At 43.1% G+C, this 72,089-nt stretch overlaps 6 protein-coding genes across 6 annotated transcripts; all 6 read left to right on the forward strand.

Moving 5' to 3' along the window:
- The first annotated feature begins 669 nt into the window (after positions 1-669).
- LOC135482915 (uncharacterized) lies at positions 670-3,935 on the forward strand. The gene is made up of 2 exons (XM_064763397.1): positions 670-2,992; positions 3,301-3,935. The coding sequence occupies exons 1-2, from the start codon at positions 670-672 to the stop codon at positions 3,933-3,935; spliced, it is 2,958 nt and encodes a 985-aa protein (XP_064619467.1).
- A 92-nt stretch (positions 3,936-4,027) lies between these two features.
- LOC135482916 (ATP-dependent DNA helicase PIF6-like) lies at positions 4,028-4,858 on the forward strand. The gene has a single exon (XM_064763398.1). The coding sequence runs from the start codon at positions 4,028-4,030 to the stop codon at positions 4,856-4,858; it is 831 nt and encodes a 276-aa protein (XP_064619468.1).
- A 10,344-nt stretch (positions 4,859-15,202) lies between these two features.
- On the forward strand, positions 15,203-16,567 carry LOC135482917 (uncharacterized protein F54H12.2-like). Its single transcript, XM_064763399.1, has one exon. The coding sequence runs from the start codon at positions 15,203-15,205 to the stop codon at positions 16,565-16,567; it is 1,365 nt and encodes a 454-aa protein (XP_064619469.1).
- Positions 16,568-27,263: 10,696 nt separating this feature from the next.
- Positions 27,264-29,471, forward strand: LOC135482918 (cyclin-dependent kinase inhibitor 1C-like). Its single transcript, XM_064763400.1, has 3 exons — positions 27,264-27,431; positions 28,726-28,942; positions 29,446-29,471. The coding sequence occupies exons 1-3, from the start codon at positions 27,264-27,266 to the stop codon at positions 29,469-29,471; spliced, it is 411 nt and encodes a 136-aa protein (XP_064619470.1).
- A 17,382-nt stretch (positions 29,472-46,853) lies between these two features.
- On the forward strand, positions 46,854-48,758 carry LOC135482920 (uncharacterized protein C17orf113-like). Its single transcript, XM_064763401.1, has 3 exons — positions 46,854-46,905; positions 47,491-47,940; positions 48,058-48,758. The coding sequence occupies exons 1-3, from the start codon at positions 46,854-46,856 to the stop codon at positions 48,756-48,758; spliced, it is 1,203 nt and encodes a 400-aa protein (XP_064619471.1).
- Positions 48,759-58,902: 10,144 nt separating this feature from the next.
- On the forward strand, positions 58,903-61,215 carry LOC135482921 (uncharacterized). Its single transcript, XM_064763402.1, has one exon. The coding sequence runs from the start codon at positions 58,903-58,905 to the stop codon at positions 61,213-61,215; it is 2,313 nt and encodes a 770-aa protein (XP_064619472.1).
- Positions 61,216-72,089: the final 10,874 nt, after the last annotated feature.

Consider the following 72,089-nt stretch of genomic DNA (forward strand, 5'->3'; position numbering starts at 1 on the left):
TGGATATAAAGGTAAAGTCCTGGACTGGCACACCATCAAACCAGCTTGACTTTCACTCTCTTGGAGCACAGTTTAACCTGTCACTAAACGCAGCATTAATCAATGCCAACCTATTAAAAGACAACCTCATAGCTGACAACAAGCGGAAGGCCAATCCAAAATCAACACCAACAGCGAAGAAGGTCTGCTACACTACCAAACCCCAGCCGCCAAAAGCCGCCGCCGCCGCCGCCGCCACCGCCACCACCTCACTCAAGGCAACAACACTGGCCACGCCTCAGCTGACTCAATCTCCCTCATATGCTGTTCCTGATGCCGCTGCCATGAGGCCAACAATACCATCACCATCTTCCACACCCACTGCTTCTCAGGATCTGTGGGATGAGGTTGATGATGACACTTTGAGGCAGAGCTTCGACGACACCCTCAACAGTACAGACTTCTCAATGATCTCCACCCCAATCAAAAACGAAGATGAGGCTGCGAGTGGAAAGGCGACACCAAAAGACTAATTACCACTGATTCATTTATTTTGGAATAATAAATACAAGATATTGATGTTTTTTATTTTGGAATAATAAATACAAGATATTGATGTTTGTAAACATGCCGTCCTCACTCCTTTCTTTTTCAACTCCCCTTCAGATCTCTTAATATAAAAACTCAACAATGCCAGCACACGGGAAACGAAAATCATCCCTGGATCGAAAGAGCCCCGCTGCCAAACGATCACAAACAACTCGAAATACATCAGAAAATGCAAGTCGTCGTACACTGGAACCAGCCCCAACATCTGCTCCACCAGCATATTCGTACAATGAGGACAGCTTCGTTCATTCCACAGTTATAGGTCCCATGAACATTCAGTGCAGACATTGCAAAGCCGTAAAATTCAAAGGAGAGACACCAGGATTCTGTTGCAATAATGGCAAGCTAAAATTGCCTGAACATCCAACTCCTCCCCCATACTTGAACTCGCTCATATCCAATGCAAATGCAGATTCAACGCATTTCCTACAAAACATCCGTTCATACAACTCTGCCTTTCAAATGACGTCCTTCGGATGCAACCGATTTCTCCTTCCAGGTTGGAATCCAACCTATACTATCCAAGGTCAAGTATGCCATCGCATCGGTGATTTGTACCCAGATGCCACTGCACAGCCACAGTTCCTCCAAATATACTTCGTCCAAAACCTATCACACGAACTCAAACACCGTCAGAGCATTACTGGCAATGGAAACTTAAGAACTCACCTCATCAATGGGCTCAATTCACTCCTACATGCACAGAATAAATACATCCGACAGTTGAAAAGTGCAGTTGAATACCTCTCTCTCCAGGAGTCACAAGACCTACGAGTTGTAATTCATGAAGACAAAACACCTCAGAAGGAACATCCACGTCGATACAATGCACCATCCGGGGACGATGTCGGTATCCTAATGCCTAATGAACCTACAGCCACAAGAGACATCATACTGCACCAACGTTCAGGACATTTGCAGCATATCTCAGAACTACACAGAGCGTATGATGCGCTACAATACCCAATTCTATTCCCTTACGGCACAGACGGCTACAGCATCTATTTAAAATCTGAAACAAACAAGAAAGTGACTCAAATGCAATACTATGCATACCATCTCCAGTGCCGGCCAAATAACTACATCATTCATTGTAGACACCTCTTCCAACAATTCCTGGTAGATGTGTATTGCAAAATTGAAACTGAACGCTTACTATACCTCCGCCGAGAACAACGATCACTTCGAGCTGATTCCTATCACAATCTACGTGACTCCATCTTGAGCAATGATGCTGATCCACGCAACGTTGGTCAGCGTTTCATACTACCATCCTCATATACAGCTGGTCCACGTTACATGCACGAGAGACAACAGGATGCGATCAGTTACGTCCGCCTTTTCGGCCGACCAAGCTTATTCATCACCACAACAACCAATCCAAAATGGCCTGAAATATTGAGCAACCTCTTCCCTCATGAAGCCGCAACAGACCGACCAGATGTCGTCGTCAGAGTCTTCAACCAGAAGTTGAAGGTGCTGATGAAGTTGTTGAAACAAGGTGCCTTTGGAGATGTACAAGCATGGCTGTATTCTGTAGAATTTCAGAAACGCGGGCTGCCTCACGCACATCTCCTTATCTGGCTAACCCCTGCCAGTAAAATCACGCCTGACGTCATTGATTCTGTCATATCTGCTGAAATTCCTGATTCCATTCAAGACAAACAGCTGCACGAAATTGTCAAAGCCAACATGGTGCATGGCCCGTGTGGGCCGTTGAACCCAAAAAGCCCATGCATAAAGGAAGGCAAATGTACAAAAGACTTCCCAAAGAGCTTCAGGCAAGCAACAGAACAGGGTAAAGATGGCTACCCAAAATATCGTCGACGAATGCCTGAAGATGGTGGCAACACTCTGACAATTCGACGACAGCAACAAAGTCAAGCGTACGAAATCGAAATTGACAATCGCTGGATTGTACCATTCAACCCCTGGCTGCTGAGGCAAATGAACTGCCACACCAATGTAGAAATTTGCTCCTCTATCAAGAGCATCAAGTATGTTCTGAAGTATGTGAATAAGGGCTCAGACCAGGCCATTTTTAGTATACAGAACAACGACAGGGATGAAATAAAAAAGTACCAAGATGCCAGATATGTCAGCAGTATGGAGGCAGCCCACCGCATCTTAGGCTACCCAATGCATGAACACTTCCCGCCAGTCATGCAACTCGCCATACACCTCGAAAATGGACAACGTGTGTACTTCGACGCCAACAATGCCTTACAACATGCACTAAGTGCACCACCCAAAACCACACTAACTGAGTTCTTCGTCCTTTGCAAAACTGATCCGTTTGCAGCTACACTTCTTTATGTTGAGACTCCACAATACTACACTTGGAACAGCCAAATGAAGCAGTGGAACCGCCGTAAGCGAGGTGCAGTGCATCCACAATACCCAGGTGTGTTGTCAAAAGCAAATGCATCGGCTGTGTATACACTATAAATCCTAAGCAAATGGAATGCTTCTACCTCCGCATACTTCTACACCATGTACGTGGACCTACATCATACGCCACCCTTCTCACAGTCAATGGCACAACATATGCTTCATATCGCAACGCCTGCCTAGCCCATGGACTAATAGAGGATGACTTGCATCTCCAGCGAGCATTACAAGAAGCATGTGAAAGCCAAAGCCCGTCACAACTTCGACAGTTATTCACTGTCATCCTGGTAAACTGTGAACCTGGAAACCCTCTATCACTAGGGCAGCAATTCCGCGACCAACTAGCTGAAGACTTCATCCATAAAACTGGGGACCAAGAAGACAGCCACAATCAGTGCCTTCAGGAGATAGAGAAACAACTACTCTCAATGCCAGGCAGCACAACCCTGGACAAGTATGGATTACCCATCCCAAGCGTCCAACACAATGACCACACTGTTGAATACAGACGCTACACAAATTACCCCGTAGAAGACCAAAACCAATATGTGGCGCTCCATCAACCCACATTGACAGACGAACAACAGAACATCTACAACAGATTAGTCAACAAAGTAGACACTGCTGAACCAGGACTCATCTTCCTCGATGCGCCAGGAGGCACAGGCAAAACGTATCTTCTGAAACTATTGCTAGCCAAAGTACGGTCTTCTGGTCAAGTCGCAATTGCAACAGCATCAAGTGGCATTGCAGCCACCCTACTTCCAGGAGGGAGGACTCTTCATGCCATGTTCAAAGTGCCTCTGGATGTCCAAAACCGAGACATGCCCACATGGCGCATAGAACTGTTTATGAAGCTATCGACCGAACGATCAAAGACATTACTGGGAACCGGGAACCATTTGGAGGTATCCCCACTATCTTATGTGGAGACTTCCGCCAAATACTCCCTGTAGTCAAAAACGGCACCAAATCCAACATCATCGACGCGACGTTGAAGAAATCCTACCTATGGCAAAACATACAAATACTACGCCTCCAAACGAACATGCGTGCAACACTGAGTTCAAACGAGGAACCACAGCAATTCTCCGACTTCCTCATGACCATTGGCGACGGCAAATACCCTGTTACTGAAATACCAGATAAAATCACATTACCGAAAAACATCCGCACAACAGACTCATTAAGTGATTTGATCCACACCATCTACGCAGATATCCAAACCAACTACAGGAACAAACAATGGCTCCTTGAAAGAGCTATCCTCGCGCCACTCAACAACACTGTCAACCAGATCAATCACGAAGTCATCAGCGCATTCCCAGGCCAAGAACTTAAATACACCGCCATCAATAAGACGCTCACAACAGAAGAAGCAGTCCACTTCCCGACAGAATTCCTTGATTCTTTGGATATACCAGGACTCCCACCACACACCCTACGGCTAAAAAAAGGCTGCCCAGTGATCATTCTTCGTTCTCTCAACCCGCCGCATATCACGAACGGAACACGCTGCACGATCTTCAAAACATACCCAAACGTCCTAGAGGTCACAATCCTAAACGGCCCATCTTCAGGAGAAAATGCCTTCATACCCCGAATTCCACTGGTACCATCAGACAGCGACCTGCCATTTAAATTCCAAAGGCTACAGTTCCCGATGCGCCCATGCTTTGCGATGACAATAAACAAGGCCCAAGGCCAAACATTCCAGTCCATAGGCATTGACTTACAAGAAGATGTATTCTCACATGGGATGTTATATGTGGCTCTCTCTAGAGTTGGATCCGCTACTGGACTCACCCTGCACACACCCAGATGTCCAACTAGAAATGTTGTCTTTCACGAAGTACTACAAAGCACATCGAACACATAAACAACAACCCGGACTTGCCACCCTCCACAGACCCACCCATCGGGTGGGTATTTTGCTAGTACATTGTATAAAGCTCCGCCCCGTTATGTTTAAAAATAAACTTTACCCTCATGGCCGATCCCGCGAGCTGTTGAGTATGTTGAGCGAAGAAAACGGAGAACTGTGTGACGGTTGAAAGTAGGAATCAGAACTAAGAGCCGTAAATGCTTATCGATGATCTATCATGCCCATCTGACTGTTTGATTAATGAGCGTGTTATTTTGAGAAAGGAGCGAGCGAAATAGATCATTCGCGAAACGGTATAGCGAATAGACAGGGAGATCACTACACTACTTTCTTTTGCAATGTTGGGCAGATTCGTAAAATCGCCATACCTACGTGTGAATGGCTGTGGAGCAACTAGTCACCCCCTGGTGATGGACCCAAATTTGCTGAAAGCAAAGTTCACAGTTCTAGTTCAATACTTTAGTAATGCAGTGAAGACATGATGCTTTTCTACCTTCCCAAAAGCAAAATAATGTCACAACCTGCCCTACGCATTTCCAACAAAACAATACAACCCAGCTATAACATATGACCTATGAGACCTGAGACTCAACTACGAAACTCCTTGGGTTGGTAAGTCGGTAGGTCGGTCGGTCAGCGTTTTTCCGGTTTATACCGTTCGTTTTGCACAGGTCGTCATTTTCATGATTTTTACGATAACTCCAGCCGTTTGGAATTCGTTTGAACACAAACGAAAAGCGTTTGGAACGCGTTTGCTGACAAATGGCACAATGCCGTTTTTGACGAAACGAAAACGAAACGCTTTTCTAAACGTTCTTCAAACGAATTTCAAACGCTCTTCAAACGAAGTTCGTTTGGGGTGAAACGAAATTGCGTTCGCTTTCAAACGCTTATGAAACGGGAAAAAAACGGTAGGGCCAGCGTTTGACAATCGTTTCAAGATCGTTTGGGTGCGTTTTTATTGTTCACATTTCAAACGAATTTCAAACGAATTTCAAACGATCTTAGATACGTTTCAAACGCGTTTCAAGCGAAATCAATTTGGAGACGGCCCCTAAACAGCTACCTGAAAAGAGTTATCGATGGTTGACCAGACAGGAAATTAAGCAACTAAAGATAAGCGAGGTTCCCGACGATGCTAAGATTGGCTATATCCTTAGCGTAGACTTGAGTTACCCGCCAGAGCTCCACGAATCGCACACAATGTACCCTTTGGCTCCACACAAAACGGCCATCCCTCCTGCTCAGTGGTCGGATTACACCTACGAACTCGGACTCAAGCTGAACGATCCGTCTTTTTTCAAAACCGGACCTGAAAAACTTGTACCGGATCTGACTGAGAAACGAGACTACGTGGTGCATTACCAGAATTTGAAATACTACCTCAAATGCGGAATGTGATTGCTTCGCGTAAGACGTGTATTGGCCTTTGAACAAAAGTGCTGGATGCGAGATTTTGTAAACTTCATAACGCACAAACGTTCGCAATCCGTCTCTGAATTCGAGAGCAGCTTCTGGAAGCTAATCTTAAATAGCATATTTGGACGTCTGCTAATAGACAAAAGTAAATACGTCAACATGAAATTAGTCAGTGATGAGAAAACCTTCAAAAGGTTAACAAGTCAACCGAATTTCAAGTCTGTCACATTCTACGACAGAAAACTTGTTGGTGTGCAGTCTAACCCAGCTGCCGTAGAACTAAACAGTCCGCTTGTCGCTGGTTTTACAGTCTTGGAACTCAGCAAATTGCACATGTATAAATTTCACTACAATTTCGTTTTACCAGCTCTTGGAGGTCCAGAAAACTGCCAACTGTTGATGACGGACAGTCTTGTGTACCTGGTGAAGAATGTTGAGCCAAAAGTTGTTTTCACGACGCTTGCGCCGCAGTATTTTGACTTTTCAAATTTCCCAGAAACACACCAATTGTACAGCACAACGAATAAGAAAATCAAGGGTACGTTCAAAATTGAATATCCAGGAGAAACTATCGTCGCGTTCGTCGGGGTTCGGGCGAAAATGTACTGCTTCAAATTTCTATCTGATGGCAGAGAGGCCAAAGCCAAGGGTATCCCAAAAACAGCACTGCAAAAGTTATGTTTTGAAGATTACTGCGATGCACTGTTTGAACCGAGTGAACCACAACGCTGCCAATACAAGACAATTCGCTCCATCAAACACGATTTGTTCACCATATCTGCTGAGAAGAAGGGACTTTCTTGCTTGGATCTAAAACGCTGGGTTTGCGACGATGGTATTCAGACTTATGCCTATGGCGATTTTCGATGCTCACGTCGGCCACCATCTCCCTCACCTTCGCCTAGTTTTGATAGGGCTTGCGAAGGTTAAGACGCTGTATTTCATATGTTTACATGTATGAAGAAATGGTAGACTTCGAAGTCAGAAGAAAGAGAGTATTATCGAGGTTAATTGATAATGTTCCTGCCACAAGATCAACCCTTGATAAACGAGACCTAAAACTAAAAAAACAGTCATGTGAATCGAACTCGTAGGTTGTCTTAACAACTATGTCAAAGGAGATGATGGCCTCGTCTAAACAACCAAGAGAATTGGTCGCCATAGAGGTTTCTGCACGCTTGACACTTAATGTCAGCAGGTGGAAACAGGAATCGTGGTTCCACTTCCACAGGAACAAAAAATCATTAAGTATTAGCGCGGAGGAGATGAGAAAACTGCTGTCGCTTGAAGACGAATTAAAGTCCGCCGCTCGAGAGGTGTTCCTAGCAGAGCAAAGGTCAGAAGAAAAAGAAGACTCGATTAGCACCGATGAGGTTCCGCATGAGGAAAGCGATGAGACAGACGTCGAGGACGACTCGTGGATGGAGAGTCGTACTAAACGGGAGAAGAAGAAAAACACGAAACGCAAGAAAACCCCCGTTTCATCAAAATCGTCGAAGAAGAAAGTGAAAAAAAATGTTAAGCCAAGTGAAATGGATCCATGGTAGAATATTCAATTGTCAAACGAGATCCTCGGCTCCTCCCCTCAGACTCGGAAAAAGACTGTCTTGTGAATGGCTAGAAACAAGACTCATCGAACATTTTCGAACGTTACAAATCCCAATTTAGTACATTTTTTCGAAGGTGACAATTTCCAATTACATTATCTGCTGAAAACAATGTCCAAAGAAGCGCCAGCTGTGACAGAAACAACTGCGTCTTCGGGTGCAGAACAATCCGAGGTGGTTCCTGTAGACGCACCCGATTGTGGACCATCGGCAAAAGCTCGCTTTCGAAACGTCTACTGCAGATGGTTTTGTTGCAATTGTTCCATTCCATCAGAAACAGAGGATGTCGCTCGCCAAGAAAGTACTGTTAGTAGCAGTTGAAGGCCAAATTGGGGCGGGAAAAACAACCTTGCTGTCGAGTCTTGATCAGCTCTACAAACAACATCCGAATCCTCTATTTTCGTTTTTTTATATCCAAGAAGGACTAGACAAATTTACGACCTTTGGTCAACACAATCCGCTCGCGCTGGCCTATGCTAATCCAAAAGAGAACGTTGCCCTAGCCCAGATACATATTATCCGTAGCATAAACTCTGTCGTCAGGAAAGGATTTAAACTTTTGGAGAATAGTTCCATTTCTGACGACTCAAAGATATACCATGTTGTAGTCACAGACAGAAGTCTGCTTGGACCTCTTCCTTTCGTCGAATGTGCAACTCAGTTAGTTTCTATCGGAAATTTCGGGAGAGACTATTTGCGAGCCGAGACCTTGCAGTTTGCTCGTCGCACGCTATTTAAAATCGGTCTCCCTGAAGGTTACAACGGCATTTACTACATCGATGTTGACTCAGAGGTGTGTCTAGATAGAATCCAAGCCCGGGCTCGAACATACGAGAGCCTAATTAATAAGACTTATTTAGACACCTTGGCCGAGCAATATCGTCTTCATCTCGATTGGTGGACCGACGTTGAGGGCAGACAGTACTTCTGCGGGGATAGAAGCAATGTGATTAGAACTGACAATCTAAGTGCGACACATTTGCTCAGTTTTCTCGAGTCTCTAGTAAAGACGGTTGAGAACAAACAAAAACGCATGTGGTAACGCTATTCTGGCACCTCTTAGTAAGAGACTTACCGCTGATATTTAGACTCCATTCGTTGCTTTCCTAGTCATGGGGAAAACAGGAAAAAAGCAGGAACAGCAGAACCCGGGATATACGTCTACAACAGGTTTCGATTCCGGAACCGACTTCGATCAATTCAATAAAAAGTGCAATTGGTGCAATAGACTCCTGACTCTTTTGCCCGGAAAGGCCTATTGCGACGGATGCGCCAAAACCTGCTTTCGAGAGTGCCGGCGATGCCACAAACCTTACAACAGTCCAAAATTCTATAATTTTGATCAACTACGTTGCGATAATTGTTTCCACAGACTGGAGGCTGAACGAGAGGCCCGAGCAAGAAAGAAACAGCAACAACCTGTGTTGAACGAATCGCATCCAGCAGATCAAGTTCCCAATCCGCCTTCGAAGATCAGCGCAAAAGAGCAGATTCCCACCACAGTCGAGCAGGGATTTTTCTCTATCGAGAAAACAAGCTCTGCTAATGAAAGAAAACCAGATCCACCAAAGATTGGAACCCGCGGCAAATCGGAAATCGCAAGAGAACCGAGGAAAGGAGAAGTTGCCAAAAAAAGAAAACATCAAAACAACAATACTCCAATCGGAGGTGCCACTAGCGAAGTCATCAAACGTAAACGCGGAAAACATACTCCCTGCATTCGAATAGTTCTACGCCATGGAAACATACAAATATGCAAACATAAACATAAAAAGAGTCAGTTCAAAGATGTGAGTAAAGCCCCCGGAGAGAAAGTCAGATTCGAGGTGCCACCAGAAAAACAGCAAGCTTCGGTTCCATCGTCGTCTGTAGAGTTCAGTCGGTCCTCGAGTGAAGTAGCGGCGGGAACAGAGCTCGTCTCCCGATTGCATTCTCGTCAAGCGCCATCGCCGTATCCAACACCCGGTCAAGCCCCATCGCCTTATCCAACGTCCACTACTACTACTACTGCTACAACTAACTCACGGACGAAAGCACCTCCCATGCACACAATAAGCGAAAGTGAAGATGAAGAGGACAACGAAAGTGTCAGCAGTGACGAATCGGAAGTCGAGAGCAGCAACTCAGAAGAAAGCGCCGGTGAAGAGAACGACAGCGTCGCAGAGGGAGATTCCGAGAGCGACTCCGGCGAGGAAGAGAGACTCGAACGTGGCGTCAAAGCTTAGACAAGTGCAAAATGAAAAACGAAACCAGATATTTTCGAAAATCTATTATAACCCTCGGCATCCGGCGAGCTTTGGGTCCATTGATCGCCTGTTGACGGCTAGCAAACGGCAAGAACCATCCATTGAACGACGAGACGTTGTACATTGGGTGAGCGGGCAAGACACTTATACACTTCATGGACAAGCAAGACGAAAATTCCAACGTCGTAAAACAATTGTCACCGGAATCGATCATCAATGGCAGATTGATTTAGTCGATGTCCAGAATTTACAAAAATACAACAATGGAGTAAAATATTTATTAACAAAAATCGATGTGTTCAGTCGTCGCGCTGCGGCTCTACCGCTCCGTACGAAAACAGGACGTGAAGTGGCCCAAGCTCTCAAAGAGCTCTTCGAGCGGGAGAAGGTGTACCCTAAATATCTTCAGAGCAACCTTGGAAAGGAGTTCCGAAATGCAAGTGTCTTGAAGTTACTAGAAGACCTCGGCATAAAGCTGTTTTCCGTGCACAGTGAAACCAAAGCGGCACTTGTTGAAAGGAGGAATCGCACACTCAAGTCGAAAGTTTACAAAATGTTCACAAAAAACAATACCCGGCGTTACATCGATATTCTCCCGGACCTCGTTGAGAGCTATAACAATAACGTACACAGAATAACAAAACTAGCCCCGAACCAAGTTAACGCGGGCAATGAAAAAGCCCTTTGGCTCCATTTATATGGTAAAGAATTTCCGACCAAGACAAACTTCAAATTCCAGAAAGGGGATACTGTACGAGTCAGTCAACTTGCGCAGGTGTTCGGAAAGGGTTACAAACCGCAATACACAACAGAATGGTTCGTAGTGGCCCATCGACGTAGTACCAAGCCGCCGACGTATAAATTACACGGGGAACTCTTAGATGGCAGTTTCTACGAGGAGGAAATGCAACGAATCCAACGTCCATCCGATGCATCGGCCTTTCACGTAGACATTCTAAAAAAGCCACGCAGGAATAAAAAAACTGAATATTTTGTCCATTACCTCGGTTGGCCGGACAGCTTTGACGAATGGATCCCTGCCGGACAACTCAAAAATGCGTAAACAACCGTGTGACAAGCGGGTCAAGGGAGGACAACAACATTCTTTAAATCAACAAGGAGAAGCAATGTCGCAGAACACTGACGTTTCCGAAAGCGTATTCGACGCACGGAACAAACGTGAGTTTGGTATGGTATGTGTCGGACCTCCACTTGCGGGAAAAACCTTCTTCACCACGCAATTGATACAAAACGCAGAACGGATAATCGATAAACCTTTCGATTATATCTACTGGTTCTACGGAGAACCTTCTAAAACGGTAACAAAATTGGAACAGGAGGGAAAAATAAGAACAGTCGCGGGGTTACCCGACAATTTGGACGAATATATTCACTCTGAAGACCCTCGCACAGGCAAGCGTCGGCATGGATTAATGATTTTCGATGATCTCATGCAAAGCGTTTCTAACAGTGAAGAAATCAGCCGTCTGGTAACAAAGAAGTGTCAACACGCATCGGTGAGCTGGATCATACTCATGCAAAACCTATTTCATCGCGGTAAGACTCGAGTAACAATGCTTCGGTGTTGCCACTATCTCGTGCTCTTCAAAAGCCCTTTAGATCAATCCACCGGACACCACCTGGCTCGTCGTATTCTACCCAGTCAACCGGAAACGTTTATAAGAATCTACGAGGCAGCGACGCAAAAACCAAACAGTTACTTATTCGTGGACGGACATCAAAACACGCCTAACGAAGCTCGTTTTCGTACGGACATTTTTGGTGACTTTCAAAAAGCCTTTGTTCCGCTCGCAAGGAGGACTGGAAAAGAACGAAAGAAATAGACATTCAAAACGTTTTACAACAAACCAAATATTTTTGGAAAAACTCTCATAAGGAAGGGGACGGAAGGGGAGGAGGAGGAAGATGGAAGTAGTCAGTGGAACTCTTTTGCCAAATATATACGTATGTGTATAGTACATATTATTATTCAAACTTCTCGCTATATACCAATTGTCTATAATCTTTTCGTGTAGCACGCAGAGAAAAGGTGGCTTGTTGCATGGAAAAAAGTGGAAGAACGCACGGTTATGCTCCCCTTACTTATAATTTCTCATGTGTATTGAGACCTACGCCTGATATTCGAACTATATACCGTGTAATTGTTTATAATCTATTTGCGCGGTGTGAGGATAATGTGTTTTGAGAGCTTCGTTGCATGGAGAAACGTGAAGGAGCGCAGTTACGGTATTATTATCATTGGCAGAATTTCTTGTACTATTGTTGTATCAGACCTGCATATTATAATCGAGCTTTAGGCCTTATAATAATTGCCTGTAACCTACATGAACGGTACGAGGGAATAAGGAGTGTTTGACTTTTAGGGCTTTGTTGCACGAACTAACGTGAAAGCGAACGGTAACGTCTTTTTTCTCTCTCATATTGGTGTTAACGCTCTGACGCAAAGCGCTCTGTGATTGACTTCTGTCTTTAGCTGTATAGGTAAAAACATCTAGAAACTGCTCTTAAAGTACTAGCTTAGTCGCACATAATTCTCCCTGCACCGTGTAATTTCCTGATTTACTATTGCCTTGATGTATGTTCGAATAGTCTTCAAGCTTTGTTTTGCTTAGCGAATAAAAAAACGAAAAACCCACCCTCGTGTCGGTCGTCGTCCTTGTCTCATAATATACATTATAGGTCGTAACACCCCGAAAGTAGAGTTTCTTGACAGTAAATCAAAAACTCCCATGTGAACAAGTGGGAGTAAGGAAGATAAACTTCGTTCCTCGAAGGAAGACACGAGGAGAGAAAAACATTTGTAGAAGCAGCAAGTAGCAGATTTCTCGAAGTAGAGCGAGCATCGGTTCATGTTCGGCGATGCCAAACGTAGCTTATAATAGACGACCGGGCTTCAGCGTTGCACTCCAATCCGGGAAGCGCAAAAGATCTCGGACTCGTCATCCTGGAGAAATAAAAGCAAAACAACACCTCGATTTTCTATCTTTGCTCGGCAGAACTGGAAGTAGATCGACGAGGGCAAAGCTTCTCGACTTGGCGAACAAAGGACAGATTGACGCGATTTTAGAGTGTATTGAGAACGTTCACAGGTGTAACGTTCCGATACCGGCGAACAAAATACAAAAGCTTCGAAGACACAGCCCACTGGTAAGACAACTAAAAGCCCCGCGAATCAGTCTTCAGACCAGAAAAAAACTACTCGCACAATCGGGAGGATTTTTGGGATCGCTCATACCGCTAGCTGTTGGAGCGATAGGTAACCTCGTAGGAGGGTTAATCGGCAGGAAATAAACATTTTCAAATGTCATCGACTGCAAATTTCAGCGAAAGCATCATCATTCCTCTGAGCACATACCGCAATAACTGTCTTGCAAGAACACACACCGAAAACGAAGAAAGGAAGAAGAGTCCCGTACGAGAGAGCAAAGATGAAAACGCCAGCGAAATGCCTATGCCCGATGATGTGAAGCTACAAATACTGGAGAGAAAACGCTGGGAGCAAAAACAAACTGGAAAAATCAAGGATATCGCGCAAAAAAGAACTGGACACGCGCAACGTCTCGAAGATTTGCTGAGTAAATTTGCAATCATTGGGATTCGACATCCTTTTGTTAATAGAATTTTACGCGATTACATACAACATTTTCCTAATGAAATCGATTGGAAGAACAACACCTATGAAATACTAATTGAAGGAAATCTCGTACCCAATTCGAACATTTTGCGAAGTCTCCATTTCCTTCTAGCTCCCGAGGACCTCAAATATTATGCTCCTCCGGGAGCCTTCAGCCTGGCCGCAAAACTATTGGACATTGGTGTGCCGCGTGGATGGTTAAACATAGTCGATGCCGCGGAAGCAGCAGAATTATCAAGAGCACAATTACCAATATCGACGCAAGGCAAAACCGAGAAATCTGAGAAGAAGAAACCGCCAGAGACTAGTCCCCGGGTCACGATCCGAACGCCAAAAGCTACGTCTACACCCTTATTCGAGCTGGAAGAGGAAGACGAGAGCCAGCTGCGACCCGATTCGACGCCAAACGTTAGCGTTAAAAAAACCGATAGCCCCTGGCTCCCTGGCGCCGAAACGGCTCATCGAATATTCGAGGAAAACAGCGACAGGCGGAAAAGGAAACAACAACAGAACAGCGTATTCCTAACGCCCGATTCCACCGGGTCCAGAGACTGGTGGAACTCCAGTAAGCCCGAGTCGGTGGACATATCTCTCCAAAGAAGAGGTTCTCCTCCGCCTATAAGAAAAAGAGCGCAACGGAACGACCCGAGATCTGAACGAATTCCACGAAGATCGAAGCGCAAAAAAAACCAGGCGTGGATTCCTTTCAATACGAAGCAATGGACTCAATAAGACTACCTTATCCCGAGAAGACTTGTCATGTGGTAAAACAACAGTCAAGTACCAATCGTACATGTATTAGCCTGGAAGGGACATAAACAAACGCACGCACGCACACACAATTCATCATGAGGGTTGCATGCGAAAAGCGTGTCGTCTACACACCCCCCCCCCCCCCCCCCCCCCGTGAGGAAGATTACATCGCACACTACTGCGGGTGTCCGGTCGCGAATGACGAGGAGGATAACGAAGATCAGACGGGAGGTTTCCCGGTTTTCCGCGGCACACCGTATCAACAAGGATATGGAATTGGAGACACTCTAAGCAAAATGTTCAGGGGGATCGTTCCTATATTGAAACGTACCGTCTTACACCTAGCAAAACGAACAGCAGCGAAAGCGGGAAATGTTCTCTTGAAACAAGGAGCAGCAATCCTTTCAGATGCCATCGGAGGAAAAAATATAAAATCTGCCTTCAAAGAACGGGCCTTAGAGGGAGTAAAAGAGGTAGGAAAAGACGTTGTGGATACGATAATAACACACCGGACAGACACAGGTCGAGGGACCAAACGTACGCTGGAAAGCCCGAAACGTCGAAGAAGAACTAAACAAAACAAAGGACGATCCGAGGGATTCTTCGGTCGATAATTGTCGCTCATTGAACCCATCTCCGCTGAGCCTGCTATAGCAACATGTCTCTTATTGATGCGGACTCGTGCGCTTGTACGAAGGCAGAGTTAGAACTGTTCGAAACCAAACCAACACAAACTGCAATTTTGAGCGGTCGTCTCGTCGAAGTACAGCCGACAACCTCAATTGACAACACAGATGTCATTGAGTTCAACATGCAGACCGATGAAAAACATTACATTGACTTACGAGAAACAACGCTTTACATCAAAGCGAAGATCGTAAAACAAGACGGCAGCACCCTGAGAGAAAAGCAAGCCGATGGAAACACTCTTGAACAAAATGCGCAATGCTATCCGATAAACTACCTAATCGCTTCCATGTTCAAACAGGTCGAAGTGTCTCTTGCCGGGAAACAAATCGGAACCACCAGCAGCATGTACGCTTATCGATCATACCTGGAAGCATTACTCAGTCATGGAGAAGACGCTAAAACTCATCAATTGCGAGCGGGCGGATACTTTAAGGACCTGGCAAATATGGAGACAACCGGAGCTACGATCAGCGACAGCTCAGCAACCAACAAAGGAGCCATAGCTCACTTCAAGATGGCAAACTTCAGTCGAAGTTTTGAACTCCAAGGCCGCATCCATAGTGAGATGTTCGAGCAAGGAAAACTTCTCCTCAGCAAAGTACCCCTTACAGTCAAATTAACCATGGGAAACCCTAAATTCAACCTGATGTCTGCGTCAACAACTACAGATTACAAGATAAAGTTGGAGAAAGCGATCCTCTACGCCAGTCACAAAGAAATCGCATCCTATGTCCGAGTAGCCCACGAAGAAAAGGTTCTAACGGCAAATGCAAAATACCCCGTGGCAAGAATCGAAACGCGTTACTTTCAGAAAGCTGCAGGAACTACCGACCTGTCCGAGGCCAATCTGTGCAAGGGAGAGACTCCGAGGAGAATTATTCTGGGCCTGGTCGCCAGCAATGCCATGAACGGTGCTATCGACGGAAACCCGTTTAATTTCAAGCATTACAACGCGACTAGCGTAAAACTAACCTTTGCGGGAGCCGAGATTCCTTACGGGGAACTAAAAATGAATTTTGGCGATAAAAATGTGCTAAACGGGTACATGACGCTCTTCCGAGGGAGCAAGCTCTGGCCTGCCAATAAGAGCAACGACATAACGCTAGAAGACTATGTGGATGGATATGCCCTGTACGTCTTCAACTTAGCCCCAGACGATGCCGGATCGAGTGCATTTCAACTCGCCAAAAATGGAGACGTAAGCGTGGAAATCAAGCTATCCGAAGCTACAACCGAAGCGATAAACATCGTAGTTGTGTATGAATACGACTCTTTTGTGGAAATCGACAAAGATCGAAACGTGCATTACGGACATACCGGCTCGGAAAAATAATGAACAAGGGAGAAATAAATACTTTAATGAAAAGACACCCAGAGACTCGAACCACTTTTGTGAGAGCGGTGTCCAGAGATACGCTTCCTAAAACAGCTCGAAAACGACGCCCTTGCGCCTACATAAGCAACACAGCAAAAGCTCATGAAGCCGGTGAACATTGGATATGCTTGCTCTTCAACCGGAAGCCGCCACACGAATACTTTGATAGCAATGGCGAAGCCCCGACAAAGACAAGTTTCCGTCAAATGCTAAACAACGAAGGATCATTTAAACGTAACTGCATTCCACTTCAAAGCCCGTTGAGCACGGTTTGCGGACAATATTGCATGTATTATGTCCTCATGCGAAGCAGGGGCCTATCGATGGAAGAGATTCTAGGACAATTTTCGCCATACGATCTACTCAAAAATGATCAAAAAGTCAATCGTGCTGTAGAAAAACACTTCGGAATAAAACGAGACATATACGACACAACATTTCTCACGTCACGTATATTCCCTCGACTCGTTAACGGACTACTACGAAAGAGATCATCGAGAAGCCAGTAATTAAGGCAAAAGAACTGTATCTATTAGAGAAAGACTCGCATGAACATTCATGAAAGACATTGGTGCTAGACAGATTCGTTCATTTATTATTTTTGTATGTGCCTATTATATGCACAGCATATTTGAAGAATTGTATTGCATGAAAACGAATATTGCAAAAGAAACAACATTAGAATTGCGGATATACGAATAAAATGTAACCCCGATTAAAAGTGTTCTTCTCTTCATCTTATTATTAATACGTATCATTGATTACTTTCGCTAATAGTTTCTTTCAGAGACTTATTTTGGTCTGAATCAAAGCGATTGTTTCTGCTGTGTTATTCCGAAACTTAAAGGAAAAACGGACAGGGAGAGTAGCCTGCTGCCCGTAGGAATGAACACGATTCCAGAAGAAGAAAAAAATTGATATCTTTCAGGCCAACATTTTTAAAATGCAAATGCAACAGAAAATAGGAAGTCCAAATGCGTTGCCACTTTTGCAGCATTTGCGTTTTAAATGTGTTGGCCTTATCGCAGGGATCCCAACATTCCATGTCATAAGCCAGGATAGACGATGTAGTTCCGTTTGCTGATGATTTCTTGATGATTTAAACAAACACATTTTAAATGCAAACGCTATTTTTCGTTGCGTTTCCATTTTCCGTTTGCGTTTGCATTGCGTTTGCATTTAAAATGTGTTTGTTATATACTACTGTGACCAAATCAGTTTGTAATAGATTTCACAAAAGGTCTACAATAGGGAAATGAACAACAAGTCCGTATCAACCTGTCGCGTTCAGATGCGACAAGCGCCTAGTTTTGGCAGAGCGAGTCACATTTTCTTCATTTCTCACGCGTAGCTACAGTGCTGAACGCGATCACAATAGGCCTGTCTCATAACAGAACGTTAGGGGCGGACGGGAACCAAAATCAACGTCCATGGACGCGTAGTAGGATTAATCTAATAGGCCTTCACATGTCACGTGGAGTACGTTTGCGTTCCAAGTTCTGAATGGAGGCCGGCCATGTAACAATGATCTTTGCACTGGATAATTGCATTCAATGGCAATAGACCGCCCATATGGGAAGGTTCATGTAATTTTCCTTTATTATGCGTCTAGCCTTATCCCTGTGGTGACATGATTAGACACGCATTGAAAATGGTCAATAAAATATCATTCCTTTGTCCGAAATTGAATTGATTATTGATAACATTTAATTGCCATGGTTTGTGTTGGCCAGCAGTCGCTTGGCCTCACGCTACTTTCACCATGGAGAGAATTAGGATGTTTTTGTTCGCTGCTCCGCCGCCCATACCACCGCCACCAGTTTTGCTTACACCAGCATTTCATAATTTAGAATTGCGTCCGCCTCCGTTGCCTCCAAGACTTGATGAAGTTCTCACCAATCAACCAAATGGTCCATACGGTGGTAACGACGTCTTTACCAGGATTAGAAACCACCAGATGGACTTTTGGTATCTATCAGGTGAGACAGTGGCCTCTTTCCAACACCTCGTAGAGGATATTACGCCCCTTCTGGAAAACAGGCCAGGACGGTACCGAGATCATTTGCTGTCGGTGGAGAACCGTTTACTACTTTTTTCTATTGGATCAAGAAATATCCGGACATTGTTGAGATGAGTGCAATGTTTGATATCAGCAAGCAATCTGTTTGCAGGGAACTTTATTTTATGTCAGATGTTATGTGGACTTATTTTCAAGACGGTATAACATGGCCGACCGATGAAGAGTGGTAACAACTGCGGGGCAACTGGGATACTATTCCAGATGCTGTTGGGGCGATAGATGGAACGGTACACGCAATCGAGATCCCAGAGACTGAGGATCCCCACCTGTTCTACAGTGGCCATGTCCACAAATATTGTATCAGCACTCAGGTCATCATCGACAATCGTTGAATGATACGGCATCTTCACGTAAGTATATTCAGCTTACTGAAAAATCGTATCTTAGCAGTCCAAATCACCCATCATTTGAGCAATCGTAATGTGGACAGCTTACATCCGATATTCTGCACAAAGTTTGCCCTCCCAAAGCTTACCCATATATATTCATGTCTTTATTTCAGTCAGGCTTCCTTGGACACTCCACGGATGCCCGTCAGTACCGGTTGATGCTGCCAGTTGGTCCCGGCAGACAATTGTCACTGCCAATCAACTGCTTCCTCCTGGCAGATAAAATATATCCTGGTGAACAACCCCTGCTGACGGCTTGGAAGGTGAACCAGATTGGACCGGATCAACACGGGCGAAAATTTTTCTACATTGAACATGCTCATTTCAGGGTACACGTCGAGCATGTGATGAGAACTCTAAAACAGTACAGAATTCTGCAGGGGCGATGGCGTCATCCCAGAGATAAGCTAACGAAGGTTGCCGACATTTGTGGGTGTCTTGCTAACCGGCGTATCCAATTGTTACATGAAATCAGATGAACAAATCTGTCATAGAGACTCTGATTAAGTAGCAAAGGCTGGAGTTGAAAATAAAATAGTTTATTGATAAAAATATAGAAAGAACGTGTAATTTGCTGTTTGAAACACCAATAAGCTTGAATTTGAAAATAAAATATTTTTTTAGAACTAAACAAGTTACTGAATTCTGACCGGACATGTACAAAATGCCCTAAAACTGTAATGTCCCAAATTGGACAAACTAAAGTGGAAGCTGCTGCACATTCTTCAAGACTGCTCGTTAAAATCATTTAAAAAGAATAGCCCATTTCCTGTATTACGTATTTAAAATTAAAAAGCTCTGTGGTTGCGGGAAACCGAATTTATCTTGGCAGTACATCAGTCCGTCGCCCCCGGCGGTCGCCATCTTATTCTGAAAGAAAATTTGAAAGCTTGCAAGTCAGAGAATGCTATAAACCGTGAAAATTTCGCGATGGGTTATTTTTACTAATCAAGGATTATAATCTAAACTTTCAAAACTCCTGTTGCGAATATGTTCCTAAAAGAACGTTGTTCATAAAATAACGTTATAATATATTTGCAACAGGATAGTTTTGCGAGGAAAGGGTAAATTTTCAAGAATGCGATGAAGCTTTCTTGTTCACTTCTGATCCGTATATAGTACATGTTCTTGACAGCTTTAATTTCCTCTCACATTCTGAAATGAAGTCGGCATTGGGCAAAGTAGGAAGAGGGCAAAATGATGAAAAGGTGAAATGTGAAGACACTAAAGAGTACTCACCGAAGTCCTCACCCCTCAGCATTGCAGTCTGCATGCGAACAAGTTCGTGGGCCGCCCGCAAGTAATCTCGCCGATACTCCTCTTGATTTTGTCTGGCCAATTGCCAAAGACTTTGCCTTCTCGGCTGGTTTTGTTGCTGAGGTTGTTGCTGTGGATTGGGGTCATTCGGTCCTTCCTCAGGTGCCGGAGCAGGCTCAGCATCAACGGGCGCCTGGTTTGGCACAGCAACAGGCGCCGGGTCTGGGACAGCATCAATTGGCGCGGGGTCTGGGATAGCATCAACGGGCTCTTCATCAGGGGCTTGGAAGAAGATGTCGATTGGATTTGGCTGCTGTACATATCTTCTCCTAATGGGGCGTTGATCGGCCGCTGCCAGTGGTTCCTCTGGATGCACTTCAGGCCTGGCTGGTGGCTCCACTTGGCCTGCTTCTTGCAAATTTGGCATCGGTGGTTCGAACTGCTGTGGCAGTTGGGCGCCTGCTCGTTGTTGCGGTTGTCGCCATCTTGCAGCAGGACCCTCGGCATACCGCATCTCTATTTGTCGTTCCTGGACGCCACTGAAAATTTGAAAATGCAAGATGTAGGCCTACTGATAATCGTGTAATTATCTCTTACAATCTACTCTCATACATGTACATGTAGGTCGACTGTACACAGGGTGTCACAGAAAAGCTTTTTATGGTGCGTTGTAAATAAAGGATACAATCATGTTGATGTGATTTGATGGTATCGAGGTAAAATAAGCGCAAACTAATGCACATTTCAATTTCTAGCAGATTTCACCGTTAAGTTGTGCTCCCCTTGAATAATCGGTATAATGGAAGTGGCCCCTTTGTTACTGTGCTACTGTTGTGTGGGGTGCGGGTTTGTGGAGGGGGGTATACGATACATGTACATGTACTTACTCAGCAATTTCTCTTGCAATAACTTCTCTTATCCTTCGTCGGAGTTGTTTTGCGGTTCGCCTAGCGTATAATGCCCTTGTGCGTTCCGGCAAACGGTTGACATTTTGTCGGATGTGGCCTAGAATGCGAACATAATTATGTCTATGTCGCTGGTACCCTTCCCGGAGATGGGCCATCTCCTCCACGCCAACAATCACTCTATCACACATGACTGTTCGTTCACTTCGACAACGCTGTACTAAAAACCGCGCTAAAACTAGACCCATATCATAGTCATACCTTGTAAATGTTACTCAGCCACAGTCCAACAATGGACCGGTTTCTTTTGCATAGTAACTGCTTAGATAATAAAAAGACACTCAGTTTGGTTAATACGAACCAGGCTTTTATCAATAACTGACCGCTTGTCTATAACAAGGCCTATTCGGTAACATCGGTAACATCGATTTCCCTTCATTGACAGTTAACCAACGCACGTTGTCAAAAAGCTATTGTATGTATAGGTGGGCGTTCCTAATGTACTTTGGTGACCACCAATCAGAAGAAGGACCTTACATATGTATTCATCACAGCAGCGCAGCCCTGGTGGTAATGCTCGTGTAACCAATAGCATCAAAGTTAACAAGCCTGGTACGTTGAATTAGGTACTTCTTAGGTTCCCGTCCGTCCCTAACGTTCTGTCATGAGACAGACCTAATAGGTCTGTCTCATTATAGAACGTTAGGGACAGACCATGAGTCATGAGACAGACCTAATAGGTCTGTCTCATTATAGAACGTTAGGGACAGACGGGAACCTAAGAAGTACCTAATTCAACGTACCAGGCTTGTTAACTTTGATGCTATTGGTTACACGAGCATTACCACCAGGGCTGCGCTGCTGTGATGAATACATATGTAAGGTCCTTCTTCTGATTGGTGGTCACCAAAGCACATTAGGAACGCCCACCTATACATACAATAGCTTTTTGACAACGTGCGTTGGTTAACTGTCAATGAAGGGAAATCGATGTTACCGATGTTACCGAATAGGCCTTGTTATAGACAAGCGGTCAATTATTGATAAAAGCCTGGTTGGCTCGTATTAACCAAATTGAGTGTCTTTTTTTATCTAAGTAGTTACTATGCAAAAGAAAGCGGTTCATTGTTGGACTGTGGCTGAGTAACAGTAACAAGTTATGACTATGATGGGTGGGGATCCTCAGTCTTTGGGATCTCGATTGCGTGTACCGTTCCATCTATCGCCCCAACAGCATCTGGAATAGTATCCCAGTTGCCCCGCAGTTGTTCCCACTCTTCATCGGTCGGCCATGTTATACCGTCTTGAAAATAAGTCCACAAAACATCTGTCATAAAATAAAGTTCCCTGCAAACAGATTGCTTGCTGATATCAAACATTGCACTCATCGCAACAATGTCCGGATATTTCTTGATCCAATAGAAAAAAAGTAGTAAACGGTTCTCCACCGACAGCAAATGATCTCGGTACCGTCCTGGCCTGTTTTCCAGAAGGGGCGTAATGTCCTCTACGAGGTGCTGGAAAGAGGCCACTGTCTCACCTGATAGATACCAAAAGTCCATCTGGTGGTTTCTAATCCTGGTAAAGACGTCGTTACCACCGTATGGACCATTTGGTTGATTGGTGAGAACTTCATCAAGTCTTGGAGGCAACGGAGGCGGACGCAATTCTAAATTATGAAATGCTGGTGTAAGCAAAACTGGTGGCGGTGGTATGGGCGGCGGAGCAGCGAACAAAAACATCCTAATTCTCTCCATGGTGAAAGTAGCGTGAGGCCAAGCGACTGCTGGCCAACACAAACCATGGCAATTAAATGTTATCAATAATCAATTCAATTTCGGACAAAGGAATGATATTTTATTGACCATTTTCAATGCGTGTCCAATCATGTCACCACAGGGATAAAGCTAGATGCATGATAAAGGAAAATTACATGAACCTTCCCATATGGGCGGTCTATTGCCATTGAATGCAATTATCCAGTGCAAAGATCATTGTTACATGGCCGGCCTCCATTCAGAACTTGGAACGCAAACGTGCTCCACGTGACATGTGAAGGCCTATTAGATTAATCCTACTACGCGTCCATGGACGTTGATTTTGGTTCCCGTCCGTCCCTAACGTTCTGTTATGAGACAGACCTATTAAAACAGAACTGCACGAACGTATATACATGCATAAAGTTAATACGGCGAATGAAATGTTTTTCTCACGCGAAAACCCTCGAGGGAACGAAATCGCGATCTAATTTGGGCGTATTCACGCCATCCGACAAATATAATCACAAAATACGAATTGACACAATACGAAACAAAAAACGAATGACTTCACCAAAATGACGAAGATCTTATCTTTCCATCTGCCTAAACGTTGATTTCCGATGTTTGTTAGAAATTCAGAATTTTCTCGATGGAAAATGACACACACGCGAAACACTCTATCGTATTCCTCTCAGAACTGTGTGTGTGTGACGTCATCGCTCGCACAAGCTGTCCTAATTAAAAGTGGCCTAATTTATTTCCCGCGCCTCTCTTCACCCTTTCGGTTCGGGTTTTTCAATACTTGCGGCTTCGTCAGAACACACTGCACAGCAATGTATGCACTGACCGGATGCATACAAATGGCACATGTTTGGTGTGAAACATGTGTTTTACTGCATACTCCTTTTCTGAATTGTCAGTCTGTTTTTCAGATGAATTTGCCCAATTCTACAGAAAAAAAGATGAAATGATGAAAATACCATACCTTTCAGTTTCACTTCATGCACTTGAAATGGCAGCCATGAAATGAGTTCCAGAATTCCAGAATTTGTCTGAAAGGTACTTCTTGGGTACTTCTCAAACCTCGTCACCTCAATAGTTCACATTTCTTCCACACATGAAATGAGGGAGCCTGGTGCCAGGTAACAACCATGAGGTAGACACTTTAATGGACAGGGGGGTCTGATCTTGACTTGTTGGGTATTGGGTATACCCAACAGGCAAACTTTTATCGGCATGCTCAGTCAACCTTGCTGGCTATATTGACAGACAGACAGACGGACATTCATTCTACCATTTACTTATATAAATAGCTCAGCTTGTCAGCTGAGCTAAAAATTACATAGAGATGCCACTGTCATCAGATGGTGACCTGCAAATGCATATTCTATTATGTTATTACGATATGGCCGTAGAGGAAATGCACTGGCAGGTGTTTGTCAAATGTCTTGTGGGAAACCTCTATTACAGTTCTATATTGAAGAAATGTAACAAATTACACAAGTCAAATCAATGACAAATTCACAATGAAATGAAATAATATGAAACGGCCAGGGCCATTGTGCTCACCGTATATATAGGGTCAAGATGCATACCGTGGTATGCTACTGCTTTTCAAATTTGTATCTTTGTATGACATGATAATATGATGGAGGGAGATATTGACTCGATTGTAGACTATAAAGATTATGGTTGGCTACTAGAAATTAACTTGAAGAGTCAATTTATGAGATTGCCGCACTGAGCTGGGAAAGGGAGAGGATGTGACTTGATGATATTGTTGAAAGGCCAAATGTGACCCATCACATCGAAAATGGTGCATCAATAATGTTACGGAAGTACTTGACTTCCTGACCAAAAAAGTTATCTAAAGCCCTGTGTCATGTAAGCCTAACTGACATGACTGAGGCATTGGAACATTAGGTTCGACATGTTTGATTTTAACGACTTCTTTAGTTATTCTAATTCTGTACAACTCTGCCCATGGTGTGTAAGCCTAACTGAGGCTGTCTAACGATGTTTTGTTGGACATGTATGATTTTACAGACTTCTGACTCGGTACAACTCTGCCAGTGGGCGAGGTCAAGCCTTGGACTTTGAAAGTGTTGGGGAATGCTTGTATTTGGTAAAACACCCCTTCTTACCAATGTTACTCTGTGTAATGCTGGTCTGAAAGGGTATTTACCAGACACAGGTGTTCATCGCTCAACAGGTACTATAACACTTTCCCCAACACTTTCAAAACCCAAGAATTGTTATCAAATGTGTGGCATTCGTTTCACTTGATATCTTTTATAAGAACTTTGTTACTGATGTTGACTGGGGTTATGATGAGACTTTGGTAGTATGATGTATCAGTGAATACAGCATTGTAATTTGTTCTCAAATGTGTGGCATTCGTTTCACTTGATATCTTTTATAAGAACTTTGTTACTGATGTTGACTGGGGTTATGATGAGACTTTGGTAGTATGATGTATCAGTGAATACAGCATTGTAATTTGTTCTCAAATGTGTGGCATTCGTTTCACTTGATATCTTTTATAAGAACTTTGTTACTGATGTTGACTGGGGTTATGATGAGACTTTCGTTGTATGATGTATCAGTGAATACTAGTACAACATTGTAATTTGTTCTCAAATGTGTGGCATTCGCATCACTTGATATCTTTTATAAGAACTTTGTTACTGATGTTGACTGGGGTTATGATGAGACTTTCGTTGTATGATGTATCAGTGAATACAACAGCATTGTATAATAATTATTGTATTTTGTATTTTTGTTGCTGAGGTTAAGTGCGGTCACAATGAGACTATATTTCATTGAATTGATTAGTGAATACAACAGCATTGTTTAATTGTATTATTCAGTTAATTAAGTTCATTAGAAATAATGTTTTTAATAAACATTTTCATCTTTCGTATCTTATCTCTTTCAATTTTATTCATATTGACTACAATGACACGACCCTGAATTCCTGAATTATCCTAGCTTCTCACCCCAAGCCCTACACTCCAGTGGCGGTGCAGTGGCGACATTCAAACGCCAGTCTTATCTCATTCCAAATAGTAGAGTAGTAACTTCTAGACATCTATTTCTGGCACTGCTTAGGAGTGTACCCAAGCCCATTCACCTCCCTCACAATTGCACATATTTCGTCAATGCCCTCAACTATAAACACCTTCAACAACAACTTGGAAATAATCGAACTTAAATATATGGATGGATAATAGAATAACGCCTCAAATCCCTGTTTTCAAATCGGGCCAGATACGCTAACACCCTGGCCGGGCGGGCTTCAAATTAGCTGACAAGCCAATTCTAGTTGTATCTTAAGTTTAGCGCTTTTTTCATGGTGCTCTTTCTGTATGTAATTTGTCGTAATTTGGTTTAATCTAATCAGCTGACGCACTGATAACGAATAATAGTATTCTGACTAAGACCATCAGTTTGCACAGCTTTCTTTACGTTTTATTAAACATGCTAGCCTATATACTCTTTGTTTGTATAATCAAAGGTGCATTTCCTTGTAAAAGACGTAGCATTTTGTAATTTTCATTTCTCATAGATTAAAAATCAACAAACAATATTTTCTCCACCTCTTTCTCTCAATACTAGTATACTAGTAACCCAGCCACACCCATCCACGACTGACTATCAGAACCATTCACACCCCTTAAGCCAATGAATTTACGATTTTAATGCCCTCCTCCCTACAACATCCAAACCATGCCCATCATTCGATAATCATTTATACAAAAGGCCCATCTGTTACTCCAGGTAACTTTGACCCTCCGCCACACTAGCAAGAGGCTCGAGCTGGCCTTGTTGATTTGCACACAACGACAGCCATCCACTCTGTATCCATTGTCAATAGCAAGCGCTTTGGTATTCACTTGCCACTAGGTTCTACATGTTCCAGGAAATCCAACAACCAATCAGTGAGCAGCATTTTTGGCAACTTGCCTGCTTTGCTGGCCTCAGTGTGAGCAGTATACAACAGCAGGAGTGGGGTCAAGAGCCCAGACCATGAATTGGCTGGTTCATGATTAAAGAAATGCTGTGATGTACCAGTCTCAGTAAGGATTGAATGAAAGACTGGTCCCGAACGAGTCCACCCATCTGTCAGTCAACTGGAGACGAATCTAAGCCATCACCTGATGCCTGCCGTTGCATGTGGTTCTGGTGACAGCCAACCGAGGTAGAACACAAACAGCTGCCATCAAAGTCACACCACCTCCTCCAGTGCTGACTCCAGCCAATATGCCATTGTCAACCCCACCAGCTCCTACTACAGCTCCTACTCAAGCTCCACCTCCTACTACAGCTCCTGCTCTTACTCCAGGTCCTACTCCAGCACCAGCTTCTGCTCCTCTCCCTGCTGCTGAGCAGGCAGCAGCCAAGGGTGAGAATGATGACAGGGATTACTTGGTTACATTGCCACGTCTTTTAACAACTTTTCCCTATGTGTACTCTACAGGGTTCCCCCAGTCTTACTCCAAAGACAGGGGCAGCATTACTTAAACCGTATCCCGACACACTCCATGTCACATCCTATCCACTCAGGACAGGCTATCCGTCAAGCTATTGACCCCTGGAACTAACATCGGGACCATTCCGGTCCCAGACTGTCCGACGTGTAAAATACTTACAGGTCAACTGGATATGCGGCCTTTTACTCCCCACAGCCGCACATCTAGGATAGGAACATTTTTCTATCAACAGTCCACGGCCCGCCTCTGCAGGGCCAACCCATCTTGATCAATATCGCCTTTATAAGTGTCTGATGAGCAACTCCTGCGAAACCGTTCACACCACCCCTGGCATAAATCACATGGCGCGCCTCCCCGCCATTCCGCGCAACTTTGCCGCCATGCTCCCTAGGAGCATGACGTCATGTCCGTCTCAAAGCCATGACGTCATAAATGGGGCCCAGCATCACGTCAACCACTGCGTCTTGACGTCAGTTCCAACACCTCACACGGTTTAAGAGATCAAGCGAAGACTTTTGAGCCTTCACAACGGTCACACAAGCCAATTAAGCTGGTCGCATCTCATAGCATTGCCACGTCAAAAATAGGGATTACTTGGTAAGTGCAGCAACTGTGTTTACATGTAGTAGAACATCAAATTAAATGATTGATTGATGTTCTGGATGACATGTTTCTCAACCAAGTCCAGGATGAATTCATCACCGCGAAATATTCATAGTATACTAAATTTTGTTAGGGTGAGCACAGAGGACTGGCCTTTTCTAGAAACACTGGGGATTAGGTTGGCAAGCCTGTTCCTCTGGTTTTGGGAAATCAGCTAACTTTTGAAGTTTGCGTCAGACAATGGACTTCTTCCTCTATGTTCTCTGTTAATGTCTGTATCCTACACAGCCAGATTTTCCTGCTAGTTGCCAGTTGGAGTGTATAATGCTTAGCTGACAATAGAAGAAACAGTTTTATTGTTGTGTCTCTCCCATATCTGAAGTAATTGCTTTGCTCCTGCATTTCCTACCTGCTATTCTAAATTTTTAGTTCTACATACAATCTAGAAACCATGTAATCTGACTGATGCTTTTTCCTTTAAAGAAGGACCTCACCTTGCTGATGTACATGCCATTCTAATTTCCAGACTGTAAGTGTAAGCACTTGCAGTACATTCTGTACAACTGTAAATCACACAGTATACTGTGATATACTGAACTGATATTAAGCATTATCACATCTCTCTTCAGACTCTCCCCACAAAATCAGCAGATCTAAAAACTAAGAGAGAGGCGTGGGATGCCCTGCAATGTAACGAGGCAAGTATGTCAAAATGTGTAGGTGACTTGCTCGAAGCGGTCTTCGGGAAAGCGTACCTTTCCAGCCACTCCATGAGTGGTAAGAAGGGATCCATTTCTTCTACCAAGAAAGAGAAAGCAGACCCAACAAAGATTGCTGCTATAAAAGGCAAGTATTTATTATCTGAGTTATAAAAAATGTGACTTGAGTTGAGAAAATTTGAAATGAAGTAACTGCCGACTGACTGCTTAAAATGAATGTCTTTGCAATGACACGTTGTTTCAACATGGTGACGTCCTTTGTTGTTTAAAGTTGGAAATCTTGTGAATGCTCTGGCTCAGGGTCTAGTTGCAAAATTTTGCATTTGCCAACCTTAGCGCTAATGCAGGCTGAAAAGATTTGCTAACGTTAGAGTTGAATAGCATTTTGCGTGGTCCATGAAAAACTAGTAGCATGCTAACACAAGTAGCAGTTATCTTGAATTTCATCGTCAACTTACACCTCATCTTACATCAGGGTGATTTAAGCCACCATTATTCTGGATAACTTGTCGTTGTGACTTAAGCTGATTGTGCAACAGGACCCTGATGTTCAGGTGTCCTCCAGAGGGGAATCAGTGTGAATGTATTTTCATTGTTAAGTTAATTGCTTGTTTGGGTTTTTTTCTTCAGAAATAGCTGAAAAGCGGAGGGAGTGAAGCCAAAACTCGTTATTTCACAGTGAAGTTCAACAACATAAGCCAACAAAACACCCCAAAACCATCTCGTACTGCTAAAAATCCACCCACTACTCCGACACCATCAGAAAATGATTTAGAAACATCTGAAAGTGAAGATGCTGCTTTCATGAAGGACAAGGGTGAGTTGTGATATTTAAATCCATTGGCATTAGCCAATGATTCTGTTGATTATTAGTGTCCTGTTCACTCTCACAGTTCATCAAGGGAAAACATAATGAAACGGCCAGGGGCCATTGTGCTTACCGTATAGATATTTGGTGCTTTGGAATTCATCCAGGTTAAGAAACATTGTACATGTATAGTATATAAACACCTCAACAAAAGTAAGTCCCCCTCTAAACAATTGATCATAACTTCTAAATTATCGATGACAATGCAATGAAAATTGCAGGACATCATGATACTATACTTTGACACAAAGGGTTAAAGTTACAGCGCAATACCTATTGTTACGCATGAATGAGCCTCAATTGAAGGAAAAGAGTGCCATTTCAAAAATAACAAAACCTTGTATCTCTTTCAAAATTTATTCTTGTCGAATTACAGATCAATTTCGGCTACTGTTAAACATTTTCAGTAGCTGGTGTATCCACCGTTGCTTCTTATGACTTGTAGGCACCTGTTGCGCATGCTGTGGATCAAACGCCGTATCCTTTGCTGTGGGATGTTAATCCACTCCTGTTGCAGGTATGCTGCCAAATCATTCAAGTTTGATTGTTCTGTGATCCTCCGATAAACTCTCCTCTTGAGTTGGTCCCAAAGGTGTTCAATCGGATTCAGATCCGGGGAATTCGCTGGCCAAACCACCCTCTCAATGTTCCTCTGGTTTAAAAACTGGTCAACAACTCGGGCCCGGTGTGGCCGCGCATTATCATCCATGAACGTAAAGTTGTTCCCGACAGTTGCAGCGAATGGAATCACGTGAGGAACAATGACCTGTCGAAGGTACTCATTGGCATTCAGAATTCCTTGGATTTGGACAAGATCTGTCCTCTGCCTCTCACTGATCCCAGCCCATACCATCATGCTACCTCCTCCGAATGCTGTGACTGGTTGAACACAACACTCAGGATGTTGCTCTCCTCTGCGACGCCACACCCGTAACCTTCCATCAATGTGACGAAGGCAGGCTCTCACTTCATCGCTAAACATCACCAAGGCCCACTGCGCTCTGGTCCATCTCTCATGCCGTCGGGCCAATGCAAGACGGGCTTGCTTGTGACGCAGAAGCAACATCGCTTTTTTGACGAGACGTCGGGCACGAAGGCCAGCAGTGTGGAGTCGCCTTCGGACGGTCTGGCAGCTGATCCCTTGTCGATTGGCGAGAAACATCTGGTCCCGGGTCGCAGTAGCTGTCACCGATCGGTTCCTGAGGGCCGACATCCTGATCTGGCGATCGATTCCTTGGGTTGTGATTTTTGGTCTGCCAGTCCTGGGTAGGTCTTTCACCGAAGCAGTCTGGTTGAATTTGTCTTGCAGTTTCCTTATGGCTTTCGGACATACTGCCATTCTCCGGGCAACTTCCTTCACAGGTGTATTGGCCTGAAGGAGACCAATGGCTATAGCCCTGTCTTGCTCTGACATTTGTGGCATCTTCAGTACATGTCAAAACAAAACTGAAAGCACGGCTAACATTGCCAGCCGATTTCAGTGTTGAAACCTTCTTGGGCCAATCTTGTTATTTTTGAAATTGCACTCTTTTCATTCAATTGAGGCTCATTCATGCATAACAATAGGTATTGCGTAAATTTCACCTGTTATGTCAAAGTATAGTATCATGATGTCCTGCAATTTTCATTGCATTGTCATTGATACTTTAGAAGTTATTATTATTATTATTAAAAACATTTTTATAGCGCTTAACGTTGTTAAAACTTCTAAGCGCTTTACAATTTATAATAAAACATAACATTAATACATGATAGAATAAAAGTCATTACTAAAAAAAAAAAAAAACGTGCAAAGGATTCAAAAGAATTTCTTAAAAATATGAGTTTTTAGTGCAGTTTTAAAACGACCCAGGGTACTCTGGCCACGAACACTATTTGGAAGCTCATTCCATAGCTTTGGTCCCGCCACTGCGAATGCAGAGGAGCCTATCACCCGGTTTGTGCGGATTTCCTTACACAGACCCATTGTACTTGACCGCAGGGAGCGTGAGGGTTTGTAAACTTCCAAGCAGTCTGCGAGATATTTTGGTGCGTAATCATGTAGACATTTGTAGACCATTAGATTAACCTTGTACTCGAGCCTTGCTTTCAAAGGAAGCCAGTGGAGTGCGCACAGAACCGGAGTGATATGATCCCCTCTGGACACCCTAGTGACGAGACGAGCTGCCGAGTTTTGAACCAGTTGAAGCTTACGCACATTGGCCTCAGAGATGTTATATAGCAGACTATTTGCGTAGTCCAACCGCGAGACAACTAAGGTCCGCACTGCACTTGTTGCTGCTGATTTACTGAGCAAAGATCTTATCTTGCTTATACGATAGAGATGGAAATTTGCCGCACGGCATACATTGTTAACATGCGTTTTCATGGACATTTCTCTGTCAAATGTTACACCAAGAATCTTGATGGTATCACTCAGCTCAATTTCAGTATCGCCAATTTTCAATTTCAGATCAGACACATTCTTCTGTAGGTTCTTTACACATGCAAGGAAAAATTCGGTCTTACTGTCATTCAATTTCAGTTTGTTTCTCACCATCCATTCCTTAATTGACTCAACACATAGTGTTTGCACCACGGTTGGGTTAGTTGGATCAAAGATAATGTAGAGACCACTGTCATCAGCAAACAGTATATATGGCAGGAGGAATGATCGGATAATGTCGCCAAGAGGACTGTTGTATGCAGTGAACAAGAGAGGGCCCAGTACAGAACCCTGGGGAACTCCAAAAAGTAAGGGAACCTTATCTGATACAGCGTCTTTCACCGTCACCTCTTGTGACCTCCCCGTGAGATAAGATTTGAACCACTGCAATGCTGATCCGGTAACCCCGAATCTATTCTCAAGACGTTTGAGGAGAATTGGGTGGTCCAGTGTGTCAAAAGCAGCAGACAGATCCAGTGCCACAAACAGAACAGCTTTGTTAGAATCCATGGCATGGACAATATCGTTGTGAACTTTAAGCAAGGCAGTTTCTGTGCTATGCTTAGCTCGATATGCTGACTGCATTGGATCAAACAACCTGTTTGTGTCAAAGTGATCTGACAGCCTCTTTGACACAACCTTCTCAACAACTTTTGACATGAAAGGAAGGTTTGATACTGGACGGTAATTTGACGATACCTCAGGGTCTAGAGAGGGTTTCTTCAGAAGCGGGCGCACACGAGCCTTTTTGTAACATTCTGGGAAAGTCCCACTTGACATTGATTCATTGACTACAAGTGTTAAAATCGGAAGAAGGTCCCCAATGGTCTTTTTTAGGAGCCATGTGGGGATAGGATCTATTTCGCATGACTTAGTAGCCATGGACAAAATGATCTTTTTCATTTCGTCTTCAGTAGCTGGAGTGAAACAGTCAAGTGGAATTCCTGAGAAAGCTTGTTCAGAAATCTCTGAAGGTGCATGTGTTGGCACCACATTGTCAAGGTTCGTACGGATCTTGATGATCTTTTCACTAAAGAAGGTTGCAAAATCGTTTGCCACAACAGATGGGTCGCCCAATGGAAGGTGACAGTCACTATCATTAGTGAGCTCTTTAATCACATTGAATGTCTCCTTGAGGTTTCCTGTGCTAAGTCGTTCCTCGTAATAGTCCTTCTTTGCATTTCGAATAAGATTGACGACACACTCCCGTTGTGCCACAAACATTTGTCTGTGAATCTCGAGTTTGGATGAAAACCATTTTCTCTCTAGCTGCCTCCGAAGATTCCGTGCTATGGCGATGTTCTCACTGAAACAAGGATTATTGGGTCTTGCTGTTATACGTTGCGTTTTAAGGGGTGCCTTTCGATCAAGAGTTGACACAATTGCGTTGTTTAACGTTTCTGCCGTTTCATTCACTGAATTCCTTGGTTTACACTTGGCAAATTCTGCACAGATCTCACTTCCCAATTCTTTTGGACTGACGGATCGGTATTTGCGATAAGACTTCACAAGTTCGACATTGACCTTGGAGAGACTAAGCACCATTCCAATGGTGAAGTGGTCTGACAACTCGTGATTGCAAACCGTGACATCATTCACAATTCTGTCCTCATCCCTGACTATCACCAGGTCTAGGGTGTGCCCATGCTTATGGGTTGGCGACGTCACAAGTTGTGAAAGATTGTGAGAGTGAAGAATATCCTTAAACCGTCTCACCTCGGGAAGGTCCTTGTCTACATGTATATTAAAGTCCCCGAGGATCAATAGCCGTTCCTTGGCCACAGATATCTCAGTCACCAACTGCTCAAATTCATCAAGGAAGTTGTTGACCGTGTGTTTACGAGACGGAGGACGATAGATCACGACACAAAGCAGTGGTGTAGGGTCCGATCGAATCAATGATTTTGAGCATTCAAACGTCACGAATGGTGTCGGTAACTTCCTCTGTGTCACTTTCAGACTGTCACGGTAACAGAGTCCTAAACCACCACCTCTCCCTTTGATTCGTGGGCTATTGATAAACGAGAAACCTTCTGGGGTCAGCTGCTTAGTGATTGAATTGTCTAATTGCTCCTGAAGCCAAGTCTCAGAGAAAAATGCAAGATCAGCACCTTGCTCAATGATATGCTCACTGATTTGAATGGCTTTGTTACGTACTGATCTGGCATTCAAAAGAATTACCTTTGCCTGGACACATTTCCTTTCTGGCATTATTGGAACTTGGATAAGGTTAGCTGGATTTGTTTTCGATTGAATGGCTCGTGGTCGTAATCCACTTAGACGAATTCCTGCCCTCTTTGATCTCCTGGTCTTATACCGATGAATACCATGGTCAATGAGCGTCTTTTTCAATTGGTCTGAAACTGACACATGTGAACTGGTCCGAAACGATTTCAAGTCCCTTGGCATAAACATGGTGTGTACCTTAGCACTGACCACTGAAGTTATGATCAATTGTTTAGGGGGGGGGGACTTACTTTTGTTGAGGTGTTTAGGTAAAACCAAAGTCGGTATGACATGTGATGTATCGTTGCTTGGAATAAGTACCATAAGAATATCATCAGAAAACAAGTCACTAATAAACGAGATATTGCACTTTTTACCTATTTTAGTGTTGGCCTCCTGGTGGCCAAGTTGAGTACCAGATCAGATCGAAATTCGGTGCCCGAGGTAACATGACGTAGGGAGTCATGTGTACCAAATTTCAAGTTCATAGCTTTAGTGGTTAAGAAACGTGCCATAGTTACAATCAAACGACCAATTTACGCCATTTGACCTGTGTGACCTTGAAAAGCAGGTCAGATCAAAAACTCATTTGATATGTGATGTATCCTTGCTCGGAGAACCTACCATAAAAATGTTATTGAAAACGAATCACTAATAAGAGAGATATCACACTTTCTAGGTTTTCACTTTGGGCCCCCTGGTGACCAAGTCGAGAATCAGACCGGACTGAAATTCAGGGTCAGCTGACCTAGGGGGTCCTTTGTACAAAGTCTCAAGTTCATAGCCTTGGGGGTTAACAAACGTTCCACAGTTACGCTCAAATGGCCAATTTACGCCATTTGACCTCTGTGACCTTGACAAGTACGTCATATGTATCATATGTGATGTATCCTTGCTAAGAGTATCTACCATAAAATTTTTACCAAAAACTAATCAGTAATAAGCGAGATATGGCACTATTCAAATTTTTGGTTTTGGCCCCCTGGTGGCCAAGTTAAGAATCAGATCAGAAAATCAGTGTCATAGGTCATCTGACCTAGGGGGTCATGTGTACCAAGTTTAAAGTTCATAGCTTTAGTTGTTAAAAGAAACGTGATTTGACCTCTGTGACCTTGAAAAGTACGCCACATCGACCTGATTTTTTGTCAACATGTAGAGCTACGTAACAGGTGTCTACATACCAAATTTAAAGACTATAGGACGAATAAAGACAAAACGTGCCACTATCGGTGAAATTTCAGAGTTTGACCTCTGTGACCTTGACAAGTAGGTCAAATCAAAAACCCATATGATATGTGATGTATCCTTGCTAGGGGTACACACCATAAAAGTTTTAGCAAAAACAAATCAGTAATAAACGAGTTATCGCATTTTTAAAGTTTTTGGTTTTAGCCCTCTGGTGGCCAGGTGAAGAATCAGACCGGACCGAAATTGGCTGTCAGAGGTCATGTGACCTAGGTCATAATGTGTACAAAGTTTCAAGTTCATAGCACAAGCGGTTAAGAAACGTGCCACACAGGATACGGACGACGACGACGGCGGACACAGGGCCATCGTATAGACTCCCCCAACGGTGAGCCAAACATGTGATAATCCTTACTGCATTTTGCATATAGCAAATTTAAATGGAACATGATGTTGTTACCAATGCGGCGACGTGGAACAGGATTGCTACAGTCGCCACACCATGGAACAAGATTTTCTTGACGGTTACTAATGTTTTGTTACGTTTTCCTCATCTTTGCGACCTGGTTTCAAGGTGCCGCGGCCTAAACTTGTTTTCAATAAAATTTTCGTGGCAGGGACCACTAGCAAGGATACATCACATGACTTTTGATTGTTGGATTTGACCATCTCAAGGTTACAGAGGTCAAATGGCTGTTAGAGTGTAACTTTGGCACGTTCCTTATTAGCTTAAGCTATGAACCTGCTACATTTGCACATGTTTGTTTTTTGCCTATTTTTCAAAGTCAAAGCAGTTGGCATAAAACTTCCATTTGGCTACTGTAGCAGTAGCACTTTCTGTAACTAGCATGAATTAATTGTATACTAAATATTGTTACGGTGAGGACAATGGCCCGTGGCCATTTTTTCTTATAAAAGCTGGCCTCTGGTGCCCTTTCCATGATTTTGGCTCGCTGAGAGACTTGATTGCCAAAAGGCGGCAGTACTATATGTAGTTAGCGGTCCAATACAATACAAAACCTTTTTGTGAATGAAATTGACATGGGCTGGAAGTCTATTGTATGTGGGGCCGCTAACAACTGCCGCCTACCGGTAATTAAGTTCCTCATTTGAATGAATTTGTTGAAGTTTTTTGTCTCGTCTGCCAGATTGATGGACAAAGGGTGATGAAAGCTTAATACACCGTCATTATGGAGTACGATCTTGGCAATTCGATCGCAGATCGTACTGGGTGAGAACAGAGCTAAAACGTCAACTTACCATGAACTTAAATTTTTCAGGAGCTGACCAGGAACCCGAAACCCAGGAAGAATGAGGGGTCAATACGCTTCCTTGAATACGTCTAAACTAAAACCAGTCTATAGTGCACTGTAGCTGACTTTTCAGTAGAAGTGGAGATATATCATGTGTTTATGAGGATGTTGTAACGTTACTTCTGACCAGCACAGTATTTGGCCTTCATTAACATTTCACATGTCCCATCTCTAGTTACCGCATTGCTACAACCTCACCAAGGCGTTGTGGTCAGATTATTCTGATTTCATACAAATCAGCCACGATAGTAGAATGAAGGTACAGTGGCCATTTCGATGTTCGTTTCTGACATCACTTCCTCCGATAGTTTTTTAACGTCCACATTTTAAAGTTCCCTGGACCATTCATATTGTTTGTTAACATGTTTGGATTATTGTCATTATTTGCTAATGACAAGGTTTTCTGGTAGTTTTAACTCCCACGTTTCGGTCCCTGGACCATTCATATTGTTTGTTTTAAACATGTTTGGATTATTGCAATTATTTGCTAATGACAAGGTTTTCTGGTAGTTTTACGTCCACGTTTAGGTCCCTGGACCATTCATAATGTTTAACATGTTTGGATTTTTAAGTTTTCACGTTTTAATAAATCTTGTTGATGATGAAACATATTGACTCACTGTTTTTACTACTTTCTCATGATCACTGCATCCCAAGGACAGCTGAATGTTATGTGCCAATAAACACAAACCTCTACCCGGCCCACAGTGGTGAATTTGTCATCACATATGGTGATAAAATTACCAAAGTTGGTAATATAATCAATATGTTGGTAATATAACTACCAAGCATGGTAATAAATATTGTAATTTAATCACCAAACATTGTAATAAAATCACCAAAGTTGGTGATTTATTACCAAATATGGGCAAATAATTACTCTTTATTATGAACTTTGGTGATTTTATCACCAAACTTTGTCATTTATCACCAACTTGGTGATTAATCATGAAAGTTGATAATGGAGTATTACGAAGACAATCACCAGCTTCGTGATAATCATGAAAGTTGGTGATACAGTATAATGAAAATAATAATCAACTTGGTGATACAGTTCATAATTATCATCAACTTGGTAATGAAGTTGATGATTGAATTACCAAATGTGATGATAAAATGACCAAATTTCGTCATATTATTATCAAAGTTGGTGATAAAGTTCGTCATTTTATTACGAAAGTTGGTGATACTTTTTTACATGGGTAGGGATATTTTCCGTTGCCTTCTGTAATATTTACATAACATGGATGATAAGTTCAATCATATTTCATCCAGCTGGCAGCTCCAACGCTGAGGAACTAATCTAAGAAAACAGTTCACTGTTTGCTGGAATATCATGGTCACTCTCAAAGGAAGCCAAAGAAACATGGCAATGAAGATCATTACATAAGAGCTATCAATTCATACTCAAAAATTATCCTAGGTATGGTCTGCCAGATGATCCAAAATAGCCTATTTGGCAAATTCCTGATTAAAACAAACCCTAGCATGAAAGAATGAAAATAGTAAATAGTCCTTCATCACCATCATTAGTGAAACAAATCAAATATTTACATTTTTCTTTTAAGGTCACCATTACTGCCAAGGTTGTGAAGTTCCTATCTGATGAATCATTGAAGGAAATCTACAATAACCTTGTGCGGACAAGAGATGTACTAATCGCCGACAACACTGGTTTTGCCAAGTTGGTAGTTTGGGGCCAATTGGTGGAAATGGTTTCAATATTTCCACCAATTGGCCCCAGAGTTCGCCTGCCCAAGAATTCGCAAACTAAACATCTGACAACCACACCCAACACAAATGCAGTTGAAGATAAAGATATTCAACTTGAAGTTCCTGATGAAATCGCGGAGGAAGATAGTTCCACTTTAGAAAATGCACAGATATGCCAATTGCAAATTGTCATAATTTATAAATAATTTATAAAGGACAGCCTCATGCCTGTTGTAAAAGGCAAAAATTGTCACATGCATGGTTAATGCAGTCGAAAAATGTGCCCCTAATCTACATCACATGTCATACCGACTTTGGTTTGACCTATATACTATACAATGTTTCTTAACCAGGATGAATTCCAAAGCAGGGTTTTCGGTAACCCGAGCTCTCGGGTCAAATACGCACAGACTTGCCATTTGATGGACAGGATTTGAGTGCTGGAATCAAGTTGACGCACCAATATTTTGATAATTTGACCCTCGTCTTCATATATTGACGCACGGCTAAAAAATCCCCCATTATATTCACGCCGACTCGCCATTTCTCATTCATGAAAAGATGAATGAAAAACGACCCTCCAATCGAAGCTCAGCGCGGGAGAACAAGCCCGCATCAGAAAATCAGAAAACCAATATATGTAAATTATGCGACGGCTTGTTCTCCCGCGCTGCGCTTCGATTGGAGGGTCGTTTTTCATTCATCTTTTCATGAATGAGAACGTATCGTAATAGCGTAAACCATCGTAGCTGATGGGAGGAAAATCATGACGTCACTCCAAGTTCTCCCGCTTTAAACTTTGAACCAATCAGTGAGTTGCTTACAATTCCCACGCTACAACGACCAATCAGCATGTCTGACAGCATCTTCGGCCTACGCGCTGTATGCACGTGGGTATTGAAGGCAGGCAAGAAATATAGTTTTAACGGCAATGGATCTGCTAACATTCAACACAGCGCCTTTTCTCGGCATGAGACGAGGAATCCCGAGCATTTGATGGCAGCAGCCGGCAAACAGAGTGCATCGAGGGGGCACACAGTCAGAAATAGCATCGCAAAGCGAGCATAACCCCCCAGCCTATTAAGGTTGAAGGTGAGATAATGGTGAAGTTGGCTTAGTGGAGTGGCTAGTTTGCATATGGAAATTAAAATTGTGGAAACCTATTTTGAGGATGTGAGCGTGGCGGCCATATTGAATTTCGAATCGTGCTGATTTGCGAAAGGAACCTTCCCCTTACAAAACTGCATTAGGCCTACACCCACTAAAAATTGATTCCATCCTCCAAGCCGTTCTCCTCGAAATTGACGGAAACCGATTTCAAGCACGTTGCCCTAGTGACCATATTGAGAATCAGAACGAGCCGGTTTTCGAAAGGAACCTTCCGCTAGTCACTCCCAACGAACATACCAAAAATGAATTTAATTGGACGAACGGTTCTCCTCGAAATTGACGGAAACCGATTTCAAGCACGCCGCCCTGGTGACCATATTGAGAATCAGAACGAGCCGGTTTTCGAAAGAAACCTCGCTCTAGTCATGCTCAACGTACATACCAAAAAGTAAGGCAGGATGATCGTTCGTCTTCTTATCCGCAAGGACGCAAATATCTCCCATGGTCCATTCAGCTGACTTCCTGAACATCCTGAAGATATTAGGCACAAAAAGAGCAACAATTTGATTGTAGCCATTGGTATTTTGGTGTTTAATGAATGCGGGTCGTAAAATGACGGCACAGGCATTTTACATGCCTCTGCGTCGGCTGTATGATTTTCATGTTGATTTTTTCAGTGTAGAAAAAGTACATGGTGTCCTCCAAAGATTGTTTGACCGCCCTGCATCAGGACTTGTCCCTGCTTATTCATGTTTATCGACATTTGCTCATCATCTTTAGATATAGGTTATTGTGACAGATATTAGTAAGGATAAAACAATCGTAGATGAAGGATATCTCAGTTGACAATTGGCATGGAGATCCGAAGATCTTAGGTCCAACTACCCGTGACTAGTCAGATGATCGAGTCGTGGGGACACCCATTACCACTAATATCACCAAATGAGGCAGGTTTTGCATTTCTAAACCTTTTAGACAAAAAGAGGCCTAACTTTGGACAGAAATAAGTAATTAAGGTCTAATTGCACTTTGATTTGGCAAGCTAGCTTGTGGAAAAGGCACGACATCATTTTGTGTCTCAAGGAGTTGGCTAACAAATTAGACCCTTATTAGTCTTTTTCGAACAAAGCTATTGCCTAAAGTGTCTAGAAATGCATAATTCGCCTCTTTTGGTGCTATGACTGACGTAAAATGAATCCGTACAAATACATTAAAAAGCAAGAAAACCAAGTATAAAAACATTAAGATCACTTACTATTTATTTTCTAATAGATACAGATACGTGTAGTACAATTACTGACTAAGATATATTTTCCTCAGAAAAATCTCTGGAATGATAGCCTTTGAACGAAATTAAAGATTCTCATCAAAATTATCATAAAGTGTATAATCATGGTTCATGTCATGTTTAATTATATGTTTAGTTGACTATTTTCTAAACAAAACTAGACCTTTGTTCATGGTAAAGTAAAGTGAAGCTACACATGTTACGGTTGTTATTAACTATATGAGATAGGAGCACTTCAACTCATCAAATTCTCTAGCTGATGTTGAGTTCATTAGAAAAAAATCACCGTCTTCCGGAAAAGCCGTTGAAGGTCGAAATTTGGCAAGCCAAATGTTAAGAAGCTTGTCTTTGAAGCGTTTTCTAGAATCCTCTGCTGTCATTTTCCCCTGGAATGCGTCAAAATCGTCCATGAGTTCTTCATTCAAAACGTAATGCCCATTGACCTTTTCCAGTGTGATTCCTCTCGTCTGTGCATCTCTGGCCCACAGCACGCTCGCACCCGTTATGCCAAAGAGCCAGTGATTTTCTGGGACAGCATCCCATTCCGTTAAATTTTCACCCCTTTCCGCTCTTACAGCCTGTCTTATTTCATCATCATCCAAAGGCCATTCAGCATCCAGAGGTAAAGTATCTGATGGGTCATCGAGTCCTTCATGGGGTTTTCCCATCGACACTGTTTATGACTGCAAGTCTACGGAACCACGCACATTATCTGAGGTATTCTCGGTACTCTCAATAACACTTTCGTTTGTAAATGCATCATTTGGGTCCAAGTGTGCAGCACCGATACTGGGACTGTCTGCCTGATGCTGGGCTTCTTCAAGGCTCGTGTAATGTAGTTCAAAGAGGTGTCCTAGTAGGAGTCTTGGGCACTGAGTGGTTTCAGCAGAAGGGTGGATGGTAACAGGACGATCAGATACGCTCGGAATTACAACAATTTGCATTTTCAACATCTCTGAAGCAGTGCGCAGAACTAAGTGGTCTCCCCATGTACATTGGCGGCTCATTCGACTCAGGTACTCCTCCAAACTGTTGTCACCACTCACAAACGAGAATATTCGATGCCATCTGACATCCTTGGGTTGCGTCGTAAAAACTCGACGATGTTTAGTCTTAGCGTTCTCGGGTTAAAATCGTTTATGCCGACGCGTTCCAACTGGTCGACGAGAGCTGCGAACATGCAGTTCCCATCGCCTTCAATTTCTCGTCTAACCTGGAGACCATGTTTGGTGATGGTTGCGAAGAATCGCTCTTGCATGCTATTTCTTGACTGGTGTTCCAATCTTGAGCATTCAATTGCTTATTTGAGTTCAATGAATTCCAACATTGCCTCCACAGATGAGAAAGACGCTGTATTCTTTAAATACTCCTCGAATAGATATTCCTCTGTTGTCTTTGCAGTTCTCGGTCGGCGTTTCGCTTCTTCTTCACGCGTCATAGACGTGATATCGCTCACCGAAAACCATCCTTCATTTTCGGCATCATCTAATATGTATTTTACCCTGTAACAGTACTTTTTTTTCCGAGCCTTTGTAACGACCCCCTCGACTGCCTTTGGTGCCTGCACCTTCTTTCCACTTTTCCGCTGTTCTGTACCTTGAATCCGCACCAACACTTTATCCCCAACTGCGTATACACTTGGAGGTGATTTGCCAAACTTTTTGTTAACCATCTTTTGTGCGTATTTCTTCGAAGTCTTTCTGGCCTCTTCTCTAATTTCATCGGCAGCTGCTTTGAAAGCTTGAACATCATCCAGGGTTGCACTGTTCTCTTTTGTATCCACCTGAAAAAGACGTAGAAACATTGAGAGTGTGAGGCAAACAACGGGAGAGATTATACTTTCCATGTGGGTCATTCCATGCCAAAACAACACCCCCCCCCCTTCCAATTTGGCTCATCTTCAGCACACATAGGGCCCATCGAAGAAAATATCACATTAGGACGAGGAATATTCGAACCTACCACCTTCTTTTTTTCCGGGCATTAAGTCGTGATTTCTCGCTCAGGTGTTCAACTATCTTGGAAGCTCAACACAGAAATTTCACCAGAATCTCTTTACTAATTTGTCACATGAAAAAGGAGCAATCAAAAATAAACCCACTGGACGAAGGATGACTGCATCCCGCATCTAGGAATTATCTAGAAAGGATAATCACCCCCATTTATTTTTCGTCCTCCTCCTCATGTTCGTCTTCGTCCTCGGTTGTTGTTCCATCGTCTTTCTAATTCTTTTCTTTACTGCCAGGCAACCAAGGCGCTCGGGCGAAGTACGACTCAAAAGGACAATATTTATCTGAAAAAAGGTACACATGAAAAGTCGCCGGGAAATTTTCCATTGCTTTGTGGAACATGTACCTGACTTTTGTCTTCCCCAAAATATTTTCTGTCCCTCTGATCACAGACGAAAACTTTCATGTCCTACTAGGAATTCCTAGGGGTTTTAATTCAGAGGGGGGTATCAGGAGGGGGCAAAATTTGATGCCGATCTCCTGGAGATCTCCAAGTACTGTATAGTCTCCTCGGATCATAAAAACCTTTAGATGTGTACTTACTCTGAAAAGCTTCGTGCGGGGAGTTGTTATACAGTCTTGCGTAGGACGGCAATCCTTCAACCCAATAATGAGCCTTACCCGTTTGCACAAATTGTGAAATGTCAAACGCGAGTTTCTCTTTTCACGTTCTTTGTACCCTTTCAACCTGAAAACAAAGAACAGGATTATTGTTGTCCGTTAAGATTTATTCACAAGCACGAATTTCATATCTGCGGGCCCTATAATTTCATGGAGGAGTTCATGGGTTGCAGTAACAACAGGCGATAAATGTAAAGTGACGATTTGGATAAATATTTATTCACTGACAGTCGGACCTACCAGTGGAGCTACATATGTCTCCAAGACCCTGAGTTAAATTCATTTTCCCGGGGGGGGGGGGTCCTTGCTCAGATTCATTGAAACAAATTCTAATCTGTCCTACTGAACTTGCATTTTTTAAACATTTAAGCGCATTGAAACTAACCTTTCCTTGGGTCTGGGGATAATACGGCCGACCCTTGATGATTTTTACGTTTAACCTCTCTGCTAGTCTGCTAACCATCTTCTTGAGTTCTCCGCCGTTATCGCAATGGATTATTTTGGGTCAGCCGTGTTCCATCTTTTCAGCCACCCTAGGCGACCCTTTGTCGCAAAGTGGCCTCGGCCAAAGATATCTTGAGAAGATGTCGAGCACTGAGAGAACGTAACAGTACTTCATGTCGTCTATTTCTACGGGCATGTTTAAGACGTTCACAAAGGTCAATTTGGATCCGGGCCATAACTGATTTTGCCAGAACAGGCCGAAGCGGAGCTTTGTTGGAGAAGAGAGGTTTTCGGCTCTGACCCTCCTTAATTTCTGCAAGATATCGACGCACAAGCTTTTCTCCCATCGCACAGTATTGCCTGGATATAGCAGCGGATAGTTTCTTGGCAGCGAGTCCTTTATATTGGCCAAAGAAATACCTGACTATAGGCTCAATTTCTGATATCCTCGGAAATATCCTATGTCCACCGACTTCCACAATTCTTTCCTCGTCGTTCCCATTTAGCGGATTGGTTTTTCTCATGATTCGGTACCTGCCAGAAATCTTCTTCTGGTATGCTTTCATTTCCGCAGGCGTTGAAAGTTCCCGCCATCGTACGTCTTCCGACAGAAAACGATACAACTCCTTGTAAACGTCATCATCGATCGGGTAATCCGACTAACTCCGAGGCTGCTTTGCATTGTCCTGAAAAAGCAATGAAAAAGGTATAGCAGTTGAAAATGCTCGGTGAAAGGAAAACTACCCATCCACCTCATCATCGAGCTGTATCTGCCCTGCAAATTAAGGGGTCAGATGTAGCGGTTATGGTAGTGTAAAGTGCCGTATTCGAATGAAATGGCCAGGGCCATTGTGCATACCACTCGTCAGACAGACACATCAGCGAAGTATTTGAACACTGTGGCCTTGGAAAGTAGGTCCAAAAAAAAATTGGACTAAGGTGATGTGTAGCCTTATTACATACCGATGATGAAAGTTTTGCAAAGATCCAGCCATTTCTAATTAGTTCAACAGATATAGCCCTTTTTACCGTTTTCGGTTTTAGCCACCTGGTGGCCAAACGAATAATCAGACCACACTGAAATTTGGTGTCCAAGGTCATTTCACTAGGAGGTACAATTGTGTTAAGTTTCAAGTCAATAGCTTCATTAGTTGCGAAATGTGCCAATGTCGGCCAATTTACGCTCTTTGACCTCTGTGACCTTGAAAAGTAGGTCAAATCGGAAACCCCTGTGGTATGTTATGTATCGTCATTAGATGTACCTATGATAAAATTTGGCGATGATCAGGCCCTTAGTTTAGGAGATATAGCACTTTTTGTGTTTTTGGTTTAAGCCACCTTGTTGCCAAATGAAGAATCAGACCGAGGTCCCATTACATAGGGGTGCAGATGTACCAAGTCAATGGCTCCAGTAGTTATGCCTATAGAGCTTAAATGTTTAGAGAAATTAGAAAGACCCCTACCCCCGGAGAACCTTTGCGGGTGGCTTTTTCAGGTGAATTTCAGCCCTCCCCCTTCCAGACCGACCTTTTTTAATATAATTTTTGAAAATACATGTAGGCCTATGTACCCTTTCCCGTGACAAGTGTCTGAAGATGTCTGCCTTTTTTTCCAGGAGGCCGAACGTCCATTTATTAATATTAACCTCTAGCAGTAGGCCTAGGCCGGGGCTTGGACTGCTCCAAGACTGCCTATCCAGCCTAGCATAGATAGAGCATTTACCTTTGGCCCTATCTGCTATCAAAAAGCGTGTATTTTGTGGCACCTTGCACGAGCACAGAGACTGTGCAGATTTGGCGATGATCAGGCCCTTAGTTTAGGAGATATAGCACTTCTTGTGTTTTCGGTTTAAGCCACCTTGTGGCCAAACGAAGAACCAGACCGGACCGAAATTTTGTCTTTAAGGTCCCATTACATAGGGGTACAGATGTACCAAGTCAATGGCTCCAGTAGTTACGAAACGTGCCCTGCTAAGAGACGACGGACGACGACGACGACGGACGACGGACGCTTCGCCAATGCAAAAGCTTACCTCTCAGACACTTGTCACTCTGAGAGTTAAGCTAAAAATGCATCTCGGTTGTTTAGGCCTCAGGGTCAACCTTAGGCCTATAGAGCCTAAATGTTTATAGAAATAAGAAAGACCCCTACCCCCGGAGAACCTTTGCGGGTGGCTTTTTCAGGTGAATTTCAGCCCTCCCCCTTCCAGGCCGACTTCTTTGATATTATTTTTGAAAATACATGTAGGCCTATGTACCCTTTCCCGTGACAAGTGTTTGAAGATGTCTACCTTTTTTCCAGGAGGCCGAACGTCCATTAATTAACATCAACCTCCAGCAGTAGGCCTAGGCCGGGGCTTGGACTGCTCCAACACTGCCTATCCAGCCTAGCATGGGATAGCGCATTTACCTTCGGCCCTATCTGCTATCAAAAAGCGTGTATTTTGTGCCACCTTGCAAGAGCATAGAGACTGTGTAGAGTACACTTTATCCGGTTACAGGTGCAGATCAATGTATGTCACTGACCCAAGCATATCAATGTGGCCATTGAGGGTATCATCAGCAACTCATTTTGTATAACTAAGTCAACGAACTTCTTAGAACAGACGCATGAGATTAATCAGTGAACCAATGCATGTACGTACCGTATCGGAACAGGCCAACCCAATTCACAATGACAAAAGATAACCGAAGAAAGTATAAGGAATGATCGCAATATCTTGACTCGCACGTGTATCGAAACTGTATACAAAGTTCCGCTTTCAAAGTTGGCATCTTCGAGTTGGGGCTGAGTACTTATCTATCGCCATCAGAGCTGGCATATGAAAGTTGGAATCATGTCCATCAGAGTTGGCACTATAATAGAGTTGGAGCGTAACAACCCCCAACGTACATACCAAAAATGAATTTGATCGGACGAACGGTTCTCCTCGACATTGACGGAAACCAAGTAGCAGATGCCCGCCTGGACGGGCGGCGCACGTGACGACAGTATCCCTCCAGCCCATTTGGGCTGAGGGGTAAAAAGCAATGGACTGCAGCAGAGAAGAGGGAGCCCATTCCCCAGTCGAAACTTTCTCAGATGAGAACCCTGTATTATATAACCAAGCAGGGGATCCCGTTTAACCAACAGAACAATTTGCTTGTTCTTCAGGTTAGGATCTACATTAGCCGCCTATTTCCAAATCCGAGTCGCCATGAGCACGCCGGACACAAATCAATAAATTTTGACATAATTTATGCACTGCAGCTGCTACGCCATCTTCAATAATTCATTGGAGATCTACAGAACTAACAATAGCGTCGTCTGATAGATTGTTTCCCTCTAGACTCTATAGATGGCGAGGGTGTATATCGGGAACTGGGCTGTCTGATTTTCACTTCAGCTCGCAATATTTTCAATGTCTCCTCCAGGCTAGAGGCATATCTTTTTGTTTTTGAATGTTACCAAATATTTTGCCTCCCTAATTTCAGAAGTTAAAGATGAAGAAAAGTGGTACAGAAGTGTTGAGAGCAACGATGACATGTTTGCAAGCATCAACAAAGTGATTGAGGATGAAGTAGATGTCAAGATACTTAACTCTCCTTTCATTGGTGTAATTCTGGATGAGACTACGGATGTTAGTATCAACAAAAAATTGAACTTGTACGTTCGCACGGTGGAAAATGGTAGACCAGTTGTTCATTTCTTCAGCAATGTCAAAATACCAGATGGCAAGGCAGAAACCATTATCAACCAGCTATTTACCCAATGTGCAGCGAAAGGTCTGGACTTTGCAAAAATAATTTCAATGGCCAGTGATGGTGCCTCAGTGATGCTTGGCAACACAACTGGGGTTGGTGTGAGGTTTAAAAACGCCAACCCCAGGTTAATCCACATTCATTGTGTGGCTCACAGGTTGGCATTAGCTGCTGCACAGGCCTGCAAAGATGTTGAATCTTTCCAAGTATACCAAGCAGTTCATTATGCTAAAAGAGCCAGCTAGCTTCCGCTGGCTGTCTGTACATGCAGCTGTAACAGCTTCTTTAACTGTTACCCAGCACTAGTAACGGCACTTGATCATGAGGCTGCTAAGCCGGGTGTGGCAGGGGCAGGAAATCAGAAGGCTCAAGGTATTCTGGATAAAGTAAAATCCTGCAAATTTGCTTACCTGACCGCTTTCTTTGTGGATGTGCTCCCAATATTGTCAAAGCTCTCAAAGTTCTTTCAGGGAGAAACTGTCAGCATTTGTGGTGTTAGGCCTATGGTTACTTCCACAACCAACAGGTTAAACGATTTCAAAGATGAAGATGGTGTAGAGCTGTCTAGATTTACTAAAAGTGTTGATGAGCAGGATGGCAAGTATAGGGGTATTAAACTCACTTATGTTAATTTAATGCCCAGTTGCAAAAAGGCTGCAGAATCGTACATTGAAAAAGTTGTAGAAAACATTGAACAACGATTTGACCCAGAGTCAATGAACATCTTGATTGACCTTGACAAGGTATTGAACCCTGTTCATCTTCGGGGCCTCCCTGCAGCAGACATCAGAAATTATGGTAAGGATTCCATTATTGAAATTCAAGGGCGCTTTGGTCATGCAGTCAATGCTCAACTAAGTGTCAATACTGATGGGGAACTAACTGAGGAGGAGAAGGAGCTTCCTCCACTCATTGATTCAAAGCGCCTGGAAGAGGATTACCCTCAATTCCAAGTACATGCTGAAGTCTTTTGCGCATATGTCACTGCTCAATATGTGTGAACATATCATTCTCCATCTTGCAGATGAGTTCCCTGACCTATGCACTCTCGCACAGATTACAATGGCATCTCCTATTACTTCTGTTGCTTGTGAACGTGGTTTTTCTGCACAAAACCGTGTGAAAACCAATTCTAGGTCTAGGTTGAAAGAGCAGTAAGTAGATAGGATTGTCAGGGTAATGCAGGAGGGCCCACCTCTTGTTGATTATGATCCCACTGAGGCTAACAGGCATTTCACTATGCAGAAAAATGGTCGCAAGTAATAACTGTAGTCTCTCTTGGCTGCCTCTCTGGTAGCGGTTTGTCATTGATTGACTTCTTTATAAGATGTGGAGATAAAGGAAAACTTGACTGTTGTGTTACTGCTGTTATTGATGTGAAATGATCTACACTACAGTAACAGTAACACAGTAACACTCAGTGTGTAAATTGTTTCAAATTCTTGTTGAAATTGATAAAAACAAACAATATTGTTCTATTTATAGTTTATTATTGTTTCTTTTCAACATCAACCTCAAGGTTGAATTATACCTACCATTACTAGCCGATTACCTAATACCACCTACTTCATATAATTAACATACCAATTATTATGTAATTTACACTCAAAAATGACCCCTCAGTTTTAAGTTTGACCCTTTTGACCCCCCATTTCCAAATTTGACTCTTTGGTTACAGGAACCCTGGGTCACTGACCCCTGGTGAAAATTGTCTAGTGAAAACCCTGGTTTTTGGCTCACCAAGACAATGAATTATGGTCGGGTCCGATTCTCGACCTGGCCACCAGGCCAGGGGCAGGGGGCTAATTGTCAAACTGAAAATATGCGTTTTCTTCCTTAATACTGGCTCGAAAAATTAGAAAAAAATATGGTATGTACTTCTAGCAATAATACATCACATATCCTCTGGGTTTTTGATTTGACGTACTTTTCAAGGTCACAGAGGTCAAAATCTGCCAGTGGCGCCGCCGCCATTAGAGCTCAGTTGCTCCAGCGGTTCCAAAATGTGCCGCCTTTGTCTAATGTGGTACACACACATTCCTAGGTGACCGCTACTCAGAGACAGAATTGCGGCCTCATATATTTTGCGGTTTGGCCACCAGGGGGCCTAATGTTAAAATTGAAAATCTGTGTTTACTCCCTTGATACTGGCCCGAAAAATTTGAAGAAAATATGGTCGGTACTTCTAGCAATGGTTCATCACATATCCTCCGGGTTTTTTGATTTGACCTACTTTTCAAGGTCATAGAGGTCAAAATCTGCCGATGGCGCCGCCGTTAGACATAGGCGGCACATTTTGGCACCGCTGGAGCAACTGAGCTCTAACTTGATACACACATACTTCTAGGTGACCGCTACTTAGTGACAGAATTGCGGCCTCATTTGATTCACGGTTTGGTCACCAGGGGGCCAAATGTCAAAATTGAAAATATGCGTTTTCTCCCTTAATACTGTTCTTAAAAATTTTGAAAAAAAATATGGTAGGTACTGCTAGCAATTATGCATCATATGACCTCCCTATTTTTGATTTGACATACTTTTCAAGGTACAGAGGTCAAACTCTTGAAATTTCATCGAAAGTGACATGTTTTGTCATTATTTGAGGTGTATTCTACAAATTCAGTATGTGGACACCTATTAGGCAGCTGTACATGTTGACCAAAAATTAAGTCAGCAAGATGTACTTTTCAAGGTCACAGATGTCAAACTCTTGAATTTCACTGAAAAAGTAGCACATTTTATCATTATCTGTCAATTTGCTGTGTAGACACCATTGGCATCCTTACATGTTGATTATAAATAAGGTCAATGTGACCTACTTTTTAAAGTAACAGAGGTCAAATGACGTAAATTGCCTGTAGTTAATCGAAGGATATTCTTGTCTACCATTAGAGTAGACCATACAGTGAGCACAATGGCTTCTGGTTGTTTCATGTTACTTTGCTTTTTATTTACAGATTCCCTGCATGTTATTTTCTGGCTGTAGTCAGGTGTCCACTGACTGAGATTTAGATTCCAAGTTTAATCACGAGAATCAGTCGCTGCTAAGTGTGCCGTGTTTCACACCCAACTTATTTGTGAATAAGTTGTGTGTTAGCACTCACAAATATTACTAACTGTGAGAGAAGCGTAAAGCACTCACTGTTATCAACTTATTGGTGAGATAAGGGTTAGCACTCGCAAATAACACAAACTGTGAGAGAAGCGTAAAGCACTCACTGTTACCAAAATTACAAATAAAAAATACCAATTGAAAATCACAAATTGAAAATCACAAACTGAAATCATTATTGAAAGAATTTTTTATTGGACTTGGAATCTAATTGCTCAATCATTGAATCAATATACTTGATAAATCGTTCTAATCATGGGTAATGATATTTTTCAGTATCGGTCTGCAATTGGCTGTTATGTATCCAATGCACAAAGAAAGAGTCAGCCAACTCAATTGACTGCACATGCGGAATGTGGATGTCGCAATTACAATTATGCTAATAAAGATTCATTGCTCATATTTCAGGCAAATGAAGACATAGGTTACAAAGGAATTGATCGCATGATTAATTTGTTGAATCAAAAAACTGACAGAATTGATGACAAGTCTACGTGGTATTATGCATCCATATGGTTTTTGCTGGCATTTATTGTAAAACAAGAAAGAATGAATTCGGAAAAATGGTTTGCTAGAATAATGGCTAATTATAGAAACAAAATCAAACTCCAAAACACAAAGTCACATGATGATGCATCGCTTGTTCAATACGACTCCAAACAAGACAGTATAAGCAAAGAAAGTCATTATTCATTTTCAAGTATCGAATCATTATTATTGTCTATATTTCTTCATGCTATGTACTATCTGCTGTACAAATGTAATATTCTCGAACAGTGCAATGATATTGAATCCAATCCTGGCCCCCTTGATCAATGCAATGATGTTCTAGTGTAAAAGGTCACCCAAGTTTCATTTCACCAAGGCAATGAAAAATATTCGGAAGCTTCTATTGGGAAACAATGTGTGGCAAATGCTGCAGTTGCTCTGATGTATTCAGTTATCATTTCCCCGGCACATTGGCAATCACAAGATCTTGGTGATGTTTTATATGAAGGTGACTTGTGGTATCTTCAAATAAAATCAAAATTACCCACACTAAGCTATCTAGCAGTTGATCAACTACCACCTTACCATTCATGTTTCAATGAAAATGTTAAGCTGAAATGTGTCGGTCCTTCGCATATTGTCTGTTTTTACCACTTAGAAAATTCGCCTGCTTTACCAATGGAACAGTTTATGCATAAATTGTCATCACAATATGGAGTTATTCTTATAATTGGGTCGCAGGCTTTTACTGTTATGCATGTTAATGAGAGGTATTATGTATTTGAATCTCACAGTAGAGACAGGTTTGGTGACCCTGTGTCAGATGGGTTTTCCATTTTAATTACATTGTTAAATGCTTCCCAGTTAGATCAATATATAAGGAAACATGCTGCAAATCATAGAAAGGAAATTTTTGAGGCAACATTTTACAAAGTAAAGCTTGTGACAAATGATGCTTTACGACTTGGTCTTAGATGGCTAGATCCATCTAATGTACTGATATGTGGTGCTTGCACAGACGATTCACATGCCAAGGTGGCTCCATCTAAATCACGTAAGACCATTGACACAGACAAACATGTAGAAAAAACTTCAACTAAAACTCAATCAAATCAATTAATTAGCAAATATATTGATGATCAATCTAAAAACAAATGAAATGACCAGGGCCATTGTGCTCACCTGTCGATATGAAAGGGAGAGTTTGAGGAAGAACTTGTCATTGTTAGGGGTTAATCATGCAATAGTTGTGGAATGGTGTGGTTTGTCTTGAAAAAGTGGAGTTGGTCATATTGTTTTCCGCGTGCACATGTTACTGACGTTGGAATAAGTGAATCGCTACTTGTGGGAGAAGCTGAGAGATGTTTTCTGGCCAATTAAAACGGATTTGATATTTTTGTGATGATCCAAAGCACTAAGCATTAGCACTACTACCAGCCTCTGGAAATGACCAAATTCTGCACCAAAGTTGGGTTCTCATTCTGGTAGTGGTACCACGTTTTGACATCATTTTGTATGCTTTATCACACAAGATGCACTGTCATGACTGTCAACTGTCATTCAAAACATCACAACTAAGATAGGTCTACCTTGGCAAATATCAGCCCCGGCTATCATGAGCTGCCAACACGAGATGCGAGCTAACACGAGATGCCAACCTACAATATATTCTATGAGGGATAAGGCATATAGTATAGGTAAGGACACCATGCCATGACATCATCGAGACATTATGACAATATCGGGTCCAACACTCACAGCTGTCAAGACAGTCCCTGAATGTTTTTTTTTCATTCAGCTGCCGTCATGCAGGCACAATCAATGGACGCACCAATTCGCCACGTCAACAATAAAGCCTGCCCTGGCCAAGGCTACTAAATAGGGTAGTAAATATAAGACTAGAAGAAGAGTAAGATCATCAATTTATTCAACTTATACTCCCGGTCAAGCATATGCCCTACCCATTAGCAGATAGCGAAAATATCCATAGCATGGCATAGGCCTAGGCCTACTCAGCTCAGTACTCGAAGTGAAAATTGGGTTGTGGGGCCTAATTACTTATTACAAAATATTTGCTTACAATCACTAGATTACCTATGAAAATTACATTCAAATAGCTTGGATGACCGTTAGCAATATCATATTGTTGACCAGTTGACATCGTGTGTTAATTTATTTACCCTTGGAGTATACATACTGTATGATACTCCCAAGATTTACCCGTTCACTACACGCTCAGTGCAGGCGTCTCCCGCATGCATTTGCTGTATAGTCCTGTTACATTTATTTATACAGCGGTGAATGCAGAACGGAGCATGGAAAAACCATCACTCACAAAAATGGTTGTTTGAGCACTCGTGACACGTTTACAAAAGTTAAAGCAACTATTTTTAGTGGATGTTTATCCAATGAGTAGCGTCTATAAGCCGTTAACATGAGTATAAAAGCGCATTATGTAACGTAAGGTTCCGGCTTGACGCTAATCTCCGATGACGGCATTCGCCATTTTGACGTATTCTCGAAACTTCGGGATCGTCAAATGGAATGGACATCACATAATTTCTGACACACACTGCTACAATTCATCAATTTATTGTTCTTTAGCAGTATTTTTAAGCCACCCGTATTGGCAGGGCAGCTTGAACACAACTGCGCATTGCATTGACAAATATTCCCCATTCCAAACCGAAGGACAATTTCGGCGCTCCCGTCTTCAATTTATATTTGCCGCCTGTCGGTCTTACTTCCTACGTCACTTTCTCAGTTCGAGGCTCGTGGCCTTTGCCATTATTCGCAATCTTATGTCTACTTGTTTTTCTGTCCCTCTGCAAAAACCCCCCCTTTACACTAGATACTACCGTAAACTTTACTATGTGCCGCTTTTTCTTATTTGTAAATGTCCCGGTTACCGGCACGATGTTATGTGAGTATTATAGCTCAGTGGTTTTTACAACATTTCCCCTTGGTTCAACTCGGGTCCGCTTGTTTCCATCTTGCCGGCAGCCATGTTTTTGTTTTGTGGACCTTGGGTCCCCCTTCCCGGGTTTGGTGCCTTGATCTGAGAAATTGACGTGGTTTTTACTTGCTTACACTCTACCATTATGTTGGTCGATGTGTTTGCCCCAATGAATAACTTTCAATCCTATCTAGACCGCACTGTTATAATTTGCTAGAGTGTCCGACTACGGATCAGTATTTCTTACTTTTCCGTCCGACAATTGGACACACCTTTTTGCTCTACAATAGAGTTGTACCGGTCTGTGGATAGATGGCGTCACATGAGAACGCCTATTTTTCTTAACTCATTCGTGTGTATAAACATGTTTGGGCCTTTCAGTGATAGTTTTAATCTTTCTACCTCTATTTTTCATCATTATCATGTCTTTCTTGGGAACGCTCTGGCTCCCCTGATTTCCTTCACTGAAAGTTCCATGCATTTATATCAGTTATACTACTTTATACTTAGTCCCGGTGCAACTTGTATCCTTTCAGTTAAACCAAAAACCAAGACCTACAGCCCAGAAAGCAGATAGGAGTACAACATCTACTCGCCAACGAGCCATCTTCAAACGTCATATTTATTCACGCCACACTCTAGCAAATCGGTCTTCTTTAGACATTGGACTTCTTATCCCAAACTCCAAGAAATTCGGCACAAAGTTTAAATAACATCTTTCTCATCATCATAACTTTCTTCAATGGTACCACCATGGATTCAGCCACTGCTCAACTCAAACGCATGAGGTCTAATCAGGCAGGAGTCCTGACTCGCTACCAAAACAAGGCCTTGAAAGGCATTCAGAATGATCGATCGAAGCGTCATCAGGGAATGCAAAGAGTGTATATCTACCTCCTTGGCGCTTTTGCAGGAAACTGACTCAATGTATAGAAATCGTCTGACTGATTCTGAAACTGTCACGGATGCTACATAATGGTTTGCCTCACGCAAAGAAATTGCATTGACTGTACTCGATGCCCTTAGGTCTCGCATTAATAGTAAAACTTTGGCTTCAATTACCGAAAATATAAGTGAATACACAGACTGTTCTAGTTCTACTGAGGCTATTGTTGAGGAGTTACCTAACCCCCTTGAACCACCCAATGTTCAGACTGGATTCAGCAACGTACAGTCCAAGGTGTCTAGACTACATTATTGGTTGGTGAAAGTCAAGGAGGAACCTACTGGTGTGATACCCCCGGCGCCTCAGACGGACGTTCCTGATCAAGCCACAGGTGGGAGGCTTCAACTCGTCCATGACAAGACTGCTGAGATTTGAATCGGTGATAAACCAGGTGAGGTTAACTCGCCGCAAGCTGATGTCAACACCAAGATTCCACGAAAGATCGCTCCGCCAGAGAAAGCAACCCGAGAAAACCGAATGCAGCTGCCCCTTGCCAGCCTAAACCTCGAGAAGAGCCACAGGCATACACCCTTCGTGAGCCTACACGATCAAGACATCATGAGCCCCGAGTCAGCCATCCACCCCAACCAGCTATGGATCCACAGGATCAAGCATGTTCTGGAGGACTGAATCCCTTGGCTCGGGAATGGGAACCCCCAAGAACCCAGGCCCCAGCTTGGTCACCAGATGGATGAATTGATTACTTGATCCCTGGAATCGAGACGAGTCTTCGCCGAGAAGACCCGGGCTACATGTTCAAGAACAATAACGATAGATTCACTGAGTATTTGACAAACGTTGAGAGTGAGAGAGGTCTACCACCGATGGAGTTGCCCTCGTTTAATGGATCTCCCAAGGACTGGTCAAGGTTTATAGAGAGGTTCTATGAACACAGTAGGCCGGGCTTTCGGACACTAGAAGAATCGATATACTACAATCACAACTGACCGGAGATGCTAAGAATTTTGTCCAAGGGATAGGATTTAGTGGAAGATGCTATGCTGAGATGTTACAGGAGCTCAAACGGATGTATGGACACAGAAAAAAGGTTGCTCGTGCTTTCATAGACCAAGTGACTTAAGGACCGGTGATAACATCTCACAGTGTCTCATCTCTCAGATCCTTCTTCGTTCATGTCAGAGACTGCATAGTTACGCTAAATCGCCTCAGTTACACTGCATATCTTCAGGGAACAGATGTGTTGGTCAAAGCAGCCCGTAGGATCCCGACCAATAAAATCAACTATTGGAACAAATATGTTGCGAACATTTATAAGTATCGTCTGCCCAACGTCCACCATCTCCGGGATTGGTTACAGGAATGTTTGATCACGGATACCAACCCTTATGCTGTGTCGTACGATCGAGCTGACCAAAAGCCAAAGCAGGGGAAGCCGGTTACGACGACCTCCTCCCAAGGGTCGACGCTGTGCAATGCTGTTACTACCAAACCAGACAAGAAGAGCCATGCCAGGGACAAGAACTTCAACCCTACCTGCTGTCTGTGCCAAGAACAGCATAGTCTGTACAAATGTCCGAAAATTGCAGCGAAGAGTGTTGCAGAAAGGCAAGAGGCAGTCAAAGCAATGAAGTTATGCCTCAACTGCCTGAAACCAAAACACTTCATCAAGGATTGCATGTCAAAGGTATCGTGCAGGGAACCCTCATGTGGCAAACGTCACCACACTTTGCTGCACTTGCCAGCCAAGGATGACAAGAGGAAGGTCGAGAAATCAGATGTCGCCCACTGTGGTACCCAGTCGACCGTGGTGGGACACTCTGCATGCTTTCAGCTGGTTCCTGTCTACATCAGTTGTAATAATGGATCTACCATCGCAACTGTAGCACTACTGGACTCGTGGAGCCAACTGACGTTGATACAGAAGTCATAAGCTAAAGAGCTTGGCCTGAAAGGAGTACCGACGAGGCTAACCATAAGAACAATGAATTCACAGTCAACTGAACAATCATACAGGGTGTCATTTCTTATAAGATCACAAGATCCAGCCCAAGCTGAGACTGTTCACATTAAGAAAGCCATAACTGTTGATAAAGACTCCTTTGCTTGTTTGGAGCAGAATTTAAATCCATATTGGGACCATTGCCGAGGGTTGGGCATCCCCAAAGAATTGACCCCTCGCAGGTCAAGCTATTGATTGGAATAGATCGCCCAGAACCACACATCCAACTTGAAATAAAGAAAGGAGAAGAAGACCATCCGCTCACTATCCGTACAAAGCTTGGATGGGGTCTATTAGGAACAGACAGATCTAACGCGGAGAAAGACAGTCATGCCAGCGATTTGGAGGCACACGTGAATTTCATCGAGACAGAGGAGCAACAACTTCAGAATTTACAGCAACAAGTCGAGAAGTTTTGGTCAACTGAGTCTTTCGGGATACAGGCCAGCATCAACCAGCCATCATCTGCTGAAGACAGATTAGCCATGCAAATATTGGAAGAAAATATCCAGCTAATTGATGGTCATTATCAAGTCCCGATGTTATGGAAGGTTCCTGCTTTAACAATGCCCAACAACAGACAACAGGTTCAGAATCGTTATGACACGCTCTGCCGCAAATTCAACAAAGACGCTAACTACAAGAAATTGTACACTAATACGTTGATCTCTTACATAGAGAAGGGATATGCTCGAAAGATGGAACCTGCTGAAGTCGTCGAAACTGGCCCAAAGACTTATTATTTGCCGCATTTTGGGGTCACGAACGTCAACAAGCCAGGAAAAATCTGAATCGTTCTTGATGCCGCTGCAAAATATCAGAACCAGAACCTCAACGACAATCTAATGACGGGCCCAGATCTGTTGAACAGCCTGTTTGGAGTGTTGCAGAGATTTCGGCTTTACGCTGTGACTATATCAGCAGATGTTGAGGCCATGTTTTACATGGTGAAGGTTACTCCAGAAGATAGAGACTCTTTACGCTTTTTATGGAAAGAAGACCCGGGCGAACCAGGACCGGCAGATACATATTCCATGACAGTACACATCTTTGGTGCTACCGATTCCCCTGCATGCGCCAATTATGCCTTGAGGAGAACTGGGGAGGATAATCGAGCAGACTTCAGTAAGCTAGTAGCTGATGCGATGAGCAAAGACTTCTACATGGACGATCTCCATAAGGCATTAGCTGTAGTCCGCCAGACGATAGATTTCACCAAGGAAATGATCAAGCTGTCAGAAAAGGAGGTTTCCGGCTGCACAAATGCGTTTCCAACCACCATGAAGTCATCGCCGCCATCCCAGAGTCAGAACGTGCAATCCAGCTGATTGATTTCGACAATGAAGAACCGACAGTCCAACGCACTCTGGGAATAAAGTGGAACGTCAAAGAAGACTACTTTATATTCGTGTGTCAGCCAAAGACACCGATACTTATCAAGAGAGGAGTAGTCAGCCTAGTCAGCTCCATCTATGACCCAGTAGGATATATTTCACCGTTCACCATAAGGGCAAAGTTCCTAATCCAGGAGTTGTGGAGGAAAAGGCCTGGGGTGGGATGATCCCCTGCCTGGTGTCATCGAGAACGAATGGACGAAATGGATATCTGAGCCCTCGGATTTAAACTCATTTAATCTCCAGAGACATCATCTTGGCTTCCACCCAGGAACCACAGGGATTGAAATGCATCTTTTCTCGGACGCTTCTGAGAAAAGTTTCGGAGCGAGCGCTTTTCTTCGTTATGACCTGGAAGGGAAGAAAGCTGTATCTTTTTTGGCATCAAAGACACATGTTGTACCGCTCAAGACTGTTTCACTCCCTAGGCTTGAATTGCAGGGAGCCGTCCTCGCTTTGCGTCTATCAAAGACACTCGTCCGGGAACTCGACATAGGCGAGCTGAAGAGAAAGTTCTGGACAGATTCTGCGATAGTACTGCGATACGTGAAGAACACCACCAAACGTTTTAAGCCATTTGTCGCTAACAGAGTGGCGGAGATCCTCAGCGAGACTAGCCCCAGCGAGTGGGGTTATGTACCCACAGACACAAACCCGGCAGATTACTGTACCAGAGGGATGAAAGCAGCAGACTTGAAACCAGTCCATGGTTGGTACCAGGGGCCAGACTTTCTCCGTAAAGATGAAGCGATGCCCGATGATGGTGACATATCCTTGCCTGAGATCCCGCCTGATGACAAAGAGGTGAAAAAAGGGGGTGAGATGCCAATGCCTGTCTTCAACACGCGAGCAGCAAACGGCGCTGGCCCAGATTTTGAGATCCCGGATACGACCGCCTTACTCACGCCTTCAGATTTTGAAACGTGGCATGATTTAGTGAGCAGAACAGCTTGGATCAACAGAGCAGTACATAATCTATTGGTAAGCATACCTCAGTACGCAGAACTCGAGAAGATCAACACGGGACACCTGACCGTCAAAGAGTACAGAGACGCTGCCATGTTATGGGTGCGTAAAGCCCAGCAGGAGCAATTTCCGGATGAATTGGAACGTCTAAGAGAGGGACAGACCATCACTAGCAAAAGCAGCGTTGTCCAGCTATCTCCATACTTTGACACGGAGCAGCGATGCCTCAGAATCGAGGGTAGACTGCGGAAGGCCAAGATCCCAGAGGAAGCCAAACACCAGATAATTTTGCCCGGAGACCACATAGTCTCACGCCTAACAGCTGCTGATATCCACTCCATGAGGCTGCACTGCGGCATCGAACATCTCATTGCCGAGCTTCGCCAAAAGTATTGGCCTACAAAGGTGCGAAACATGGCTAGGAGAGTCATTGCTGGATGTCTCCTTTGCCATCGTCAACGCGTTAAACCATCCATGCTCAGGATGGCCAATTTACCGACCTGTCGATTAGCAGCAATAGCCGGACCATTTGCTCACACCGGAGTCGATTATTTTGGTCCCATGAAGGTCAAGGTCAGGAGGGCCCAGCTGAAACGATGGGGGTGTCTTTTTACATGCAAGAGCACCCGAGCGGTACATCTCGAGCTGGCGGACTCGCTCGAGACTGACGATTTTTTGCTATGCCTCCGCCGTTTCATCGGGAGAAGAGGAAATTTGACTTGTTTGTACAGCGATAACGGCAGCAATTTCCGTGGCTCAGACACAGAACTTCAGGAGAGTCTGCAAGAACTAGATCAAGCCAAGATTCAAAATCACTTGACACCGAGACGGATTGAATGGCGATTTAACTCCCCTGTCGCACCTCATTGGGGAAGCGCATGGGAGCGCCTGGTTAAATCAGTGAAGGCTGCCCTGAACGTCAAATTGAGAACGATGCTAGTCTCTGATTCTGTATTGAGGACAGCCTTGTGCGAGGTCGAGGCAGTACTGAACAGTAGGCCTTTGACGCACAACAGCGCGTACCCATCGGATCTTACAGCATTGACGCCTAATCACTTCTTGCTGGGCCGTGCCAGCTCATGTTTAGCTCCAGGAACGTTCCAAGATCGCGAGATAGACAGCAGGCGTCGTTGGCGACAGTGTCAGGTGGTAACTGACAGTGTACACAAGCGCTGGCTTCAGGAGTACCTTCCTAAGTTGACCGTCAGAGGAAAGTGGAGAAAAGATAATCACTGTGCTATTGCAGAAGGGGACCTGGTCCTCATAGTTGATGAGGAATTGCCACGCGGACACTGGCAGTTAGCCCGCGTGGTGGAAACTTTCCCTGGAGATGAGTGGAGGACACGCGCTGTTAGAATCAAGACCTCGAGAAACACTTTGGTCCGGCCGGTATCCAAAATCGCACTCTTCGAGGAGAATTATGCCGCTTTGGAGGAAAAGTTCGCTATCTTAAGGGATAACCAAGCCAAAGAGAAAGACTTGTCATCTAGCGATAAAAACTCGAGGGAGAAGGATTTGGCCAAGTTGACAGTCAACGTCTTTGTTCGCCTCGGAAAGAGATTTGGGACACTATACTCACGTTTTGGATTATGTGCTCGCTTTGGCGCATTAGTTTCAAATTTGGTGATGTGCTAGTAATCTCTCACCAATCTAATTTATCTCCCTTTGTGTTTTCTGAAGCTTTTCCTTCCTCCCCTAGCTCTGCCTTTCAAAATTATATAAATAATCTCAGGGCTCTACTTTTCCTAACCTGAGACAATGGTATATTTGGTTTTTTACTACTGGTAATGCTGGGAATTTCCTACACTCTTATAGTTAAATAGTAAAGCTGGGAAATTCCTACACCTTCTATGACTGTCAACTTTTGGTTCAGTCATTTCATTACTGCCTGTCTTTCCAGGCATTTTCAAAACTGCTTGGTTTTCGGTGGTAAATTATGCTATTAGATCTTTTGTCTCAGGCTGGGTTTTGGCTTATGCCGTCCTCACTCTAGTTTTTTACTATTTCATTATGGTCTTTGCGGTAGAGTGGTACGGCTTCGGGAAATACTTTTCGAGATATTTCTTAGATCACTTTCAGGACATATTCATATTCAGGATGCTTGAGCAAGTGTGTGCTTATCTGTTCTTGACTGTTTTCTGCTTCTCTGGGAAATTTGTGTCTGGTTGTCTGCAGTTCTTCTGGGGTTCATTTGTGTTTTACTAATAGTTCCCACTACAGTTTACAATTCAAATTAAAAATTACAACTTTACAATTTACAAACAAAATACAAAACAAACATAAAATTAGTTTTTATTGTTTTTCCCCGAGTTGTTCTGCAGATTCCCAGTTCACAGGGTTTTCTTTGTTTGAGGTATCTGTCTTGTTCGTGACTGACAATTGGGTACATGGACTATGTGGAGAGACTGCTTGTGTTATTCGTCAGAAAGCTCTCATCATAGCTAGAGTTTTTCTATATCAAGTTACTTCATTATAGGTTTCTTGTGCTCCTTTAGCGGGCTAGAGTTCTACATGTATATCAGAATACATGTTTCAATTTATACCCTTTATTTTTGCTCTTATGCAAGCCTTTGGAGTATTGGGGACTCCTTTTGTAAATATGTTAGTTTTCAAGGTTGTTTCCTAGGTCATGTGAAATGAAATTGTAAACAAGCGCACGTGCGCTGGTCAAATGACAACAAATGCATGTTGCGCGTTGCAGTTCATGCATTGCATCGGTCGAGACACTCGAGTAGAAAAACTACAGTGCATAGATTAGGCCCAAGTCATGTTTTTATATCCACCGACCATGTAGACAAAGCATATTTTAGAGTATCATTATCAGTTCCTTACCGCGTGGGCTCGTTTTCCCGGTATAATTGACTGGAGATGCTGCTGTCAGACACGTCGGACTCCATCACGTCCATTGCGCTGGGCACTACACAGATACATGTGCTATAGAGAAGCGAAAGGGATACTGCATATGACGGTAGGTTGGCAGGTCAGTCGGTCGGTCGGTCGGCGTTTTTTATTTATGTCTTTGGGGAGGCAATGTCAAAGACACTATTCATCAAAACGAAGGGCGCGCAATAGGCGTTGGCTGATGTTGGATGAAAAGGTGTAGAGAGAACAGAGTGACACCGTAGGCCACGTGATGATTGTGAGAGTTGAGAGTTAAGGATACATTCTGGAGATACTAGTAAACCATTCAATGTTAACTCTGCATGGTTTATCTCCAATATGAATTCATCCTTCATGGACCACATTCATTTGATTTCACATGAATGGTTTATCACCGGGATGAATCCATATCCTTTACATCCTTTAGATGACCACAATCACCTGAGATCACACTGCATTGTTTATCACTATATATAGTTGAAATAGGCTACATGTCTACACTACAGGCCTATGAATACCATGACCGTAATCGCTTGAGCCCGGCACTTGAGTTCACCTTGAATGGCTAAATATCACCACTAGGTCTATTTATATCGAATCCGATCCATTATTCCTATGATGACTGCAGTCACATGTGTTCACATTGAATGGTTTATTTCCAGTATGAATCCCAAACCCTTAGGAGGTCCCTACACCACGTACCTGCTCACTGAACTACGCCTGGCCTCTGGAAAATACAAATTTAGTATTGACCTACTAACCCCCACCCGACAAGAAAAAAACTGTAAAAAACTCTACATGACCTCCATGCAACTACAAGGGGCATGCAGCCATGTATCTAAAAAAAAACCTCCCAGCAGTAGCACTGCTTGCATGGGTAAATCGACCGGGTAAATGGGCCGGGTGAATCGCGTCAACTCGTGCACATTCATGTTTCCCGCGTTAGGAAGTTTCGAACTTACCGCAGCGGCATCTATTATCACTTTACAAACTCCGACATCCCCCAGTGTGTAAATCGAAAATGTTGCAAATCGCTATGACATGTGCGAGTTTTGAATTACAGTTATTATGGCCATGACAGCCATGATAAAATCACTAATTCCGTTGCTTGAAGATAAAGTGAACTCCGAGCGATGTATTTAGTGCTAAGTCTGACATGACCAAGGGCCCTTAGGCCCTATACTAGTCACTCGACCTTGAAGATGGCCGAATTGGCCCTCGTCCTCCTGCATATACTCCTTTTAAAGGTACAGTTACAGTACACCATTCCGGCGTTCGTAATTACTTGTGGTCCAGTTAGATAAAAATTCACTACCAAACAATGCCGTAGTGATGCAATTATATGATTATGAATACGTATTTGTTGAAACTTTGTAGTCTCCGCCATGCCCGATAGGGGCCTCGGCGGAGAGTTTTGTGTTGTAGGCAAATTCTTCTCCCCCCCCCCCCCCCCCAGTTACAACCGGTGCCTAGGGACAAGAATGTATATCTCTGAACACTAACACTGTATGCATTATGGCCCGGTCTGGAGTCGCAGTTCTGGTCAGTGATCTAGACAAAGTTTTAGCGAATCTAGGCATGAAATAAAAAAATAATTCCGCTGACTTTATTTGTATATTTTGTATGTGCAGTACGGGGTTTCGTAATTTTTCTTGCACGATTTTTCCACAAAGCGCAAGCAGTTTTACGACTTCTAACGTAGTCTGATCAACACCATTTTGTGTGCATCGTGTATCGGTTTATTCTTCTTTTTTCTGAAATGGAGCCACCACCCCAATCACCTCCCTCACATAAGAGCCCTGAAATCATCCAACATCCCCCTCCCGCCACTCCTAAACCCCCATCCTTGGCGAGACTCTAGAGTCTGCACGCAGACACGGCACCATTTCTAGTTATAATATACTTATCTGTCTACAGAAAGGCATTGCTAAAATTTACATTTAGTATGTACTTTGTTGGGAGAGAGGAGATAGGCAGGCACATTGAAGGTGTTACTTAGCAAGAGGATTGGCCGCCAGATGTTGAAATTTGTTGATGAATGCCTGCTGAATAAACGAAAAACCTTTTATTAAATGAAGTGAACCGACCACATTTTTGCACCCTAAGTTCTGGATGATGGTGCTCAATCATGCTTGGCGCTGGACAAAAAAAACCTTCGTGTCATTTTAACACTTGTAATCTCTGCATTAAGTGTGATGATCCCAGCTGAAAGGTATATAATTATATAAACCCCTTCAACTGAACTTGAAACACTGTACATTGAGTGATAAGCCAGTTTTTCCAAATCTAGCTTTAAAAAACTGGATAAAATTCTTTATTTTCAGGCTGCCCACCTTCGAACGCATCAATACCTTCCTGACAACTCTCCTGTCTGTCCTGAGAAAGGCATCACTGTCGACGTGGAAATAAACGAGGAAAAATTTGTTGATCTGTTCGAGGATTTTCCAAAGATTTTTCTTGTTCATTTCAAGTAAGCATATCATTCAGAATTAATTAACACCAGCTTCAGTAGTCTTCATTAGTCACAAATGTTTTGTTGACCCCCTGAATTGAAGTTATTGTTAGGTTGGTGGTGGTTACCAGCCAAACTTTATGTCTGGGAGTGAGAGTATTAAATTTTGTTACTGAACCCTTATTAATCGGCTCCACAAATTGTAATCCATCCACTACTTTTTGACCTAGAGCCAAAAACGGCTATATTCACTAATTCAGGACGTGAGGCAATCCCATGGAATCCGAGACCAAAGCACTCTATCCACCGAGCTAACAGGCCCTCCACAGTTGGCAGATCTTTTTAGCTCTGCTGACAATTCAGCAAAGCTGGTATTATTACTAAGGGAATGGTGTCTGTCCTTCCTTCCATGTCACTTTTGGGCATTTTGTAACCGCAAGGCCTAGGCACTTCGTTGGCACTGCTAAATTAGGCGTAACCCAAGATGAACTCAGAAACCAAAAATCAGCGCGATCCGACCTACATTAAGCGAATGAGGTCATCGGGAAGTTTAAACTTCATTCCTTTATACCTCCGTCCACAGAGGAAATATTGTTTTCACATCTGGCCGAATATTTTTTGATAATTTTTAATTTTTACTTGTAATGGAATTAGTTTAGTTTTCACCGCCAGTTGGCGCTACAGGCACATTTAACTGACTTTTTTCACGATTCAAAAGCCCGGGCTATGACGTATAGTTGCGCAGTTGTATTCTGCTCATGGAATTGGCCAAGGAACCAGACTATATTTCAGCATACCCACTGTGAGTGTGACCAGTCCAAAGATGGAAGATTGATTTTGCAACACGGTAACCAATTTTCTGCTAAAAAGAAGTCAAGTAGGCGATATTATCACTAGTTCCTTTCAGTGGGTAGTCATAAGGTCTTTAGGGACTACTTTCAGAAATTAGTTCTTGAAAAATTGGCCACAATTCTGTGAAAACGATATTAGAAGTGCACGCTCTGTTCGCGAATTATTTTGAAGTGGAGAATTCCCACAGTATGTGCAGTGAATCGGCATGATTCTGTTTGCATTTTAGTTTTTAGTACTACGATTCTTACATGAGTAAAAAGTAGACATTCCAAGCAACACAATAATGTTATTCCTATAAAAATTGATTCAAAATTGACGGAGCTACGGCATTCTGTTCGGCAATTGGCAGCGCTGATAAAATACATTGCATGCTAATGTATGCCAAATGGCACACTTTAAAAAGCGCTCATTGGACAGCGTAGGGAATCACCAAAAATGACGTCATCGCTGGTACTAAATAAAAAATAGATGGGTTCCCAATCGACTCACTAGGGATTCGCAGTAGAGCACAATGTCATGAAAAACGACCCTTTGTAAATTCTAATCACCTGCAGGACAGGTCAATTTCTCTCAATAAAATTAATTTTGTTGACTCCTGTAATCTCTACCTTATTAAAAAAAAAGACAGTGGTGTTAGTCCCAAACTGGTCATTTCTATTTATTTTGACCTCTGTAAAATCAGGATACCTCTCAATTACAGACATCATTTTGTAATCCTTGTGCTGTACAACCCAGCCTCGACATACTACAGTTGTCCATGGAGATGTCACATCCTCTCTGACACTTCTTGTCTGTAAAGCTACCGATACAACATACTGAACTAGGGACATCTTCTGTTGCCTCCTGTAATATTTACATACCATTACAATGGATGATTAGTTCAATCATATTTCATCCAGCTGGCAGCTCTGCATTGGAAATTTTAGTGGTATAACGTGTTCTCTTGACCTTCAAACAGTAGTATAAAGCTGATATTTACTACTTTACACCCTCAGTCCTGTGTTATTAGGTCATCCAGCTGAGCGCCAGGCCCTTGTGCCTCTTGTTCTATTTTAGTCTCTCATTAGTCATGCCCTGTTTTAGTTTTTGGCTCACCATTAGGGGAGTCTATACGATAGCCCTGTGTCCGTCGTCGTCGTCCGTATCCTGTGTGGCACGTTTCCTAACCGCTTGTGCTATTAACTTGAAACTTTGTACACATGACCTCCTAGGTGAGAGGTACTTTGACACTGAATTTCGTTCCAGTCTGGTTCATGACTTGGCCACCAGGGGGCCAAAACTGAAAACATAAAAAGTGTGATATGTCTCCTATTAATGATCCGTTTTCAATAAAACTTTTATGGTAGGTACTCCTAGCAAGGATACATCACATATCTTATGGGTTTTTGATTTGACGTACTTTTCAAGGTCACAGAGGTCATATGGCATAAATTGGCCGTTAGGATGTAACTATGGCACGTTTCTAAACTGCAATGACTATTGATTTCAAATTTTGTACACATGTACCCCTTAGTCAGGTGATCTCAGGGACCGAAGTTTGGTCCAATATGATTCACCACTTGACCACCAGGGGGCAAAATCCAAAAACCTTAAAAATGTGATTATTCCTTAACTTCGTGCCCGATTGCCACCAATTTGATGTCATCGGTACATCTAACCACCATACAGTATATGTCACACAGGTTTTTAATTTGACGTACTTTTCAAGGTCACAGAGGTCAAATGGCGTAAGTTAGCCGTCAGGCCGTAACTTTGGCACGTTTCTTAACCGCAATGACTATTGATCACAAATTAAGTACACATGTACCCATTGGTCAGGAGATCAAGTTTGGTTCGATCTGATTTGCCGTTTGGCCTCCAGGGAGGGGGCCAAATCCAAAATTCTTCAAAATGCTATTATTCCTTAATTGCTTGTCCGATTCGCACCAATTTTATATCATAGGTGCATCTAATTCTAACAACCATTCAGTGTGTCACCCGGGTCTTTTTTGATTTGACCTACTTTTCAAGGTCACAGAGGTCAAATGTACTGTAAATTGGCCATTTTGGGGAAATTGTAATTGGTTGGACCTACATCAAACCTAACACTGCATGACACAATACCATACTCTTCATCAATCTTTCCTACACATAAGGTGAGCACAATGGCCCTGGTCATTTTTTACCATTTGAAGGGATGAGCTGGCGACAGAAAACCCTATAGAATTTGAAGGCAGTCCATGAGAACAGACGATCGGGATGACGAAATGGCCTGCTCCGGGAGTCTTAAAATGAGGGACGACGTAAACTTTTTGGACAGTTTGCGAGATATCAGAAAGTTGTCTCTGACTGTAGAATTCTGTTCTTAAAGCAGCAGGTTTTACAAATGTTTGTCTATCAATTATCTAAATGAGCCTTTGTATTTACTTTCAGGTTGGCTGTAGTTGGGAGGAATGAATGTTTTGACCAATAAATATATCCGTTATGATTATGATGACCACTAGTATGAGAGTGACCAACCTACCATAGAGTTGTCACGTTTGCGGAGGTATGTTCACTCAGAAAAATAAGACATCAGGCATTTTCTTGCTTTTCTCATGTACAGTGGAACCCCGGTAACACGACCACTCATGGGACCGTGGTCGGAGTGGTCGTGTTACCGGGGTGGTCGCGTTACCGGGGTTGGGAATCCCCAGACGAAATACATGATTATTTTTCCCGCCAAAATTGCTGACTGCATGGCGTGTGTACGCTGTACTACCATAGCAACGCTGCCTGATTGAGATGATGCACGCTCCAAAGTTTTGTTATCATGCCTCGCAAGAACAGTTCGTCGATAAAATTACATGTTACATTCTCAGAATGAGTTAGAAAAGGTAATTTTGTAACTCATTTTATCCACAAAGTTTCATTATCTGCCCGACGTGACGCATTTGCGGGCAATTTGGTGAATCATCCTCCATGTACCCGACTGTTTGTGACGATTGAAGTAAACTTGTGGTATGATTCCACGTGAATGATGAGTTGAGTAATGCTACAGTTTTAATCAAATCTATTTTCAGTCAAAATATTTAAAGAAATATGAAATGATACTGTAGTAAATCAACCAAGTTCTCCATATCATAAAACATTCAAACGTCTCGCAAGCTTGTTATTGTCATACTACCCGCCGTTTATTATAAGTTCATATGCAAATCACGCAAATCACATGATTTTGCTGCTGCTGAGTGCGCATGTCTGGTACTGAACTGGCTCAGTGATGAAAACAAACCATGAAAACGTTAGAAAAGGAAAGTTTATTTATTCATTTACAATTATACAATTGATCATACCTGCAAAATCACATTGTATTTTTTGTTTTCATATGTATTCCCATGGCCATTGTCCCCGTCTCAACAAAGCTTGGCAGCGAGGTGCTAATTACTATGCCGCGGTCGCAACCGATTACGGCAATTAGGCCTGGTGGTCGGGTTAGCGGGGTTGATTTTCAGTTTGGGACCGGCCAAGCCAGTGGTCGCGGTCGGGGTACCGGGGTGGTCGTCTTAGCGGGGGTCTCTTAATGGTAATTAGAGAGGAAACCATTCGGGACCGGAGAATCGTGGTCGCGTTAGCGGGGTGGTCGCGTTAGCGGGGTGGTCGCCAACCGGGGTTCCACTGTAGTTGAAAGCTGCAATGCAAGCATGTGTAATTCTTCCTTCCGATATTCTTTTCCTTTCGTGCCTCACTTTTTTTTGTTTTTTAAAACTTTTTAGCTCAGCTGACAAAGTCAGCGAAGCTGGTTATATTACTAAAGGAATGGTGTCTGTCCTTCCTTCCTTCCATCTGTGTCAATTTTGGGCATTTTGTAACCGTAAGACCTAGGCACTTTGTTGATGCTACTAAATTAGGAGTAGCCCAAGGGGAACTAAGAAAACAAAAATCAGCGCGATCTGACCTACATTCGGTGAATGAGGTCATCGGGAAGTTTAAACTTCTTTCCTTTATACCTCGGTCCACAGAGGAAATATTGTTTTCAAATCTGGCCAAATATTTTTTAATAATTTTTCATTTTGACTTGTAATGGAATTAATTTAGTTTTCACCGCCAGTTGGCGCTACAGGCACATTTGACTGATTTTTGACGATTCAAAACCTTGGTTATGACGTATAGTTGCGCAGTTGTATTCTGCGCATTGAATTGGCCAAGGAACCAGGCTATATTTCAGCATACCCACTGTGAGTGTGACCAGTCTAAAGATGGAAGATTGATTTTGCAACAAGTAACCAATTTTCTGCTAAAAAGTAGTCAAGTAGGCGATATTATCACTAGTTCCTTTCAGTGGGTAGTCATAAGGTCTTCCGGGAATACTTTCAGAAATTAGTTCTTGAAAATTTTGCCACAATTCTGTGAAAACGATATCGGAAGTGCACGCTCTGTTCGCGATGTATTTTGAAGTGGAGAATTCCCACAGTATGTGCAGTGAATCGGCATGATTCTGTTTGCATATTACTTTTTAGTACTACGATTCTTACATGAGTAAAACGTAGACATCAAGCAACACAATAATGTTACTCCTATAAAAATTGATTCAAAATTGACGGAGGTACGGCATTCTGTTCGGCAATTGGCAGCGCTGATAAAATACATTGCATGCTAATGCATGCCAAATGGTAGTTGATAAAGCTTGGAATCAGTGAAACCATGTAACCAGTGATAAACCTTGGAATAGTCGGTACTAAACCGTGGAATCACTGTGCAAATACCGCGTGAAATTGGGCGCGTTCCTTTAACGATTTGTACCCTCCCAACTGCCAATCTCGTCCCAGCTGACTTTATTGATAGCAATTTGCCAGTAGTTCCAGAATCAACCTTTTTTTGGAACATGACGTCATCATTGAAATGTATTGGAAATGTGTTGTTGTCGTTAAAAAATGAACTTATATTATTTCTTCTGAAATGGCACACATAAGAAAAGAGTAATCAGCCAGGATTTTTTAGAGTCCCTAGTGGTCAGCCCATCGCATCATCCTAATTTGGACACCTTTTGGACGGCCACAGATGGCGGGAATTCGTGAGGCTGGACGAATAGCCAATCACAGATTGCAAATGATCAGTAGAATCATGCATGTATGCCGTAGTTCCAAAGGTAACCACTGTACACTGCAGCGCCATCCATGACACTACAAACCGTTGCCAAGCTACGCTCCGAAGTACACGACGCAACCTGAAGATGGCCTCGGCCCCGACGTCAAACCACTCGCCGCTACACCAGTACGACTTACGTTGTTTTTGCACAGGCCGCGCTTTGGAGTGTGTCGTGACGCAACAGACCACGTCCCAGAAAGATACATTTGTACTGCGAGCTGCTGTGCTTTGAGATACGAGCCATTAAAATTGATACATTATACCGAATCACATGCATGGTGCATGTAATGATATGATGGCGAGGAGGGTTTTGATGATTGTGATGCACGATCGTTGAACACTTTCGCCATGTCTAAGTTTGATTAATATATCTAATAATGAATTAAAACTATCAAAAAAACTTATCTTTTTAAAAAAAGAAGCTCTCCGGTATTGTGAAGTGCTGGGAAGTTTATTCGAGGTTTTTAGTAAGAGATTCTCCGGGAAGATTCTATATAATGAGGGGGGGGGTGCACCGCGATTACCACCTACCACCCCGTACAGAAAGAGAATGATTTTGGTGCCCAGCCTGCCAATTAATAACAGGAAGCTTATACCTAAGAGTACTGAAATAAATGTCGAGTTACTCTCTCCACTATGCCCTGAAAGGCCGAATTGAGGAACGGACCTCCTCTACCTCCACCCCCACGCTTTGCTCGACCCCCACAGGGCTTTGGCGGGAATAAAGTCATTTCCAAATAATAATAAAAATGGACAATCTTGGGCCTGAGTTTAAGAGAGCTTTCTCCAATTTTCGGAGAGGACTCTCTACCCGATTTTCTGGCGGTGAGAGGGCAAGGTTTGTGGCCTTCTGCCATGAAGTTGAAGGCATGGTGGAGAGCGTGTCGAGGAAGTACCATCCCGACGGACACGGCCGAGCTAAGTCGAGGCAACACCATCTCATACAGGTAAGACGGCTAAACTAAGCTCCTCATTTATCAATCAGTGATTTTATAGGACCATGTCAAGCACGTGTCGTCCAGTGCAGTTCATAGTTCTGAGAGGACCAAACATTCCCGAAGTCTTCAGAATGATGGCGGCGTACCATGACGTCATCATATTATTATTTTTCTTTATCCAGAGAAGCCAAGTACAATGAATTCAAAAATTAAAAACATTAGATTATAAATATTTTTGTATTGTTTGATATTAGATACACGATTGATCAACTGTAATCTGCCAT

This window comes from Lineus longissimus, chromosome 2 (assembly GCF_910592395.1).
Source record: "Lineus longissimus chromosome 2, tnLinLong1.2, whole genome shotgun sequence".
In the NCBI taxonomy this organism is placed as follows: domain Eukaryota; kingdom Metazoa; phylum Nemertea; class Pilidiophora; order Heteronemertea; family Lineidae; genus Lineus; species Lineus longissimus.

Bases quoted from the DNA above. Each gene is read 5' to 3' on its own strand.
- LOC135482920 (XM_064763401.1), top strand. From the start codon at position 46,854: ATGTCCATCAGAGTTGGCACTATAATAGAGTTGGAGCGTAACAACCCC. The intron at 46,906-47,490 runs GTACATACCAAA...CCCTAATTTCAG, and splicing joins GGAGCGTAACAACCCCCAAC to AAGTTAAAGATGAAGAAAAG. The intron at 47,941-48,057 runs GCAAAGATGTTG...ACTGTTACCCAG, and splicing joins ATTAGCTGCTGCACAGGCCT to CACTAGTAACGGCACTTGAT.
- LOC135482918 (XM_064763400.1), top strand. From the start codon at position 27,264: ATGCCATTGTCAACCCCACCAGCTCCTACTACAGCTCCTACTCAAGCT. The intron at 27,432-28,725 runs GTTACATTGCCA...ATCTCTCTTCAG, and splicing joins ATGATGACAGGGATTACTTG to ACTCTCCCCACAAAATCAGC. The intron at 28,943-29,445 runs GCAAGTATTTAT...TTTTTTCTTCAG, and splicing joins AAAGATTGCTGCTATAAAAG to AAATAGCTGAAAAGCGGAGG.
- LOC135482915 (XM_064763397.1), top strand. From the start codon at position 670: ATGCCAGCACACGGGAAACGAAAATCATCCCTGGATCGAAAGAGCCCC. The intron at 2,993-3,300 runs GTGTGTTGTCAA...CTCTATCACTAG, and splicing joins AGTGCATCCACAATACCCAG to GGCAGCAATTCCGCGACCAA.
- LOC135482916 (XM_064763398.1), top strand. From the start codon at position 4,028: ATGCGTGCAACACTGAGTTCAAACGAGGAACCACAGCAATTCTCCGAC.
- LOC135482917 (XM_064763399.1), top strand. From the start codon at position 15,203: ATGTCTCTTATTGATGCGGACTCGTGCGCTTGTACGAAGGCAGAGTTA.
- LOC135482921 (XM_064763402.1), top strand. From the start codon at position 58,903: ATGCATCTTTTCTCGGACGCTTCTGAGAAAAGTTTCGGAGCGAGCGCT.